We start from the raw sequence: 68,120 nt of genomic DNA, 5'->3' as shown, positions 1-68,120 counted from the left end.
ATCCCCCTATTGTCATTTCGTTTAGGGCATCCCCCTTTATTTTAGTTATTTCACCACCATGGATTTTCATCCTTGGGCTTTCGAGATTATCACCACCATAGATCAGACATCTATGGGCTTTGATCGGTTTTTCACCATCATAGATTTTCATCTGTGAGCATTTATTTTAGTTATTTCACCACCATGGATTTTCATCCTTGGGCTTTCGAGATTATCACCACCATAGATCAGTCATCTATGGGCTTTGATCAGTTTTTCACCATCATAGATTTTCATCTATGAGCATTTATTTCAGTTATTTCACCACCATGGATTTTCATCCTTGGGCTTTCAGATTCACCACCATAGATCAGACATCTATGGGCTTTGATCAGTTTTTCACCATCATAGATTTTCATCTATGAGCATTTATTTCAGTTATTTCACCACCATGGATTTTCATCCTTGGGCTTTCGAGATTATCACCACCATAGATCAGTCATCTATGGGCTTTGATCAGTTTTTCACCATCATAGATTTTCATCTATGAGCATTTATTTTAGTTATTTCACCACCATGGATTTTCATCCTTGGGCTTTCGAGATTTTCACCACCATAGATTTTCATCTATAGGCTTTGATCAGTTTTTCACCATCATAGATTTTCATCTATGAGCATTTATTTCAGTTATTTCACCACCATGGATTTCCATCCTTGGGCTTTCAGATTCACCACCATAGATCAGACATCTATGGGCTTTGATCAGTTTTTCACCATCATAGATTTTCATCTATGAGCATTTATTTAAGTTATTTCACCACCATGGATTTCCATCCTTGGGCTTTCAGATTCACCACCATATATCAGACATCTATGGGCTTTGATCGGTTTTTCACCATCATAGATTTTCATCTATGAGCATTTATTTTAGTTATTTCACCACCATGGATTTTCATCCTTGGGCTTTCGAGATTATCACCACCATAGATCAGTCATTTATGGGCTTTGATCAGTTTTTCACCATCATAGATTTTCATCTATGAGCATTTATTTCAGTTATTTCACCACCATGGATTTCCATTCTTGGGCTTTCAAATTCACCACCATAGATCGGACATCTATGGGCTTTGATCGGTTTTTCACCATCATAGATTTTCATCTGTGAGCATTTATTTTAGTTATTTCACCACCATGGATTTTCATCCTTGGGCTTTCGAGATTTTCACCACCATAGATCTTCATCTATAGGCTTTGATCAGTTTTTCACCATCATAGATTTTCATCTATGAACATTTATTTCAGTTATTTCACCACCATGGATTTCCATCCTTGGGCTTTCGAGATTATCACCACCATAGATTTTCATCTATGGGCTTTGATCAGTTTTTCACTATCATAGATTTTCATCTATGAGCATTTATTTCAGTTATTTCACCACCATGGATTTTCATCCATGAGCATTTCAATTATATCACCATCATAGATTTTCATCTATGAGCATTCATTTCAGTTATTTCACCACCATGGATTTTCATCCTTGGGCTTTCGAGATTATCGCCACCATGGATTGGCATCTATGGGCCTTTTTTATTGTATCACCACCGTAGGTCTTCACCTATGGGCCTCCTAGTTTAGCTTTTAGAGTTAACCTTTTGGTTTGGCTTCCACTATTATTTTCTAGTTTAGCGTTTAGAGTTAGCTTTTTGGTTTGGCTTCCAAAGCCGTTGTTTTTCTCAGTTTAGCGTTAAGAGTCAGTCCCGTCATTCAGCAGCCACATCTCCTGGTATTCATATTCACTGGCATTGCACATCCTGCCTTCAGGGGTTTTGGGCTTTCGAGATTTTCACCACCATAGATTTTCATCTATAGGCTTTGATCAGTTTTTCACCATCATAGATTTTCATCTATGAGCATTTATTTCAGTTATTTCACCACCATGGATTTCCATCCTTGGGCTTTCAGATTCACCACCATAGATCAGACATCTATGGGCTTTGATCAGTTTTTCACCATCATAGATTTTCATCTATGAGCATTTATTTAAGTTATTTCACCACCATGGATTTCCATCCTTGGGCTTTCAGATTCACCACCATATATCAGACATCTATGGGCTTTGATCGGTTTTTCACCATCATAGATTTTCATCTATGAGCATTTATTTTAGTTATTTCACCACCATGGATTTTCATCCTTGGGCTTTCGAGATTATCACCACCATAGATCAGTCATTTATGGGCTTTGATCAGTTTTTCACCATCATAGATTTTCATCTATGAGCATTTATTTCAGTTATTTCACCACCATGGATTTCCATTCTTGGGCTTTCAAATTCACCACCATAGATCGGACATCTATGGGCTTTGATCGGTTTTTCACCATCATAGATTTTCATCTGTGAGCATTTATTTTAGTTATTTCACCACCATGGATTTTCATCCTTGGGCTTTCGAGATTTTCACCACCATAGATCTTCATCTATAGGCTTTGATCAGTTTTTCACCATCATAGATTTTCATCTATGAACATTTATTTCAGTTATTTCACCACCATGGATTTCCATCCTTGGGCTTTCGAGATTATCACCACCATAGATTTTCATCTATGGGCTTTGATCAGTTTTTCACTATCATAGATTTTCATCTATGAGCATTTATTTCAGTTATTTCACCACCATGGATTTTCATCCATGAGCATTTCAATTATATCACCATCATAGATTTTCATCTATGAGCATTCATTTCAGTTATTTCACCACCATGGATTTTCATCCTTGGGCTTTCGAGATTATCGCCACCATGGATTGGCATCTATGGGCCTTTTTTATTGTATCACCACCGTAGGTCTTCACCTATGGGCCTCCTAGTTTAGCTTTTAGAGTTAACCTTTTGGTTTGGCTTCCACTATTATTTTCTAGTTTAGCGTTTAGAGTTAGCTTTTTGGTTTGGCTTCCAAAGCCGTTGTTTTTCTCAGTTTAGCGTTAAGAGTCAGTCCCGTCATTCAGCAGCCACATCTCCTGGTATTCATATTCACTGGCATTGCACATCCTGCCTTCAGGGGTTTGCGTCTGTCCTCATTTTCCTCACCATGTTATCCTGTGCTCATCACTTATTTGTCATTGCTCTTCCAGGTTTCTCCTCATTGCTCAGGACGTAGTCCTTTGAGTTTATGACACACACTTCGGTCATGTCGTTAGGCACCCTACACTTGGCACTTCCATGTATTTCTCTTAAGGCAGTCTTCCCGGGACGCATTCGTTCTTGTACTCCAAAGTGGTTCAACCGTTACTCATCTGTGGTATGGTACTCCGAGTCACTAGGGAGACTTCTTAGAGAGAGTCTGGGTCCTTAGTGTGACTTCAGAGTCATTTTGTGATATCCTTTGCTTTTAGGATTAGATCCTTTATGTTCGTCTGTTGACCTGAGTAGGTCCGTGTTTCATTGGTATCCCTGTGGGGGTCTCCTTTGTTCTTCGATAGAGCTCACTTCATCCCACTCATTACTCACACTTGCTTTTCACTCCAGTGTTCACATTCTTTACACTCGTGAGCTCTACCGAAGAGGGGCATATTTGTAGACCCCTCCTTGCAAGAGAAGAAGATTATTTTTTATTTTGGCTGCCACCACTCGAGAGAGGAGCTTTTTCTTTTTTTTGGTAGGGTGGGGGGACCCCTTTTCTGAAAAGAGGACAGCTTCATAGACGGCAAGAGACGTGGGCGGCCAGGCGGGTAGGTGCTGACTGGTGAACAGGAAGAGCAAGTAGTGACTTGCTGAGGAAGACACAAACAGGGAAAAAAAAAAAAAAACTAGATATCTGGGGGGAAGCTTCAGAGAGACGAGAGAGCTTTTGGTGGGTTTTAGGGGGAGAGAACGGTGAGAAGAGGAAAGATTCCGGGAGCTTTTGGGGGAGTTTTTCGGAAGCATTGTAGCCTTTTTTCTAGGATAGCTGGGAGAGAAGGCGGCTATAGGAGGAGTTTTTCATCAGAGAGCTTAAGGGGGATGTACCTTTGAGAAGGGGCGGGCTTTTTTGGGGGGGTGGCTAGGCTGAGAGAGATAACCAGAGAGAGGGAATTACCGAAGGAGCAAGGGAAGATAGAGTTGCAGGGAGGCAAAGGAAACGCTCCCAGGTATGACTTCGTGGACCTTTTTATTTATTTATTTATTTATTTTTTTTTGTATTTTCTTTATTATTATTTCTGGTTATTGTTTCTTTGGCTTGGATACGAGATTTTTGCTGGAAGTCTTGCACTTGTTAGTGTTGTCCTCAGGTCTATTTTGATGCCACTACTTGGTTTTCAAGCTCAACGTTGTTTGTTTTGGATTGTTCATTTTTTCTATGCATCCTTCTCTGTCCCAGTTCCCTTTCTCTCTCTCTCTTGAAACAGCTTTATGGATGAGGCTCCATGTTTGTCTCATGTGATATCTCTTGTAATGAGTTGCATGGTCATGTACACAATGATGAATACGGAGGGTGTACACGCATCATATGTTGCTTGTGGGTGTTTGGCATACTGCTGCAGTTGTGGAATTAGTGATTGCATCCTCTAGTTCTGCATGAAAGTGAGTGGAGGAGTGGATTGGTATGGGATACTTGGCATAATCCCCTTGGCCGATGAGGGAACTGTGAAGAAACAATGCAGGGAGCTGGCTCTTATGCTTTATCCTAATAAAAACAAGTCCATTGGTGCAGATGGTACATTTAAGTTTGTTTCAGAGGCTTGGAGTTTATTATCTGGCAAGAGCAAGTATTTGCTGAATGTTTCCCACTGATGGCATTGTTTAAACAAATTGGTGGATAAAAGTCAAAGACATAGTTTTTTTATATTATTTTTTATTCTTTATTGGTGGCATGGTTCCAGGTGGTTTATTATTATTTTTTCTCTTTTCTCCCACGTGCCATCTTCTTAATTCCACTTACATGTTAAAATTTTCGTTTTTTTGGAAGTCCTGTTATCAAATAATTCTTTTAAAAATCCCAACGTTTCAATTCTCGAAATAATTTTCTAGAACTCTAACTTTAAATTTAACTTTCCCAAAATTCAAATTTTCAGTTCCAATATTCCAAAAATTCCATTATTCACGTTCATTTCGTTTAAACATGATTTTTGTTAGTATTATTATTATTTCATATTTATTTATTTATTTCTTTTAAAAATTTCGATCATTAAAGTTTAATTGTTAAAAAAAAAATCTGACTTCCGAATTTAATTTTCAATATAAAAAATTTCACTATTCACGTTCATTCGTTTAAACATTATTTTTATTATTATTATTATTATTATCATTCCATATTTATTTATTTATTTCTTGTAAAAATTCAAATCATTAAAATTCAATTCTTGAAAAATCTGACTGTCGAATTTAATTTTCAATCTCAAAATATTCCACTATTCACGTTCATTCATTTAAATATTATTCTCATTATTATTATTATTATTATTATTATTATTATTATTATTATTTCATTCATTTATTTTACAAATTCCAAAAATTAAAGTTCAAATTTTTCAAAATTCTGTTTTTCGAATTTAATTTTCAATTTCAAATCCACTATTCACATTCAGCTGTTTAATGATTATTTTCGTTATTATTATTATCTCGTTCATTTATTTATTCACTTATTCATATATTTAAAAATCTCATCTCCAAATAATTTCTCAAAATCTCAATCTCTAAATTCGATCTCCCATCTCTAAAATTCTATTTTTCGCAATTATTTACCTAATTTTTATTATTTCATCATTATTATTATTTCACTCATTTATTTATTCACTTATTTGTTTATTAAAATTCCGTATTTAAATAATTCTTCAAAATTCCGATTTCCAAATTTAGTTCTCTGAAATTCCAATTCCTTTCAAATTTAATTACTAAAATTCTCATTCTTATATTTAATTTCTAAAAATCTAATTTTCAAATAATCTCTAAAACTCCAATTTTCAAATAAATTTCAAAAATCCAGTTTTCCCTTAAACAGTTTTAATTTCTATTTGGTGACGCATGTGGTACGTTTTGTGTTCTTTATTATACACTGACCCTATTTTTATTATAGCGCATGGTGGTTCGTTGCCCAGGTATGTACCCGTTTTCCCTCTAATCGTTGTCTATGCATGTCCTGATTCTCACATGTGCGTGATTTATCCTGAGTGTTCATTGATTTACTCATCCATTGCCATGATTGCTTCAATTTTATTAGTAGAGACCCGACTTAGGGACTTAGAGGGATGCTACGGTCTTTACCGTACCTTCCTGATAAGTAACCTGACCCCCAAACCCGATCCGGTTTTTCACAGACCACCTTTTTCAAAATAAGGAGTCACGCTTAGGGTTTTCTTTCTTATTTTGTTTCCCTTTTTAAAAATAAAACAAAAATAAGTGGCGACTCCAAGTCAATTCTTTTTAATAAATAAAATCATTTTCAAACCAAAATCGAGTTTCGCCATCGAGTGGGAAACGCATTGAGTCGAAATGCGGGGTCCACAATATGACTCTTACGTAAAATTCAAAAAAATAAAATAATGTTTTTTATAATAAATTTTTTATTTCATATTTTAAAATGAAAAAAATATGTTAGACAAATAAAAGATAATTATTAAGTGTAATATACTTCCTACTTTTTGGTTTTTAAAAATAGGAAAAACAAAATAGTACTAGCTTCTATATAAAATATAAAATTATTAGAGTAGTGTATGTCAAGATATCATCCAATATTTGAATAAAAGAAAATTTTCACACGAATTCATTGATCTAAAAAGAAAAGAGGCAATGAAGATCCTAAATTTTTTATAAAAAAAAAAACAAAAAACAAAAAAAATGTATTATATAGTGGTAATCTTTTTCCTTTTCATTATATACAAAAACTTATTTAGATATTTTAAATCAACCCTAAATTACTTTCCTCCATTCAATATCTATGAGAGGAAAAATAAATAAATAAATAAATCACAAATATATCTTCGTCCATGTAAAAATATTTTAAATACTTTTTCATAAGTCAGATAATTATTTCCTAAAATAACCTTTTACTTAATAATATTAAATAAATTTATCAAAAAATTAATTTATCATTTTAATTTTTATAAAAGTATCTTGCAAATAAATATATTGTAAATTTTTTTACTATATAATATGAGATACAAATTATTTTGGAAAAATTCTCAAGGATTGATAAATAAAATCTTTCTAATTCCCTAATTAGTCGAAATGCGGGGTCCACAATATGACTCTTACGTAAAATTCAAAAAAATAAAATAATGTTTTTTATAATAAATTTTTTATTTCATATTTTAAAATGAAAAAAATATGTTAGACAAATAAAAGATAATTATTAAGTGTAATATACTTCCTACTTTTTGGTTTTTAAAAATAGGAAAAACAAAATAGTACTAGCTTCTATATAAAATATAAAATTATTAGAGTAGTGTATGTCAAGATATCATCCAATATTTGAATAAAAGAAAATTTTCACACGAATTCATTGATCTAAAAAGAAAAGAGGCAATGAAGATCCTAAATTTTTTATAAAAAAAAAAACAAAAAACAAAAAAAATGTATTATATAGTGGTAATCTTTTTCCTTTTCATTATATACAAAAACTTATTTAGATATTTTAAATCAACCCTAAATTACTTTCCTCCATTCAATATCTATGAGAGGAAAAATAAATAAATAAATAAATCACAAATATATCTTCGTCCATGTAAAAATATTTTAAATACTTTTTCATAAGTCAGATAATTATTTCCTAAAATAACCTTTTACTTAATAATATTAAATAAATTTATCAAAAAATTAATTTATCATTTTAATTTTTATAAAAGTATCTTGCAAATAAATATATTGTAAATTTTTTTACTATATAATATGAGATACAAATTATTTTGGAAAAATTCTCAAGGATTGATAAATAAAATCTTTCTAATTCCCTAATTAATAATGATTTTATATCTTGCATTATATAAATTATCCATCTTCTTATATATATATATATATATATTAAATAAAATTGAATAAAAATTTTCTTAGTTGACCTCAACAATAAAATTAGAAATTTTAAAAATTAAAAATACAATTAAAACTAAATATTAAAAATTAAATACAATTAAAACCAACAAACTTAAAAATTAAAAAAAATTAAATATTGACTCCCATTATATTTCTAACTCTTTCTCAAATCTATTTTTTCTACTAGTTTTAACAAAGTGAAAATTAATATTTTATTTTTATATTTTTAACTTTAAAGTTTTATTAAGTTTTAATTTTACTTTTAATTTTTAAATTGATATCTCATTCTCGTGCTAAAAAAATAAAAAATTGTCATTTTATATTATTAACCTGACAAATAAAATGTCATTTTAAGAAATAATTATTTGACTTGTGAAAAAATGCATATATTTTAAATAGATGAAAATAAAATTGATTTATAAAAATTAGATTCATTTTTCTATATTTTTCAAATAAGGGAGTCAAAACCACTTTTCGGGTTTTGGTTTCACTATTCAATACTAGGAAGGATACAAAAGGTAAAATTATTTATTTAAAAAAAATGATAGTAAAATTCTTAAATTCTTAAATTCTTTCCATGGTTAAACATAAATTAAACTTTAAATTTGAAAAGTGATTCACAATGTGTACAATCTAAGCTACACATTAGATAAAATCATTTTGATTCCACAAAGATTCAACTGGTCCAAAAAAAATCAAATATTACATTAGAGAAGCAAAAAGTTTAAGTTGCTTCCTACACCAAAAGGAAATAAATTTCTCCAATTATTTTTGTGCTCATTTTTGTCTTCCCCACAATTTTGAAGTGATTCTTATTATTTTAATTTATTTTGATAAATTTTTCGTCAGTATAAATTATTAACTTATTTTAATTTGCATTTCATATATATATATTTTTGGAAATGGAACTAACAAGCTAAGAAATATTGTTGTTTCTTATCAAATCATAAATATTATGCTTCGTTTGGGTATATTTTGTTATACTTGTTTTTAAAAATTATTTTTAAATTAAAGAATAAAAAACATTTTTTTTTACTATATTATGAAAATAAGAATGTTTAATAAATTGTTTCTAAAAACAATTTTCAAAAAATAAAAAATAAAAAAACAAAAAAACTTATTTGGATATGTTGTTTTTTTTTTTTTTTTGAAAAAATCTATTGAAGTTCAATTTATATAAGATTAATTCAAATCTTCTTAAAAATGAAAATAGTTTTATAATTATAAATAAATTAAAAAATAAATAGTTTTTTTAATAAAATATAAATAGAAATTTTATAATAAAATCATCAATTAAATTTTTTATGAAAAAAATATATCATTTTAGCATATGTTATAAGAATGTGAATACTAACATCTTTGTAGAAGCATAATTGATTTTTTTTTTTTTGTTAAAAATGAAAAATAGTAATAATAATAATTTTTAATAATTTTTTATTTAAAATAAATTTAAAGACAAATAAAATTTAGTTTTTTTAATACGTAAATGAGTCAAGTGTTTCATTACATGCACACATTTAGTACCTATTTATAGGCAAAGTATTTTGAAATGATTTTATTTAATATGCAATTAATTGGATTGGTTTTTCAATTCTAAATTATTTTTAAAAATTATTAAACTTATAAATAAATTCTATATAAGATGTAATATGATTGGAAGTTCATTTCTTTATTGAGAAAATTGATAAAAATATAATTACGTACAAAAAATAATACTAAAGTCATTATGAAACAACTTTTTGTTAAGATATGGACTCACATATTTAACAATAATTCATGACTAAGCTATTCACCTCTTTCTGTTTGTTTTCTGTTCGTTCAAGAGTATGGGTCACCTATGTGTAGAGCTCAAACGCCATCACGAGCCTTATATGATGAGCCTAAGACTCGTGAGGCCCAATAGCCCAATGGGTATGGTCTCTAAGGCAGGAGAGTATAAAAGGTCAAAGGTCTATTCATTTTGTAATATCATATCTTTGAATAGAACAGAACCCTAATCTCTCCCGTTTCCCATTGTCAAAGAGAATCTAGTGACGGTGGTTCCCCTCCTCAGCCTTAGAAGATCCATACATCTTCAACCAAAATTCAGAAATGGATTCGGGTATGTTCCATGTGAATAAATGCATGTTCTAAATGAATTGATAAATATATCCTACATATGTTTTAGTGATAATGGAGATCAAAGATATATAACACTTTTATCTATATAAATTTTTCATATTGATTGGTCCACTATTTGAGTTTCTTTAAGCCGGGATGAATATGGAGTTTTTATATTAATTAATTTTAATTTTTTTATTATAAAAAAATTGAGGATATAGAATGCTCCCTCATGCATGCATACTCATGTGAGCCATCTCATGGTGACTGCCAAGTACTGTCCCTCACTTTGAACGGTATGCATAATGGAATCTGGTTTGCTTCCCAAAGACGAGGCGCAGAAAGCTAATGAGAAGAAACGACTTGGTTTTATCTAAGAAAATTACCAAGAGACAGAGAGTAGCTAAGTCAAACACCCCCCTCTTCGCCTTACCAGCAGTACGAAAAGAGGACACTTGTAATGGGCCTTGCTTCACTAATGTTTGTAACTCGTTACAGAGCATGTTATTATAAGTGTTGGCATCTTCAAGGCCATGACATTGTCCAGCCTAAACTATAATTGAAGGTATTCCATTGCCATTTTCCAGAATGTGAAATGTGGCCTGTTGGTAAATGGCAATCTCCCGAAGTTGCAGGCCCAGACCCATCCATAATGACATTATCTGGTAGGCTGTATTGTGAACTCAGAATGAAAGAGGAGGAGCAGAGCACCAGTTTTCTGGAGTCTCTTTGATGATGATGAAAAGCAAGTGGCCGAAATTCTGCAACAATTCTCAAAGCTTGTTATGGAATACGAGTGCAATAAAGGTCTTCTTCCATTGTAGGGTTCTAAAGCTTTAAGATCCGTACTCGTCAACATCCCTCCTTCTAACAAATCATCTCAACTTCCTCTGCCTTCTCTCCCAATTCTTCCTGGTACTGACAGTAGACCAGTGGGCAATGGTCTACCTCCAATCCCTGAATCACTCCCTTCTTCCTCCAATGCTCACCCTGCTAACACCCGCCTGCGTCCCAAGAAAAAATCTCCTAAAATTACGCTGATGGTAAATCCTGTTTTCTTGGATTCTCCTCTATATCCATGTTTCTCCTTCACTGCCTGTTGGTTTCCCCTGTTTCAGGATTCTTACTTGCAAGCTCTTTTAATTAAATTATGAAACACATGCAAAAAAATTCTTACTAAACCTCAACTTTTTATGAAGTGGGGATCCAAATATGTTAATTTAAAATTCTAAAACCTACAAATTTGATTTTAATCCTTTTAGGCTTTAAAATCCTGTTCTGTTTTTTTTGTGAGAAAAAAAAAATGCTTTAAAACAATCAGGAGTTATATAGGGAAAGAGACTTTGATTCACTACCGTTATTATAATTCTTTTTAAAAAATTATTTTACGGCCAAATAATATTCTAATGGGTTGGGCAGCATCCCATTTGGTTGAAGTATATGTAAATGGTGGAAAAGAAGTAGAAGGTAGATTGTGTAGGGAAAGAGGGTCATTGTTGGAGTATGGAATTGGAATTGGAATTGGAATTGATACCCGTGACAAGATGAAGTCTCTCCATGATCGGAGGTTGATTCCAAAGGAGACTTTTTTAATGGGATGCTTCATTCAACCGATTCAACTTAGATTGTATTTGACAGTGATTTTATGAAGTATTTCTAATATTTCTAATACTTAAAAAATAAAAATTTTCAAGTATTAAACATGATTAAAATATTTTTTAGAATTATTGTGAAATACACTATTAGTAAAAAAGTTATACCCCTCCACCTTGTCCTTTTCTCATTTGCAAATAACAATGGAAATTGTAGTATTATTGTTTTTAGGTCATTCCAAATCATATCTAAAAATATTCCTTTTTTCTTTTCAATTGTATTGGTGGAAGTTTACTCTCCTTATTTTTATTCAAATTTCAAATTTGGGTACAAGAGATTTTTCCCTTCTTTTTTTATCAAATTTAAAATAAATGTCAATACTTGAATTATTTATCAATACGAATATTCATTGCACTCTCTCATTAGAGTTGTTCTTTGTTTCATATGTTAATTAGTTATTTATTAATGAAAAGGTTTATTTGATTCATTGTAGTTTTTATCTATCATGTTTTCTTGACAAATAACTCATTTTTAATATAAAGGTTTTTAGCATTTTAAGTATTTATAAGTTTTAAAAGAAATAGTTATTTTATAAAATAAAAAAATAATGAGAATATTCTTTTATCAAAATGAGACCAAAAAATGAAAGAGGGTTAAATTTACAAACTTAGGTCTTTAACAATCCTTTTAATTAAATATCCCTTTTTTTTTTACTCTACAAATAATATGAAGACCCTTTTTTAACCCTCAATTGTAAAAGCCTAAAATATTTTACTAGTAGATCAACCCAAATATTAACCGTGTAAAAAATATATACTCAAATATTACCTTTACTAAGATTATTAAGGTTATTAAGGTTATTTTCAACTGTCAACCGTCAACTTTCAACTATCAAAACCTAAATATTCTATTATATGGTCAACCCAAATAATAATCATGTAAAAAATATAAATTCAACCACCACCTCTAGCAAGATTATTAATTTGGTCCATCCATATTAAATTTGTGTTATATATTTTGACTCAAAAACATCCGAGTTAAATTTGTATTATATGTGTTGACCTACACACTGCTTATTTACTAAATGAGTTATGTGATGGAAATATGCTCCAAACCCAATTATACTTAACTCAAACATGAAAAATATATTTAATTTAAGTCATATTTTGTCACCCAGTAATAGTCATTATCCCTATTCATCACCTTTTTTTTTTTCCTTTAATGCTTTAAGATTTTGCAATTTTCTACAAATGTACTTATAATTTTTTGGGCATATTCCCAATGTTATTTCTTTTTTAAATAATATTTGAGAATAAGTTGACTTATTATTTTCTAAAATATATTATTTCAATAAATTATGATTAATTAACTATGTGAACTAAAATTTTATCATACTTTTTAAAGAAATTTTTTTCATCCTTTTATTTGATTTAAATTAAATTACTTATTTATTAATCTTATAATTTAACTCAATTCTTATTAAAAATGAAAATAATTTTGTAATTATAAATAAATTAAAAATAAATCATTTTTTAATATGAATAGTAATTTTATAATAAAACCCTAAAATATATTTTTAATATAAAAAATGTATTATTTTACTATATTTTCTAAAAAATATCTTTGTAAAAGCACAATCGAATTCTATTTTTGTTAATAATAATATTTTTTTTATAATTTTAATTGTAACATATAAAATTATATTATTAAATAAATAATTATGACTTTATTAAAATTTATTTATTTTTAAATTTATATATAATTACAAAGTTATTTTATTTTTTAATAAGACTTTTTAAGATTTAATTAATCTTATATAAATTGAATTTTTTTGGGAAAAAAAAATTAAAAACAACTTATTCAAATATGTTTTTTATTTTTTATTTTTTAAAAATAACTTTACTAAAAATAAGACAAATAGTTTACAACCCCTGGGGTGTCCAGAGGGATGAGGTGGACCATTCTTTGTTGTATTAGGGATCTCATTTTTCTATTTTCTTTTTTCATATTCCATCCTCAACAGTCAACACTCATTGCCACTCTTCATTCACCGCTATGCTCAACTGCTATGGCTCCATGTCTTCTATATATAAGCACAGATGAAATAGCAGAGCAACACCAAAATTAATAATTGTTTACAATTGTTGCATTGCGACAGTCACTGTATATTCAAGAATTGATTTGTATCCTGCTTATTACTAAATTTGTTGAACAGATGAAATATAACAACAAAGGTATATCTATTGTATCAGAGATTGGATCCATCATAAAAATTCCAAGAAAATAAAACTTCCATTGAAGAGATGAACCGATTTTGAACCGCTAACCAAGAGAGAGGATAGAGGGACTTGAACCGCCTTTGGGATTCTTCACTTTGTAAATTTGAAGCCTCTTCTTCCTGGCCTGAGCAGCTGCAGCCCTATTCAGTTGTGTGGTATCAGCGTTCAGAGCAATACTGAGGTTGAGATCCAACGACGCAACTAGTTCCGGTCCAAGAGTCTCCTCCGGGGAGACGTTGAGATCAGGTATAACACGTGGGCCCATAGGGTTGGCCACCAAAGGACAGGCTGGGGCAGAGTGGTGAAGGAGGAGTGGCAGTGGCTGTTGATGATGGTCTTGCTCTCTGCTCTCCACTCTGGCTTCGGTTATTGCCGTATCAAGATTCAACTGTAATCACCAAAATAAAATTCAATTTAGTTTAGACCCCACTTCAGAAAAGTTCAACAGGAGGAGAAAAAAAAACCTTAAAAAAGTAGAAAAAAAAAAGAGTTTGGAGAAGGTTTTATTTCAAAGTACCTGTTGTTTTTTTGCCTTTAATTCTGAGTTGAGAGCTTTCAACTGGTTGTAGAACCGCTCGACATTCGCAATTTCCTGATTTAATTTTAAGCAAATATTAGAAACAATTTAAAGATAATGCCCATTTTGGAAAAAAAAAATTCAAGAAAAAAAAAAACCCTCAGATTAACAAACTCACCGTCTTTAGCGACTCTTTCTGATGAGTCAAATCCTCAACCATCTTGAACAAATTTTCCTTCTTCTGGACAACAAGAAAAGTTGTCGCAAAGATGTCAGTTTTTTTTTTTTTCAGAAATTTAAAATAAGAATAATAATAACGGTCAAATACAGGAACAGGACATGGGTAACGTAGTATTTCAAATATCAAGAACTGAAAACAAAAATCGGAAAATAAAAAAAGGAAACTACCCAAAAAAAAACACACAGCAAAACGAATGAGAAATCGGAAATCGGAGATTTGAGAAAGATACCTTTTTAGATGAAACGCTCTTTTTAGAGCGCTTAGACTTGCCATCAGATTCGCTGGGGGAGAAGGAGAGAGGCGTGGCAGGGCTGGAAGGTTCAACCTTCGCTGGAGGATCATCATCGTCACAAGTCGGACCCACACAAGTCCGGGGAAGATGAGGCGACGACGATGAAGGAACAGAAGGCGGATATAAGTCAGGATCAATGGCAGATCTTCTCTTCCTAACGCCCCAAGCGACTAAAAGACGATTGCGATTCTCAGATTGGAAGATTATCCGGGGAATGTCGAACAGGATTTTAGAAACCTCCAATTCATCATCGTCAAACAAGCTCACGAGAGAGTCGCAAGGACTGCAACTCTTTCTCTTCATTGGCAAATTCATGCGATTGAAATCAACGAGAAATGATGGAGTCTGGACTGAAGAAGTAAAAAAGGGGAATGGATGAGAGAGAGAGAGAGAGAGAGAGAGCGGGAGCGCGAGATAGAGAGAGAAAAGAGGAAGCAGGAGGTGAAATGGAATGTAATCTCAGTTTTAAAGATTACGTGTCATTCAAAACACGGCGGAACAGTTGGAAAAAGTGATTATATTTATTTTGTAAAAGATTTGGTTTCTAAATGTGCTTGCAACGGTATTTGAGAAATAGAATTAGAGACAATTTAGGACTGTTAAGAGAATGAAGTATCCTGGACAATTTCCTCTTTACTAAATTTTGCCATTGACATATTTTCTTACTTTTGTTTTTAAAATAAAACAAATAATAATGCATTTTATTATGGAACAAAAACTTATTAAAAAGTTTGTAATTTTTAGGTTATCTTTAGTTCAAAAGAAAAAAAATTAAAAAAAAATTATTTTCTCATGTTTGATTATTATATAAAAAAATTCAAAGAAAATTAAATATAATTAAAATTAGTTCAAATTTTATATATTTTAAAATTATTTAATTTTTATATTGATAAGTTAAAATAATTAAAATAAGTTTGAAGTAACAAATGAAAATAATTTAATGACTTTAATTTCAATTTTATTTTTTTTTTACTTTTTGTTACTTTTTTTTTCTATTTTTTTCCCTTAAATTTTTCTGGAATAAAGGTAACTTTAAATTCTTTCCTAAAAGTATAAAAATTTAAAATTTTCTACTTTATTGGATTTTATAATGTTAATATAAATTTTAAAAACTATAAAATAAGTACTTATTTTTACATAAAAGATTAAAACTACAACCTGAATAAATTGAATCTACGCTGATGAAACCTAAATATGATGATTAAAGTACTTTAAAATACTTTGTTGATAAAAAAATATATTAAATGTGTACATATAATAAAAGACTTAACTCATTTATGTGTTAAAAAAGTTAAATTTTATTTATTTTTAAATGAAATATTTTGTTATTATTTTTTATTCGATAACTATTTTTTAATTATTACCTATTTCAAAGGTGAATATAAATACTTAAAAATGAGTATAAATTATTTATTTCAAAACTTTTAGTGTACTTCTTATAAATTTACCACATTTATTATTATGTTTTTTTTATTTTAATTATATAATTTATTATAAATAATGAGTTATTTATAATAACTAATTATTATAACTCTTTTTAAAAATAAAAGTAAGAAAGTATGTCATGTGAATTTTGATTGCTCTTAGACTTTAAGGAGAGGATGTCACTCTACTTTTAAAACTGAAAAATTAGTAATTAAAAATTTTGGAATATAATTATATATATATATATATATCAATAAATTATGATTAATTAACTATTTGTCACTAAAATTTTGTCATAGTTTTTAAAGAAAAAAATTTCATCCTTTTATTTTATTTAAATGATTTATTTATTAATCTTATAATTTATCATAATTCTTTCAAATCAATGTTTTCAATATCGATTTTTCTTTATTTAAACTTTTTTTTTTAATAATAAAGTTATATTATCTATATGGAATTTATATCTACCTCTTCAATTTCTCTTACCTTCTCAAATTCTCAAATTCCCTTTCCTAATATATTTTGAAATACTCATTTTGTAAATACATGTAAAATGAGTATGAAGTTTTAATATATATGTTGGAAAAATATTTTTTTAAAATAAAAATAAAACCTTTGTGGTTAAAATTAATAAAGTGAAAAATACTATTTCTATTTCTACCAAATCTTTTACAAAATAAATATGATCACTTGTTCCAACGGTTATGTGCAAACGTATTTAGAAACCAAATCTTTTATCTTTTACAAAATAATTGTAATCACTTGTTCCACACCGGTTCCGGCGACACTTAAATCTCAAAAAGTGAGATTACATTCCATTTCAAGACGGTAGCCTCCTGCTTCTTGTTCCCCGTTTTCTGTCTCTCCCGCTCGCGCTCTCTCTTTGTCTCTAATCCATTCCCCTTTTTTACTTCTTCAGTCCAGACACCATCACTTCTCGTTGATTTCAATCACATGAATTTGCCAATCCTTTGAGCCACAATGAAAAGAAAGAGTTGCAGTCCTTGCGACTCTCTCGTGAGCTTGTTTGACGATGATGAATTGGAGGTTTCTGAAATCCTGTTCCAAATTCCCTGCATAATCTTCCAATTTGAGAATCGCAATCGCCTTTTAGTCGCTTGGGGCGTTAGGAAGAGAAGATCTGCCATTGATCCTGACTTATATCCGTCTTCTGTTCCTTCATCGTCGTCGCCTCATCTTCCCGGGACTTGTGTGGTCCGACTTGTGACGGTGATGATCCTCAAGCGAAGGTTGAGCCTTCCAGCCCTGCCACGCCTCTCTACTTCTCCCCCAGCGAATCTGATGGCGAGTCTAAGCGCTCTAAGAAGAGTGTTTCATCTAAAAAGGTATCTTTCACAAATCTCCGATTTCCGATTTCTCATTCGTTTACTGTGTGTTTTTTGGGTAGTTTCCTTTTTTTATTTTCCGATTTTTGCAGTTCTTGATATTTGAAATACTACGTTACCCATGTCCTGTTCCTGTATTTGACCGTTATTATTATTCTTATTTTAAATTTCTGAAAAAGAAAGAAAATATATATCCGACATCTTTGCGACTACTTTTCTTGTTGTCCAGAAGAAGAAAAATTGTTGAAGATGGTTGAGGATTTGACTCATCAGAAAAAGTTGCTAAAGACGGTGAGTTTGTCATCTGAGAGTTTGTTTTTTTCTTGAATTTTTTTTTTTTCAGAAAGGGCATTATCTTTAAATTGTTTCTAATATTTAACTAAATTATCAGGAAATCGAGAATGTCGAGCGGTTCTACAACCCGTTGAAAGCTCTCAACTCAGAATTAAAGGCAAAAAAACAACAGGTACTTTGGAATAAAACCTTCTCCAAACTTTTTTTTTTTCTACTTCTCCTCTTGTTGAACTTTTCTGAAGTGGGGTTTGAACTAATTTGAATTTTATTTTGGTGATTACAGTTGAACCTTGATACGGTAATAGCCGAAGCCAGAGTGGAGAGCAGAGAACAAGCCCATCCTCAACAGCCACTGCCCCTCCTCCTTCACGACTCTGCCCCAACCAGTGCTTTGGTGGCCAACCCTATGGACCCACGTGTTATACCTGGTCTCAACGTCTCCCCGGAGGAGACTCTTGGACCGGAACTAGTTGCGCCGCTGGATCTCAACCTCAGCATTGCTTTGAATGCCGATACCACACAACTGAATAGGGTTGCAGCAACTCAAGCCAGGAAGAAGAGGCTTCAGATTTACAGAGTGAAGAAACCCAAAGCCCCTCCCCATACAAATCAATTTTTGAAGCTGAGTGTTAGTGTTACTAATGTTTGAAACTCGCTATAGAGCATGTTATTATACGTATTAGCATCTTCAAGGCCATGACATTGTCCAGCCTAAACTAGAATTGAAGGTATTCCATTGCCATTTTCCAAAATGTAAAATGGTAATCTCCTGAAGTTGCAGTCCCAGTCCAAGTCCATAATGACATTGGGTGGACTAAGCTTAGGTCAGTATTTAGGGAAGGTGGTCTGTGATGTTTGCCTCCCTTGTGCAGCCCACACTAAAATCTGCTGCAAAAGTAGCCAGTCCCTACAAATACATCTCTACCTTTTAAATACTTGACCTACAATAGATTTTTGTTGCAAATCAAACTACTAAAATACCATTTTATTCTTTTGTAGAGACACCTACTTTATTCTCAATTGAATTGACAAAAAGGGATTCTCTAAGGAAATTTGATAATAGAAACTTTTTTTTTAATAATTAAAAATTATACATTAAACTTATATATGATTTCAAAAAATAGAATTTTCTCAAAATCAAAAGTACAAAAGTACAACTATATGTAGTGTCTATTAATCAAAATCAAGAAAAGATTATTGATGTCACTTACTCATCTAAATGTTACTACTATGAAATTCATTCAACAAAAAACTTTAGATTATAAATCAGTCTTTCTTTGAATAAAACATAAAAAGAGGAGTTTGAAAAAGAAAAGAAAAACAAAAAATCCTTGTGGGCCAGAAGAGGACACATGGTGCAAAGGAGGTTTTCATATTCCAAATAAAAGACTAATGAATTGTGATAAAGTTTAATAGGTTTTTCACTTTTTGTATGAGAAAAAACAAAAGGCTTTAAAACAATCCAAGAAGTTAAATAAGAAAAGAGGCTTTAATTTACTACTATTATTCTATTTTTAAAAAATGTTTTATGGTTGAATAATATTTTAGTGGATGACACAACATTCCATTTGGTTGAAGAGGATGTAAATGATGGAAAAGAAACAAAAGTTAGATCGTATCGGGAAAAACGGTCATTGTTGGAGTATAGTATTAGAATTGATATCAGTAACGAGTTAAGGGCCTCTTCCTAATCGGAGCTTGATTCCAAAGGAGACTCTTCTAATGGGTTGCTTCATTCATTTGATTCTACTTAGTAAAGAAGTTATCTACGTTGACGCCAAAAGGAAAAGAAAACTTGAGATGTAGAGGGTTAAGCATTCCAAGAGCCCTTGCATGAAACTCATCTTCCCTTCTTTTCCTTTTCTCATTTACAAATAACACTACAAATTGTGATGTTTTTGTTTTTACAACATTCCAAATCATATCTAAGAATATTCTTTTTTCTTTGTAGTTGAATTGATTGAACCTTACTCTCCTTATTTTTGTTCAAATTTCAACTTTGGATAGAAGAAAATTTTCCTCATGCTTTTATCTATAAAAATTTAAATAAATTTTAATACTTTATTTATTTATCAAGAAGAATTTCTATTGCACTCTCATTTGTATTGTTCTCTAGTCCACATGTTATTTAGTTATTTATTAATGAAAGTTTTATTTATTTATTTATTTTTTTTACTTATCATATGAAAGATGCCCTGATTTCAACCATAGAGGTTAAAGTCATCTACTCACAATAAAAAAAGTAGAATGTTTTAGAACTTTAACTTTTTTACTTTCAAAATAAATAAATACAAATTAGGGAAAATAATTTCATCCCCATAAGCTTTAATAATAATATAATCATAATTTCAAAACTACCCTCCAACCCACCTCTATTACCATAAATATTTTTCCCACCTTTATTATAACAAATTTTCTATTTTTTATTTTTATTTTTCATTTCTTTCAACTTTGATATGACAAGTGAAGAGAGTTCATGCTTATCAATTTTTTCTTTTTTAAAAAAAATACTTTGACATGTGGCTAACCCATTATGCCACTTCGTTGCCTTCGACTTTTTTTTTTTCTTTTTTAATATGTAAACTTTTTAATTTCATTTTTTTTATTCTTTAATATTTTTATATTTATGCTTTTTTTTTTATAGACACTTTAAATACAAAATAAAAATATGTATAGTAAATAATTAATGAGAAAAAATTAATGTAAAAATAAATATATAATCAATAAATTTAGAGGTTTAGAACATAAGATTATATATATTCATGCTTAAATAAAATATTTACTTATTCCATAAATCTTATTAAATATAGATAAAATAAAAATATCTTTGTCATATTATTTTATTGTTTATACTATTTTAAATTTATAAATTTTCACGTGAAAATGAGAGTCAATGATCATGATTGCTTATGATTCTAACTTGATAATGCTTCTAATTTTTTGCTTGATTAAAATGTTTAATTTTTTATTTATATAAAATAAAAACTTGACCGTGGTTCCAACCTTTTTTTTAGTTAAAATTTTTAATTTTCTATTAATATAAAATAAAAAATAAAACATAATTTTCATATAAAAATTGTATTTAATAATTTATATTGATTTTCTCTTAATTTTATTAAGAATTAAAATTTTTGCATATTGAAGTTGTCCACTTTTCAAGTGCATAAAAAAAAAAAAAAAAAAATAGTGCACCCTTTTAAAAAACTAAGTTAATGCACCTCAATTACGAACTTAAGGACTCTTAGTTGTGCATCTCAAAAGTTACGCATTACTCAAATTACACACCCCTACTCATTCAAATTATACATCTCATGTTCATTTAAATTGTGCACCCTTACTCATTTAAATTTTTTAAATTACATGCACATGCTTAAATTCAATAATATTCACGCATTTCAATTTCTTTATTGTGGTTAATGTTGAGCATGTAACAAAAAGCTTTAATCTTATCACTAACCCAAATAAGGGACGGTCTACATTTTTTCTTTACATGTGGTACATCATATAGATATTAATAATGTTTTTTTTATATAATAAAAGTGGTGTCTCATTTCCAAGAGTTAGATGTATAGTGTTTAAACACAATAATACTCATGTATTTTATCTTATTTCTTTATTACAATCAACATTGAACACGTAACAAGCAACACTAACCCCAAGCCTATCCTAAAGAAGGGTGGTACATGAACATCTTTATTTATGTGTGGTTCATCTTATAAACATTAATGATATTTTCTCTATACATTAGTTGTACTTTTTTTAGATAAAAATGGTACCTTGGGGGGTACCAACCCCAACCCCAACCCAAAGAAACGTAATACATCCTTTTTACATGTAGTACATCCTATAGAAATAAGTTATACCTTATTTCCAAGGTTGATATTGTTTTTTTATATTATTATTATTATGATTGACATTAAGCACGCAACAAGCGATACTAACCCCATCTTTAACACAAAGAAGGGTGATATATCCTTCTTTACATGTGACACATATCCTATAGATATTACTACCACTTTCCTTATACATCAATGACACTTATCTAAAAGTCGTACCTCATTTCCAAAGATTAAACACACAGTGTTTAAACGCAAGATCTAACTAGTAATAAAGACACATGGTGCTTTAACTTGTGGTACCACATATATAAAGAAGGATGACCACAAATTGCTTTAGGTTAGGGTTGGGATTAGTATTGCTCGTTATGTGCTCAACATCAACTACAAATAATAATAATAATAATAATAATAATAATAATAATAATAATAACATGAAATGCATAAGTATTACTATATTTAAATACTGTATGTCTAACCCTAGGAAATGATGTATCATTTTTAGTTAAAAAAAAGTATCATTGATATGTAATGAAAGTAATACTGATGTTTACATGATGTGCCACACATAAAGAAGGATGTACCACCCTACTTTGAGTTAGGGTTATGATTAGTATCGTCTGTTAGATGCTCAACGTCTATGATAATTAAATAATAATAATAATAATAATAATAATAATAATGTGAAATACATGAGTATTATTGCATTTAAACACCATGCATATAACCCTTGGAAATAAGGTGTCACTTTTATTTTAAAATATATATATAAAGAAGGATGCACCACTCTTCTTTGGTTTAGAGTTCGAGTCAATACCACCTATTACGAGTTCAATGTCACTCATAATAAAGAAATAATGTAAAATGTATGAGTATTATTACTTTTAAACACCGCGTATCTAACTACATAATTTGAATGAACAAAGAGAGCGCAATTTTAAGGAGCGGGGTGTGCAATTTGAGTAGTATGTAACTTTTGAAGTACACAACCAAATCCTTCGGTGAGTAATTGAAGTGCTCTAAGTTAGTACTTCAGGAAGGTGAATTATTTTTCCTAGGACACTTGAAAGATGCACAACTTCAGTATGAAAAAAATTTAGTTCTTAATAAAATTAAGAAAACATTAATATAAAATATTAAGGGTTTATTACACTTTATCTCCCCCCTTTCCCACCCTCTCCCCCATTCCCTTCTCCCCAACCTATTCTGTGTTTTACACATTGCCCCCTCAAGTTCGAAATCGAGCAAACCCTCCATGTTTTATAATTGTATGTAATGTTCATTTGTTAGGTCATAGCGTTATATTTTGGATAAAATGACATGTGTTGTCTGTGTGACCAAGGGCAAAATGATAATTTTTTTAGTAAGTGAGGGCAAAAGAGTTATTCCATTTTTAAAACCTCAATATACAACCATATGCTCCCTTATTGATTGTTTCTTCCCCTATTGTTGCTAGTGAAACCCCAAGGAAAAACTCTTTTCCCTCATTTTTCCTTTCCTTCGAAACCTTAAAATCCTAATCCCACAAAGTTGCTGCCAAAAACCTCACATAATTTCTCTTTTTCTATTGTTCCTCCTTGTCCGTGGGGTGGAAATTCGCAAAATCCCAAAATAATTTCTCCAACCCTAGATTCCCACATAGCTTCCTAAAACAGACGTCGAAACTAAAGATTTGTCTCTTGAGGCTAAATATTTGTGAAGGAAAATGACAGCTGGGAAATTAATGGATCCTTCAATCCATTGTTATTTTGATAATGAAGTTCATATGATGACATCATGGACAAATTTAAATCTTGGTAGAAGGCTTCTGGGATGCCAAAATTACAAGATAATATTGTGTTTGTTTATAAAAAAATTTCAAATTTATCCTTGGTGGTTTTGTAGACATATATTCAGATTTGGTACAGAAGTATGGAGGCTATGGATTCTTCATGTGGCATAATGGTTCCATGTGTGACAGGTTAAAGAAAATAATTCTTGGATTGTTGAATGTTGTGAAAAAGAAGGAGAATGAAGTTGTGGTAAATCAAAGAAATGTTAAATGCATATTTTTTATGATGATGATATCATGAGCAATTTTTTGCTTCTTTTGGTCGTCTAGTATAGAGAAATTGTGTTCTTTTGGATCAAGACTTTCCAAAGTTACTTGGAAATTAGAAGGCTCTCTACTTGGTTTGATTTTTGTATTTTGTGTAAACATTTTGAACAGATGAGGAGTTAATAGAAAGAACAATTTGTGTAAACATTTTGCGTAAACAACATGTAGGGGCCTTGATAGAATTTCTATGTAATTTTGTGGTTAATGGAATGAACAAATTGAATTACAAATTTGTAGCTCGATTTTTTACATTTTGATTTTTAAATCATGGTGTTCAAATGATTTATGTTGGCACTATGCATTATGAGCAAATGCAATTGTCTGGAACATGCAGCTCATCTCTAGGTTTAATATGCAACTTTTTGATTCATTTCCTTGAGCTTCAACATATTTTCAACTTGGGACTTCACCAACAACAACAAAGGAAGAAACAGTCAACCGGGTATAGAAGGGCTACAGATTGAAGTTTTAAAAATGGAATGACCCTTTTGCCCTCACTTATTAAAAAAAAAGACCATTTTGTCCAACGTCATGCAAAAAGCATATATCATTTCGTCCAAAAATATAACGTTGTGACCCAAAAAATGAACATTGTATGCAATTATAAAGTATGGAGGTTACATTGCTTGATTTTGAATTTGAGGGAGCAATATGCAAAACACAGTATAAGTTGAAGAGGTAAAGTGTAATAAACCCAAATATTAAATATAATTTCTTATGAAAATACATTTTATTCTTAATATTATATAATAAAAAATTAAAAATTTTAACCAAGCAAAAGGTTAGAACCACAATCTAGTTTTTATTTTATGTAAATAAAAAATTAAACATTTTAATCAAACAAAAAGTTAGGACTATGGTCAATTTAGAATTATAAGCAAAAAGCTAAAAAAATGTAACAATGATTTCCACATGAAAAATTAAAAATTAAAATAAAAATAAAAATAATATAATGATGAAAAAAATAATTTTATTTAATCTATATGTAATAAGATTTATTAAATAAATAAAATATTTATTTAACTTGAATATATAAAATCCTATGTCCTAAACTCTAAATTTGTTCATTATGTTTTTATGTTTATGTTAAATTTATTCTCATTAAATATTTATTATATATTATTATTTTGTATTTAAAGTATCCATAAATAAAAAAATAAATAAGAAAATATATATATTTTATTTTTTAATTTATACGAATAAAAATTAAACATTTTAACAAAGAGAAAAAGTTAAAACCATAAATAAAAAGTTGAAAATATGATTACTTATTATGATTCTCATATGAAAATTTAAAATTTTAAAATAATATAAAAATGAAATAATATGACAAAAATATTTTTATGTAATCTATATTAAATAAATAAATATTTTATTTAGCATGAATATATGACATTTTGTGTCCTAAAAATCTAAATTTGTTTATTAAACATTTATGTTTGTACTAAATTTGTTTTCATTAAATATTTATTATATAATATTATTTTGCACTTAAAGTGTCCATAAATGATTTAAAGTCAATAAATATAAAAAGATGAAAAATAAAATAAAATTAAAAAGTTTTCGTGAAAGAGCATGTAGCTAACATATTAAAACAAATGGGGGAATATGACATGACTCGAAGGCAAAATAGAGGAAGGAAGAAACAAAAGAAAAAGAAAAATCATATGTTATGGTTGGTTCATCTATTTCATTTTTTTTCTTTTTCTTTTTGTTTTGATAAACATGTGAGCTTCTTGACTTATCATGTCAAAATTATAGTTAATCAAGGAGAGGTGGATTAGAGTCTAGTTTTGTAATTATGATACTATTACTATTAGTGTGCATATAGATGAGATTATTTTCAATTTTTTTTTTTTGAAAGTCAAAAATCAAAATTTTTATAAAAAAAAATTAGTTAAAGCATGGTTACATTTTATTTATTATTTATTTATTTATTGTGAAGGGGACTTATTTTCAACTATTAACTTGTAAGGGGTCAAAGTCATTGTCCTTATTCATCATCTTTTTCTTTCTCTTTCTCTAATGCTCAAAGTCTTCGTGTAGTTTTATAAATTTACCCATAATTTTTAAAGCATATTCCCGACGTTATTTCTTTTTAATTAACATTTGAGAATAAATTGAATATTAATTTTTTAAAGCCATATATTTCAATAAATTATGATAAACTATTTGTGTCTAAAATTTTATCATAGCTTTTAAAGAAAAAATTTTCATCCTTTTATTCTATTTCAATCACTTATTTATTAATCTTATAATTTATCTTACATCTTTCACATCCATGTTTCCAATATTAGGTTCATAAGTATTAAATGTCTCTACATCATAAGAAAACTCCCAACGAGATAGGTCCACCCAAGGTCATCATTAGAAACTCCTAGAGACGAAGGATGTGTTGGGCTCAAAGCAGAGGGAGTGGCTCGTAGACATGGAGGAGTAGTAGTGAGCTTGGTGGTCCTAGGAATGGTTGGGTGATCAAAATAGGCCTTTGTCCTAACCTTTACATGCACGACTTGATGAGTGACACGCCTCCTAGTAGACTTGCTAATCACTACACCCCCTTAACTCTTGACGGGAGGTCGTGCACGTTTCTGCCTTAGGGCAAGAAACTTATAATCAAACCCCGAAGACTTAATCACATTGTCACTTTGAGTAACAACCTTCCTTTTATCTCAAGTTATCTTAAATTAATGTAAAAAAAACGAACTAAACTTGAAGAAATAAAAACAATAAAAAATAAAAAATAAAAATTCATAAGGGTGGAAAAGTTAAGGGCCTATTTGGTTGTTGTTTTGTTAAACAGTTTTTAAGAACAATTTTTAGTGTTTTCAGAAAAAAAAAAAAAAAAAATTGTGTTTGGGAACTGAATTTTGGAAAATAGTTTTTGTTCTAAAAAAAAAAAAACATGTTTGGTTAAGTTAATAAAAAGGTTTTTAAGAACAAGTAAAACAAAAAACATGTTTGAAAGTTGTTGTTTTTTTCCAATTAATAAAGTGTTTTCTTCAAGTAACTTGATATTATAAATTTATAAATAATTTTTATATACACAATTCATTTAAATTAAAAAAAAAATCATTTAAAAATTTTTACATCAGCTGACAACTAGTTGTTAAGGTTGTTGTATATTATAATCATCAACTCATATAAAACAATGAGGATGTTCCTACAATAGATAAATTATTAAAAATAAAATAAAATATGACGTATGTATTTCACTAATATCAATATGTTTTCATGTGATAATTAAATATACTTACATGATATAATGGACAACGATAAAACCAACAACCATTGTTCTTCTGTGTTTTCAACATGAAAATACGCATTCGTCCACACCCACAATAACACATGGGTATTTTGTTCATCCTACTTTTACAATTATAAATTAAATTTATGAACAATATTTAATCATTAAAAATTACAACAAACATCACATAACACTAATGAGAACTAGTTAAGTTAACAAATATATATAAATTCTAACAAAACACTAAAGTGTTGACAAATATTTAAAATTAAAAATAAGATAAGTCATGGATTGACATTAATATAATTTGCCCACATCACTTGAGCAATTTGATTTCTACAAGCTGCCATAACTGTTGCATTCTCATCTGATAAATCAATTGAATGGTTTGTGCTACTTGTGATCTCTTGTTCACCTTGGACTGAAAGGTCTTCTACCTCATATTCTCTAAACAATTTATCATTCCGAGTTGATAGACGAATCCAACTATGAAGGGTACAACATGCAACAACAATTGATGGTTGCCTACTTGGCTTATAACAAGGCATCGTCCTTAATATTGGAAATCGGGTCTTCAAAAGACCAAAACATCTTTCAATAATATTCCAAAGAGATGAATGTCTATAATTAAAAAGTTCTTTATACCTAATAGGTTGATTACGTCTACCCCGATATTCTTGTAAATGATATCACTCACCTCGATATGGTGGTAAAAATCCAGATATACAAGGATAATCAGAATCAACTACATAATATTTTCCTTCACTTGGCCAAGGAAAATTGACTTCTGGTCTAGTCAATGTATCCAAAAAGACACGTGCATCGTTTGTTGTTCTTTCCCAACCATCATAAACAAATGTAAATATCGTGTCAAAATCACATGCACACATAACATTTTGTGTTATAACTATTTTTCTACCCCTAAAATTGGTTTGTATATCAGCTAGGACCCATGCACTAATATGAGTGCCATCAATTGCACCAATGCAGTCCTACAACAACAAACATTTATTATTAGTAAGGAAATAAATTAAATAATGGTCATGAAAACTATTTATGTGCATGAAATTCACATTATAAATATTTTTTTATAAACTCTTACCTTAAGCCATGGAAAATATTTAAGATTACTAGCAACATATGAAGACACCGCATTGGTCATATTGTTAAGACGTATGAGAACTTTGCCTAGTCGACGTAATACACGTTTAACTTCTTTAAAGTGTTGAGTGACAGTCTCCGTGGAGTGTTGAAAACAGTCTACTACAACCTTCATTCTCACATTATGTCCTACGATTAGTAAGAACATAGCAACTGCCTCTTCAATTGTGACTAATCGTGTATCTTGTAAGTCTTCATGTCTTTTAAGATGATCACAAAGGTTCATAAATGTTTCTTTATCCATTCGAAATAGTTCATAGCATGCTTAAGGATGACCTTCTATCATATCTCTTATAAATTGTGTACCACTTAACATTGATGTCCTTTGAGGTGTCTTGCATAAAAATATTTCCTCATACTCATTCATTATGTAAGCAATAAAAATTTCATCTAAATCATCGTCCTCTTCAGAAGATGAAGTTGACTCACATAGTGAACCACTGCTTGTGTTATTATCATCCATTGGTTACTACACAAAACAAATTAATCATAGTATAAAATAACATGAAATGAACATTAAAGTAGTTATAATATAAGTTTCATAACCATAAATAACATTCATACAATGACAAACTAAAGAGCATGGCAAAATATTCTAACCAAAAGAGAAATAATACATATTACAATGTCATAATAATAGTTATTCATCCAAACATTCACATTTAAAGCTTATCAAGCCATGTCATTTTCCTCTCATCAGGCATATTCATAAATATCTTTCTCCACTCCGGCATTGTGAATTTCTCAACAGCTTTTAAATATTTGTCATTATCCAACAATTCAATGGTTTGTAAGTTGTCATGTACCTTGTTATGCTAAAATTAGTAGTACCTGCACTAGTAGTTTCACTACTAGTTCCACTCTTATATCTTTCTACTCTAGCCAATAATGTCTCAATTCTAGCTCGAGATGTTTCTGTTCTAGCCTTTGATGCCTCAGCCCAAGCTTTCAAAGCATTTCCCATTTGACTTAGTCTGGATTATTTCTTACCTCTACATTCTAATAGAGAATCAGTTGCACGCTTTCCAGAACAGGTGGTCACTCCTCCTACCATCTCTGGTTGTAGAAGATCATCAAGGATCTCAGTATTTACATCCACATGCACTCCATCATATTCCAAATTGTCATCCATCTCATCCTTATCATTAATGTTTGGTGAATCTTGGGTGGAAGAGTAGTGGAGGCCACCAATTGTTGTTGATGGATTAAAGATCAACCCCAACAAGTTGTAGTTTGGGCATCCCTTTAAGCGGAATATTTTTGCATTTGGGTGTGCCTAATAGAGGGGAAAAAAACTCACTCTTAGTGTATACCAAATATTTAAATTAAAAAGTAATTAGTTTAAAAGTTATTATACCCGAATGTAATTTTGTCATGTTTCTTCTAAAGCATGCACCGTGTTAGTTTCAGCATCCCAACCAAATCTAGTATGCTTTAGAAGATCAGAGAACTCAAGATGCATTACACGTAGTCTATTAAACTTTTGTTTAAGCTGCTTCAAATTGAAATTTATTTTCCCTTGACTTTTGACCTCAAGTAAGATCCATCGGCACGTGTTGGTACTAAATGTATCACTATCCATGTTACCTTTATTAACTTCATTTACCATGATGTCAATAAAGATTTTCTCTATATTACCTCTCCATGTTCTTGCATCCTCAACATCTGTTATCTCAGTTGTCATTTGTACAATCCCATCACAAATAAGAACTCTATGAGGAGACAACTTTTAGAATCACTAATAGAACTTAAGGGTATGTTTGAATGAGAATTAAGATTGTTGACATATAGTGTATAAAAATCTGAAAGAAAAATAAATAAAAATAAAAATAGATTTGATATTAATTAGATCATAAATATATTTTTTTTTTGAGTTTTTATAAAATTTGAAATAAAAATTGGGGAAAAATGAAAAAAAAAAGTAAATAAAAAGGATAATAGTTTGATTAATTTTAAAATAAAAATATTTTTTATATTTTTTTTAAATAAATCAAACATGATAAAATCATTTTTATTAACATTTTTTTTCTTGATTTAATCTTTAATTTTATTAAAAATTATAGTATATTCTATTAAGATGAGATAAAAAGCTTTAAAAAGAATTAATTTAATTTTTACAACTAATTTTCACCCAACAAGCTTATAAATAGAATATATAGGACATGAAAATGAATGCAAATATGTCCATTTGAGATGTAAAAAAAAAAAGAATGCAAAGAAACCATCAAAATAAGTTTTAGTTTTCATATAAACAAAATTTTTATTCTAAATTTTATTTTTAGTAATTAATCTAAATATAATTTTTATTTGGATGATTGAAGTCAAAGCAACCAAGTTGTTATTTTAATAAATTTGCTTTGGCTAATAATTGTTTACAATGACACTTTGTTCATTATTATTTGAATTATAAGTAAGGTGAAGTTTGAAGATGGTCACTCTCCAAGGGATTCCCACGCATGGCTGAAGATGGTGTTATATTTGTAAAGTTTGAAGTTTGAAGATCTTTGACCAATATATTTTACCAACCAATATGCTTTGACCAATATATTTTCTCTTTATGTATGAATTTTATTTTACCAACCATTTTATCTAGACAAATGACCCTCATGTCCCTTAAAAATATCTCTGACCGTTCCAATCTTGAGAAAAGTCTTTACCCAATATTACCTTTTTATTTACATATTACTACCCTCACTCTCTCTCGTCTCTCATCTTCTTCAAAACTGAGAAAAAAAAAATCACATGCAAAACCCTCTCAGTAAATATGAATTTCCCAACAACTCGTTTTCTTTCTCTTCCATGTCCTTAAATAGGTTTTTTGTTTTTCTTGAACAAAACAACTCAAGAAAAATCAGAACTGAGAAACGGGAAAAATTAGGAATTTTTTTTTTTTTTTGTTTTCTTTCTCATTCCCCACTTTTCTCAGTATTCAAACGGGAAAAATAAAAAAACCAAAAACACATGATTAAAAAATAAAATAAAAAACTCATATCTCATTTGAATAACAGAACTGAGAAACAATCCCATTCTAAACAAAAATAGATTTCAAAACAAACAAAATAGCTTCTACAATACCAAAAAAAAAAAATATCTCTTTACCCAAATCTAACATTTTTCTCAACAAATGTTACCAAAATAAGCATATTTTACTAGATCTACCAAAAAAATTTCAACATATGCAGAAATAAAAGGAAAGCACAAATGTGTTGGTGAAGTTACCTTCATTTCGTGCTACTGGAGATGCTGCCACTATGTTGGAGAAGAGGAAATGTGAGAACGGGGAGAAAAAAACACGGAAAACAGTTGTTCTCTTATGTCTTTTTTTTTTTTGTTATGTAAATAGTAAAAAACGGGGAAAACAACTTTTTTTGTTCTCTAAAAAGTGCCATTTTGAGAACAAGGAGAACAAGAAAAACAAAAACAATTTTCTCAATCAAACAATTTTTAGTGTTTTTTGTTTTCAAGAACAAAAAAAAGTTCTTGAAAACAACAACCAAACAGGCCCTAATATCTAAGAAAATAATATAAAATAAAGGTATATAAAATAAAATAAAACAAAGAAAGAAATCCTACGCAAAGAAAAAAAAAAGGATGCTTATGAATTTATGGATTCATGTAAAATGGTGATAGACCATTCCTAATTTGCATGAGAACATTCAAGGCGTCCAACAATGATGAAAACATGTCTTTAAGGCCTTAGATATAATCCAAACAATTCCTAAGCTCAAATATCATGTGACAAGGAAACCAAAACAATTAGTTAGCTTAGGAAAATGTGCAAAACAAATAGAAAAATCCACTAGAGAGTTTAAAATGTTCCAAAGCATATAAAATATAGATTCGGCGACAATTATGCATAACTCATGGAAAAAGAGAACTTTGCTCTCAAAGTATTCTGAGATGTTTAACAAGCCCTAAAGATCATATAGAAAAAATCCTAAGAATTTTCTCCAAGTATAAACTAAAATTTCTAATACCTTAAGTTTCCAAGGAAATTCAAAATTTCCAAGCAAGGCAAACGAACCATGTGAAGCCAAAATCAATTTGAGTTAAGTTAGATGATTTCAAATTTCTATATTGCATAAATCATATCATATATGTGCTATTAGAGCATATATTTTTGCTCCAATCATGCACTCACCATGGGAAACCCATCCTGATAGGTAAGACTAGTCATCCCTCTAATTAGAAGGTGGTGCAGTACAAACTTTAATGGGTTTTTCCTAGATCTATGAACCAACTTTGAACAAGTCATCTATTTGCAAGAAATCCGTGTTTTCAATTTTCCATACAACTCGTAATGTACCCAAATCACATATAATGCAAAAGATGTTAGACAAGAATGCTCATAAAGTACAATACATGGAATAATAATATATAAAAGTGATACTTTAATATCATTAAATAAATAACGAATTCCAAAACTATTACATCATGTCATGCTTTTAAGGGCTTTCTCCAAACAACATAGTAGATGCATTTCAAGTCATTTCTTGTTGTTTTTTGGGAATTGGCTTTTCTATTATTAATGCTAGGAAAACAGTCCCATGCATTAAAATGATAATCCATAAAGCAAGCTATAATATGATAGACAAAGAATCAAAACCTACATAAATCTCAAGTCTTCATTGGGAACCCATTTTAGTGCATTATGTAGGTGCAATTAGTACATATACTGCACAACCAAAAATTCATAAGTGGACATTTGGTTGTATTCCAAGTACAAGTTGTGAAGAGGAGTATTCATGGTAAGTTGTAAGTCAAATATAGATTAAAATTACAACATGCATAATAGCATACCCCTAAGCAAAAGTAGATAATTTGGTTTTCATTAGTAATGGTCAAGCTATTAATTTGAGACGTTTATGATGGATTCTACTAACCCATTTTGGATATGAGTATGAGCAATAGGATGCTCAATATTTATCTCAACTAACATGTAGTAGTAGTCAATGAATGTTTGAGAAGTAAATTCATCAGCATTATCAAGATGTATTGTTTTGATTATATAATCTGGAAATTGTGCTCGTAATCTGATCATTTGTGCAAGGAGCCTAGCAAAGTCAACATTATGTGTAGAAATGAGACAAACATGTGATCACCAAGTAGAGACATCTATTAAGATCATAAAATAACGAAATTGTCCACATGGTGGATGGTTAGGCCCACATATGTCCCCATATATTCTTTTTAAAAAGATTGGTGACTCGAATATAACTTTAGTAAAACATGGTTTAGTTATCAATTTACCTTGTAAGCATGCAGTACATGATTATTCATTAGGAAAAAATATTTTATGGTTCTTTAATGGATGTCCATGTGAGTGTTCTATTATTCGAAGCATCATTGAAGACCCTAAGTGACCTAGCCTATTATGTCAAAGGATGAAAAAGCTTGGTTCATTGAATTTCTGGTTCATAACAACATATGACTCAATAGGCTTTATAGTTGTATGATCCAACCCAAAGGAAAAAATTGAGGGTTTTTCTACTATAAGCTTTTAATTAGAAAAAATAGAAGTAATGTAAAGATATTTTACAATATCTTCATTCATAGTTTCAATATGATATCCATTTCTACAAATACATTTGAAATTAATTAAGCAAATTTCTTATTGATTTGCTAGAATATGAAACATCATTTTTATGGAATCTAGTTTTATTTGATAACATTATGTTTGCTCTTCTAAAGCCTTTAACCAAATTTGTGATTCTAGATATGGTATTTACATTAACTTTTGTTAATTTCCATTCAAGGAAATATCTTTTATCTCAAAGAATTTTATGTGTGGTTGCACAATCTATAAGACATACATCACCCTCATTCATCTTAAAACCTAATAACACATGGATTTTATATATAAATAAGGTTTAGAAAGAAAAAAAAAAGCATAAGGTAAACAACAATATAATAAATATAATAACAAGATGTAAATATAAGACATAATGATATATTAATTGATATAACAAGATATAAAGTAATATCAATTAATGCTAGTATTTTCATCATCATTTATTAAATGGTTAGTTTTTTGGATCTCCAAAGAAATCAATGTCATAGTAGATTCGGTTAAATCCATCACCATCAATGAAGTTCATCTCTATTGCTTTTCCTTTTACTTTTAATGATAATTGGTAAAGGTCGACTAAATGTTTATGCATATGACAAGTACATGCCCAATGCCCTTTCATACGACATTTATAGCAATTAGTCTCATGGTTCTTAGGAGGTTTATCCTATATACACTTCCTATGTTCTTGTTTTACCTCAGTATTACTTAACTTTTGGTGGTGCAATGAGGCTTTCTTTTTTTTAGAAGTTGAGGAATTACTACCATGAGCACCATAGTACCAAGAATTCCTTCCACGACCATGACCACATCCTTGTCCTTGTCCTTGTCCTAATCCATGTCCACGAGTTTGGGATGATATTGCATTCACTTCAGGGAATGGTTCAAATTCATTTGGACAAGACTAGTGATTTCTCATCAAAAACTCATTATTTTGTTCAACAACAAGAATACGTTATATTAATTTTAAGTATTTTGTAAATCTATGTTCTCGATATTGTTGTTGTAAGAACACATTCAATGCATGAAATATAGTAAAAGTTTTTTCTAACATGTCTTCTTCTATTATTTTTTTTCTCCACACAACTTTAATTGAGAGCTAATTTTGAACAATGAGGAGTTGTATTTACTAATAATTTTAAAATCTTACAACCTTAAGTGCATCCAATCATATTGAGCTTTTAGGAGAATCAAAGTTTTCTAGTGATCATATCTTTCCTTCAAATCACTCCATAGAGTAAACAAATTTTTTACTGTAAAATATTCATTTTTAATAACTTCATGGAGATAATGATGAAAGAAAAATCAACGTTTTTACACGATCCTATAGGAATGTTTGATTTCATTTCTTTATTGTAGTTCCAATATTCATTACATTAAGATATATTTCAACATCAAGGGTCCAAGATAGATAGTTTTTTTTCCAATAATATCAAGTGTTACAAATTCGAGTTTTGTGAGATTTGACAATCAAAGAACTTTATATATATGAATATTAATGCATTATTTAATATAAAATAAATTTTACTATAAGTTTTAAATTGATAACATTAGTATTAACTATAATCAAAACCAAATAGTTTGTTTATACCTTCTCACAATATATAACCTAATTTAAACGAACAAAATCAATACTAATATAAACATGCAAAATTTATTCTATATAAGCAATCTTAAGTTTAAAATTAAAGAATTATTTTTAGAGCAATTCATGTTGATAACGTTTTATAAAATGAGAAACAAACAAAATGTGAGTTATAAAAGAGAATTGAGAGAATGAAAGAGTGAGAGAAAGAACTTAAAAAGGCTTTCTTGCTATAAATGTTTTTTATACAAAGAATAGGAAGTCTTTTATAGGCTTTATAATGTCTTCTATTTAGTACTCATTTTTAAGATTATAAATGGAAGTTAGCATTGATGCGATTCATCACTTTATTTATGACAAATTTAAATTTTATTTTGAAATATATCCATTTTCATACTTTAAAAAAAAAAGTTTTTAATAGGGAGAAAAACTAAAAGTAATTAAATTTGGGAGGAGAGGAAAGCGGCCCATCCGGTTGGGTTAAAGACTGATATACCCCTGAGAGTCAACATCACAAAATTGCTATTTTATTTTATATGACATTTTCTTGTTTCAGAATTGAAAATGGCGTTGTAAGTTTGGAGGCAATCTCACAGAAAGAATCCACCACCTTTCGCTCTCTCTTCCTCTCTGAGCAATCTGACAAACTCCTCCGACCCGGCCGTTGCCTTCGCCTCCCTCCCGGGGGACGTCGACGACGGCCCACCGGCCACTATGATTCTCTCTAGAGATCCCGCCGCCATCTTCAGCGGCGGCGGTATCAGGTTTCCTGTCTTCACTCCTTTTACTTCTCGTGCATCGCTCTTAATTTTTCTTGGCGTCTCTTTTTTCTTTTTCAGATCAAATTGTTTTTTGGGTGAAAATCCACTTTTCCGTTGGGCGGTTTTATTGAATTTTTGGGTTTGGGATATGTTGGAAGGACCCTTTATCGGTCGCATGAAGTTCTTGGTAAGTAGAATGGTGTGGGAAATTGAATGGCTCGGTTTTTTCAAGCTTAGGGTTGTGTTTGGATGGTTAGAATATATTTCCTAGTAGATTTTTTTGGGTATCAAAATTGGAGGATTGCTATAATTTATCCGAATGTTATGTCATCTTTGCGCAGCTTGGTTGGTACCTCCAAAATTTTCCCCATTGGAATTCCTTGTAGAAAATTGCAGATGAAAAAAGAAAAATTGCTTTCTACCCGGCTACTTGGGTTATTTTAAACCATCAATGTAACACTCTCTAGGCCTTGAAAGGTGGTAAAGTTGTGGAATGGATATTTTTTTAGGTTTAGGGCTTGAGTCACCTCTTATTCTTTGATGAATACCTAATCTATGTGTGGGGTATATGTGAATACCTATTAGATATGTGTACAAACATATTAGAAATACATTGCTCTTTTCCCCTGTTCTTACATGTATTGAGCATGCTTGGAAGAGTGGGCATGCTGATTACGTACCATGTTCATATTTCTGCCGTGTTATACTCATGGCAGAAATTGTTAGTTGTGCACATTTTTAAGGTCCTGTATTGCAAGTCTTGGTTTATGTAGTGATTTTACGGCATGGAATACAATTAATTTGGCCTTATGCACTATAATTTAATAGGGTAGATAGATGACAGATTCCTATCACTACCAAACCAATGGAAGGTCACGTTGGGTTTTGGCATGTTAATTGTAGGCTGGTTCAAAATAACCATGCTCAAACCAAACCCACCATATTGTGTATGGTGAAAAATAATATTTAAGGGCATTAAAAAATTATGAAAGGGCATTTAAAGTAATTGATATTAAAAAACTAGTTTAACAATTAAAAAAGTCAGGTTGGATGCAGGAGCCAAACTTAAAACTATTTGGCTGGAAAGTTTGGGATCATACTTGCCAACTCTACTTGAGTATATTGTTATTGATGGGAGATTGAGATTTAGATTAAAGTTCACTTTGATGCCATAATTTTTTGAATGTGGGAGAAGGTACATGGGTGACTGAAATGTTATGTTATGTTTTGTTAGCTTTCTCACTGGTGATCGAAATGCAAGATTCAGCTATGGGTATTCCAGTTTCAAGGGTAAAAGGCCTTCCATGGAGGATTTCTACGAGACTAGAATATCAGAGGTTGATGGTCATATGGTAGCCTTCTTTGGTGTTTTTGATGGTACATCTCAACTTCTTTAACCACCAAACTTTGGTCTAGGTGTTGTATTTAAGGTGTTCTTTAATCAGGGGCAGAGATCACTACTGAATACTGATGGTATTTTGGTCTTTCTGTTATACTCATTACTCCAGTGTCTTACTATTTTTCCATGGCCTGATGTATTTAGTAGGTAGAAACTAATTTTTGCATTGGGATGGGGAAAGTTTGAGTTTGGCTTACCCCGCTTTACTATAATCATTGTTTTTTTTTGGATGTTGTTTGCTCCAATTTAGGTCATGGAGGTTCAAGAACCGCGGAATACCTCAAAAACAATCTTTTCAAGAATTTAAGTAGCCACCCAGATTTCATCAAAGATACAAAGTCAGCCATTGGTATGATGTTGGTGGATCTTATGAGAACAATTTCTTGCTATCTTTTTTCCTGGTGGGTTATTTCATAACAGAAGATTCTATTGCAGCTGAAGTATTTAGAAAGACTGATGCTGATTATCTCAATGAAGAGAAAGGTCAGGCAAGAGATGCTGGCTCAACTGCCTCAACTGCTGTGCTCGTTGGTGACCGGCTGCTTGTTGCAAATGTGGGAGATTCTAGAGTGGTTGCTTGTAGAGCTGGTTCAGGTTTCTGCCTTCTCTATTAAGGGTGGGACTTGTTAGGGCTATATGAGCTGGAAGTTGTGATTGTGCTCTAGGATCAAAAAAGGACAAAAAATGAAGAATGAGAGAATAAAGATGAGAATTAATAACTCCTAGTATTGATCTCTGACTAAGCATGACCTTATCTATGCTTATTATTGAGAAAAAGAAGATAGAGAAAAATATGACATCTCATTCTCATGGATAATGATGAATATTACTAAACAAACACATTTGAGTTCTACTACAATTCAAATTCTATCTCCCACTCTAATTTGAATTAGTAGTAGACTTCTACTCTAATTCAAACTGTATCTCTTACTCTAATTCAAAGTAATAGTAGGTTTCTACTCTAATTTATTCTATTATAATTCAAACTAATAATAAATAGATAAATCTTAAAATTTAAATTAAGGATAAACATTTAAATAACAATATTCTTAGATTCTCAACACTCCCCCTCAAGTTGGTGCATAAATATCTATCATGCTCAATTTGCTTGTTAGGTGTTCAAAAACTGGTCTATAAAGTCCCTTGGTTAGGATGCTATCTAGTTGTTGGGTAATTGAAATAAGTGGCGTGCATATAATACCAACTTCAAGTTTTTCCTTTGTGAAATGCCTATCAATCTCCACATGTTTAGTCCTATCACGCTGAATTGGATTATGTGCAATACTAATTGCATCTTTATTATGACAACAAAGCTTCAAAGGGTAGATTGTTGGTTATCTCAGCTATTTTAGGACTTGCTTAAGCCACAACATTTCACAAACCCCATGTGCTATCGCTCTAAATTTTGCCTCCACACCACTCTTGGCTACCACACTTTGTTTTTTAATCCTCCAAGTAACCAAATTTCCTTAGATAAACGTCCAATACTTTGACGTTGATCTCCTCACAGTTACTGAACTAGCCCAATTTGCATCCGTGTATACTTCAACTCCCCGTTGCTCATTCTTCTTAAAAAATAGTCCTTTTCCAAGTGTATTCTTCAAGTACCTTAAAATTCTATAAACTGCTTCGAGATGTACTTCAAAAGGTGAATGCATATATTGACTTACCACACTAACTGCAAAGGTAATATCCAGTTGAGTGCGAGATAGGTAAATTAACTTACCAACCAATTTTAATTACCTTGTAGTATCCACGGGAACCCCAATTTCTACCTTTCTAAGCTTTACATTGGGATCTATAGAGGTATCTGAAGGTCTACAATCACTCATTCCTATTTCCTTTAGAAGATCAAGAATATATTTTTGTTGTGAAACAACAATTTCCTTCCTTGACTATGCTACCTCCATTCCTAGAAAATATTTTAAGGCTCCAAGATTTTTAATTTCAAATTCAGCGGCTAGACACTTCTTCAAATGATTTCATCTCAACCATATTATCTCCGATTAGAATAATGTCATCCACACACTTAACAAAAATAATAATAATAATAATAATAATAATAATAATGTCATCAACATAAACTATTAATAATAATAATAATAATGCCATCCACATAAACTATTAAAACTCTAACTTTACCTCTTGGAGAGTATTTCAAAAATAGGGCGTGATTTGTTTGTCCTTGACAAAAGCCTATTTTCAAGAGGGTGAGTCTCTCAAACCAAGCCCGAGGAAATTACTAAGGCCATATAAAGACTTTTGTAGTTTACAAACCTTCAAGCCAACCCTTTTATCAAAGTCGAGAGGTAGATCTATATACTCTTCCTCCTTTAGGTCTCCATTGAGGAAAACATTTTTAACATCTAGTTGTTGTTGTGGCCAATCCAGATTTGCACCAATTGATAAAAGAACTCTGATTATATTTAATTTTGCAATGGGGGAAAAGGTTTCTAAGTAGTCAATCCCATATGTTTGTGTAAATCCCTTAGCAACAAAGCATGGCTTATACCTTTGTAGAAAGCCATCATAATTATATTTGATATTAAACACCCACTTGGAGCCAACAATAGTCTTCCCTTTAGATAGAGTTACTACCTCCCAAGTCTTATTTTTCTCAAGGGCCCTCATTTCCTCAAGGACAATCTTCTTCCACTTTGGAATTTTTAGAGCATCTTGTACATTCTTCAGGATTTCTACACTAGAAAGTTGAGATGTAAAGACTCTATGGCAAGACCAGGAAGTGGTTAATATTTATTACCTTGTTAAGGTTGGTGTGGAAAACGCGGAGGCTTTGGCTTCAGAACTTAGGTGTAAGGTTGGGAGTCTCCCATCCTCCTACTTGGGATTGCCTTTAGGTGCTCCTTATAGATCCGTGGTTGTTTGGAATGGAGTGGAGGAGAGATTACGGAAGAAATTGGCTAGGTGGAAGAGCTAATACATCTTCAAAGGAAGGAGGATCACCTTGATTCGAAGCACTTTGACAAGTATGCCCATTTATTTCATGTCGGTGTTTTCTTTGCCCAAAATGGTCAAATTGAGGATGGAGCAGATTTAGAAGAATTTTTTATGGGGAGGTGGGGCTCTTGAGTGGAAACCTCATCTTGTACGGTGTGGTTTGGTTTGCCTAGACAAAAGCAAAGGTGGGTTGGGAGTAAAGTACCTTTGTACCCTCAATAAGGCGTTTTTGTGTAAATAGAGTTGGAGGTTTGCTAATGAGAGAAGGGTTTTTTGGTATCAAGTGATAAGGGGAAAGTTTAGGGAGGAGCAAGGGGGTTGGTGTTCCAAGGAAGTGAGGGGTGGGTATGGTGTGGGGTTGTGGAAAGCAATTAGGAGGGAGTGGCATGTTGTAAGTAGTAGGCTCTCTTTTGTGGTGGGGAATGGACAAATGGTGAAATTTTGGAAAGATAGATGGTGTGGGGATTCACCTCTTTGTGTTTCTTTTCCCACTTTATTTGCTTTAGCTGTCTCCAAGGATGCTTGGGTCAAAGATGTGTGGAGTTCCACTGAGGGAGGGAGGGAGGGGGGGGTGGTGGAGCCCGTACTTTTCCAGACCTTTTAATGATTGGGAGGTGGATGAGGTGCACAGGTTTTTTCTAGTTCTTAATGGGAAGAGAGTTCAGCAAGAAGTGGAAGATAGGGTGCTTTGGAGAGAGACTAAATGTGGGAAGTTTTCTGTTAAGTCTCTCTACAAAGCATTAGTTTCAGGCCCTCTAGTCTCTTTCCCATCGACGGTCATTTGGAAAGCTTGTGTGCAGCCTAAAGTGAGTTTTTTGGGTGGGAAGCAATGTGGGGAAAAGCTCTTACTTTGGACCAACTTCAGAAGAGAGGACGACCTTTAGCAAATAGATGCTACCTATGCCAAATACACTAAGAATCAATAGATCACATTCTTCTCCATTATGCCAAGGCAAGGACTCTTTGGGCGTTGTTTTTCTCTCTTTTTGGGGTGTAGTGGGTGCTGCCAACCACAGTTAAGGCAACGCTTTTGGGCTGGGATGGGTTTTTTGTGGGAAAAAAGAGAAAGGAAGTTTGGAGAGCAAACCCATTGTGTCTTTTTTGGATAGTTTGGGAGGCAAGAAACAAAATTGTGTTTGAGGAAGAAGTGTTGTCAATCCAAAGACTTAAAAGTTCTTTTGTTTATTTCCTTTGGTCAGAGATGAAATTGTTCATAAAATATGGTCCTTCGACTTTAGTTGATTTTATTGATTGGGTGGGAACCCGTTGAGGGTGGGGTTCGTGTTGCTCCTCTGTTTGTGGCAGCTGTTGTGTTTCTTCTTTGTATACTTTAAGCCACTGTTTTGGCAGCTTTTTCAATACAATTCTTCTCTTTTACTCATCAAAAAAAAAAAAAAAAAAAAATCTAATTGGACCATCTTCTGTTGTTTTTGACCATTCAATACTATTTGAATTCGTGCTGTATGTGGTTCATAAGCCTTTTGATTCTTCTTCATTCCTCTAATAGGAGTTATATCGCAGGGTACTTCCTTTTTGCCTCAGGCACCAAAATTCAAGGGTTTTAGCCATGAATGAAAAGTCTCTCCTTTTTCTCCTCTCTCTCTCTTTTATTATTTTTTATTTTTAGAAGTTTTAATATTTGTTACTTTTTATTTTTACAAAGTTGTTGGATGAAGTTAACATGCTTTTATGCTGATTTCATTAGTTGACAGAGTCTTTATATCTTTGATTTAACTGGAATATTATAATATATAAATAACTGCAAGGTTAACAGGTTCTTCTTTGTTGAGTGATCATTATTGTTTTCAACTGCAGCTATCCCACTGTCCACTGATCACAAACCTGATAGATCTGATGAACGCCAAAGGATTGAAGATGCTGGAGGTTTCGTTATTTGGGCAGGTAAGTTTCAATCTTTGCAGTCTTATTTATATGCACAGACCATGCCTATGCCTAACTGTGGTGTATGTTCATGCATTGGGAAGGTTCTCAGGTGGTTGTCCTTCAAGTCAACTAACTTCATTATGCCATTTAAGAGTCCCAAACTCTGGCTTGAATACGTAGTTGTGAACTTTCATACACTAACCTACAATTCTTTGGATCAGTACTGCCGCTGGAGAGATGCAAAGTTTAACTGACAATAAGGTTTTGATTACAGAATTTTCTGAAATTTTCAATCCCTTTCATAAATGAACTCCAACTCTATGGTGAAAGACCAATAGAAGGAATAGTTAAATAAACCACTGCCACGCAAGTTCATGATTGCTTAGTTAAGACCTCATTTGATCTTGCTCATGAATAACAAGCAACATCAATCTCATTTTGTAGTCCATTACTACATGACCTGGGCTGGAGGAACATGGAGCTTGACTTGGTAGTCTTATCATGACCACTGGGATCATAGTGACATTGATGGCACATCTGAAATACTACGATATCTTTGTGGGACATTGCACATGCATGTAAAAAGAAAACTCAAATAATTTACTTATGATTATCCCCTTATAATGAACACTGTAGGGTTTAAAGGCTACCCTACCATAAATAAGTTTCTATCAATTGAAAATGGATATGATAGTGCCTTTGAGGCTTGTCTTAAGTGGTAAGGGGTTGGAGGTGGGAAGTAGGAGGTTCCAGGTTCAAGTCTCTATAGGGAGGAAAAAAGATTGCCTATCAGGGTGAAAAAAGGACATGATAGTTCCAGAATCCAGATAAACAAAACCATCTTTCAGAGCTGCTTTATGAACTATAACTATGTGTGATCATGGAACCTGAGCAATCCAATACCTGGAGCTCAGCCTGCTTACTACCTATGTAATGGATTTCAATCCGAAGAGAACTTTGAACTTCTATTCTAGAGCTTTTGGTTGATCATGAAAGATGCATGGAAGGAGAATAAAATATGTGAACAGTTTGATATATGACTATATACTCCACATTGATTTTGTCAAGCAGAGAATGTTTCCTATATGCGAAGCAGAGAAAAGTAGGAAATATAGCCCTATTATGCTTATGTTGGCATTTAGGGAAAAGTTGTAATAGACAAATATTCAATGGTTTGGAGCAGTTGGAGTTGTGACTGAAAAATGTTTTTATGTACTCTTTGTTTGTGTGGTCTGGGAGATCAGGAAATGAGGAAGCATCTTTTGTGCATATCATCAATGTGTTGCATTGTCCATATTGTGCAAGCAATTCTTTTCTTTTGTTTTATTTTTTGTTTCTTTTGATGACTTGTCATAGCTCTTGTGTATTAGGTTGCTCCCTCTTTAGGTGTCTTCTAATATAAATTCTTGTTTACCTATCCAAAAAAAAAAAAAAAGACATTGATTCTTAGATGATTTCTTTAATGCATAATATATATTCTTACATAGTGATCACATGCATGTTCACATCAATAAAATTTAAAGTAAATATGGAAGTTAAACAAAAATGATTTGTCTTGAAAACCAGCAGCTCCATGACTTCCATAACTAGTTTGTTTACAAACGACATTTTGTTTCCAAGTATATTGTGCTTTTATTGTATGCTTCAGTTCTTATCTATAATTGTTTTCATTTTGATTTGACTTGTATATATTTGTAGATTTTGTGGTAGTGAACTCTAAATTGTGTACATGTGATCATATATGTGGCAGCATGAATTAAAGCTTTTTAGTTTTTTTTTTTTTGTGGCAATCTTTTACCTTCTTTTTTGAAATAATTTGTTAAGTATGATGATAATTTTTCCAATAAAAAAGGTATGAAGGTTTTTTTTTTTTTTTTTGTTAATTTTAATTTTAATTTTCTGTGAAGGTGTAAATTTTATATTTGGTCTGCTAATGTGGTTTTGGTTGTTATGATTATCCCCAAGCTCCAATGATACAAGTCTAACATGGATTTCAGATAGTAAACTGTACCTGAAATTTCTCTAAAATGTTTCTGAACTTCACTAGGAACCTGGCGGGTTGGTGGTGTTCTTGCTGTTTCTCGTGCATTTGGGGATAAACTTCTTAAGGCATATGTTGTTGCTGATCCAGAAATTCAGGTAATCTTATATTGGGTGCTGTTCAAGTGCAAAAATATGATTGCTCCTCTCGTTTGTCTCACAAGAATCTTTTATTTTGTAAACCCTGGAGGTGCTCTCTTATATGATGCTAATACATCTACATATAATGGATTATAATCTATGTGCTAACTTTAAAGTAATTTTATATATTATTGTTGTGAGTGGTCCATTGTATCCAGACTACCTAAAGGAGATACAAAGAGCATGGGAAATGCATGTTGTTGGGAATTTGGTCTGCCCTCTTTTAGTAGTTTGGGTATTTAAAATTTTAATTGCCAGACATGAGCTTCTGATTCTTTTCAGTTTGGTGGAATTTTCCACTTGATGCTATATTTAATTTTAAAATTGGGGTGCACCTCTTTTTTTTTTTTTTTGTGCAATATTTTTTTCATGTGGGTGTGGACTGTTCCTTCCATGTCTTGTCTTTTCATCATAGGGCAAATTAACCCATCTCCATTATGAAAAACTTTCCTATCTCATCATTGTAAGGCACATTAACCATCTCCATTATGAAAAAAATTTCCCTGCCACTTGAGCATTTTCAATATGGTTGTGAGGCACTTTCCTTGTTTTACTATGCATTGGACATTTTTGGATGTGGTTATTATTTGGATCAATTTCACCAGTGTGAAGTAATGCCAAGAAAGAAAATGAAATGATGCTTAGTTGGTAAGGATGCTGATCCTGTGCTTATTGCTGCACGTGAGCCCTCATTCGTTTACTCTTTTGAGGGGTTCTGAGCAAGTTGACCGCTATACTGTATGGACCACACATTGAGTGGCAAAGAGATTATGGCCATGTAATAAGCCAGTGGAATCTCTGGATAGTGGGAATGAAGATTTTCAATACATTACTAAAGAGTCAGATTAAAAATAAAAAATCCAAATGCATGTGTCTGTTAAAATTAAAAATAATAATTATAATTACAAGTTAGTGTATCTAATGGTAACAATACCCAATGTTTGATGGTAGAGTTGATATAGATTGTTCATTTAGATCAATAACTACTAACATCACCAAGTTGGAGTTCCTTGATGCATGTTCTGGAATGAAAAATGGAGAGAAGCAGGAAAGCTGGAAGAAACATGGAAAGAGTTTAGAAAAACAGATATTTGCAAACATGCTTTATGTGGAAGATCTCTCCTTGGATAATCTGAATTGAAGGACTTTAATTTCAGTAGGGGATTGGGCATTGCTAATCATGATAATTTTAAAGCAAAATTCACATCTAAAATAAGTGAAATTTATTGCACTTTAATTCATGCAGTTACTTATGAATGAAATTCTTTAATCTTTATTGCCATTTTATTTTTTTGACAAAGGATTTGGATTTTTTGTATTAAAGTTTAACTTTATTGTCTTGTCTTTATACTATATTTCCACTCCACTTGTTGCTCATGAAGTTATCCCTTTCAAATGCTTAGGAAGAAGAAATTGATGGTGTAGATTTTATAATTATTGCAAGTGATGGACTTTGGAATGTCTTATCAAATAAGGTAAGTATTTTCTTACGTATAAATCATTCTGCAGGGGAATAATGGAATCATGTAGAAGTCTTTATGTTTTTTTGCCTTTTGGTGAGATTTTAGATAGATGTTTTTCTTGGGTGCATTTGAATTTGTTCAGAAGTGGGAAGTAGAACACATTGTAAACTACAACCTTAATGTTTATTTTAGGGTATTTTGGCCATCATATTAATCTTTAGGCAGGTATTTTCTTTTCCCATCTTATAGTATGTGTTAGATTCTAACTAGTAACTATATCAACCTAAGGTAGTCACTCAAAAGGGAGGGGTGCATAAGGTGATGATCACTTTTTACAAATTATAGTAAGTATGAACTATGATGAATGTAAGAGATAGTATAACCAATAATATAATAAAAACAATAAAGATCAATAAATAAAGAGATTGCACATTCCGATTTATAGTGGTTCGACCCAATCCAGTCCTACATTCACTCTCCTTTAGCTTCAATCCCAAGCTTGAGGTTCCACTATATCAAAGCTTTCAAACCAAGCCATCAAGCTTTACACCTGGATTAATCGGCTCCAATGGGCACTTACTTTTTTTCTCAAGAGATACTTCACTCTTGAATTCCTCAAGTGATGCCCCACATTTGACAAACCTTAAATGATACCTTATTCATAGATTTTTCCCTCAAGTGATACCCTGCACTTAAGCTCACCTCAGAAGATTTACAAGAAATGAATTTTTCGCTACAAATTTCTAGTTTACAAATTTTTGCTCAAGGATATAAAGAAAACTAGGATTGATTAGGTGCACTAAGAATGGAATGCAAGTTTAAGCTCAATGCTTTCAAAATATTTTCTTAAAGCTCAAAAGATGATTGAATAATTATTTGGAATTCTTCTTTTTTTTTTTTTTTAAATAAAGCATAGAGCTTTGATATAGAAGTTAAAAGATTAAACTAGCCATTAGAAATAAAATAAATCTCCTAGAATCAGATATCTGCATATTAGCCATTAGAGCATTTAATGGGGTGCAAAGAGCCATTGGAGGCCGAAAGACAAACATGGATGTTCAGGTGGTCATCCACATTGCCGAGTGGTCATCTAGATGGACGTTCACATGGCTTCTAGTAGCTAAAAATCAATGCTCAAGGTAAGTGGTCATCTAGGTGGACATCCACTTTGTTTCTAGTATCCATTTTGTCCCAAAATAGAGCAAGTAGATGACTGCTTGGAGGTCCACATGACAATTGGATGATTGCCTGGACATCCACATGGCTATCGGATGGCTATCTAGTCATCCACATATGCTCTAGCCCAATATTTTTGAAAGTTCATGCATGTTTTGGGGCTAAGACCTTTTTTAACTAACTCGTATGAAAGTAAACCACCTTCTAACAAAGTTTTAACCGATATTTTGAGAATTTTTTCAAGTGTAAGAGACCTTAGTTAAGTCGATAATGTTTTTAAGAAACTTTAAAAGATTTTGATGAAAAGCTTGAGGTTCAAGGTAGTCACTTAGGTTAGGTAGGTCTTTCCATCCCCAAAATAATTTTCATCCAAATTATAAAAGTATAAAATCAATTAAAAACTTATGGATGAATGTTTTAGTGCTTAACAAAAATATGCAGTCCTAAATTAGTGCACTCATCATCTTACATATAAAGTATTCTAATGATAAACTTGATAAATCTTTTCTTCATTCTTTTTAAATTTCTTTTTTTGCTCCGTGTATCTTCTTCTTGATGGTTCCAAGGAGCTCCTCTTGACTACCACATTTAAGTATAACCATTAGATCCAAACTTTGTTTTGTTATCATCATAAAACGAGATTAGCCAAACCTTGGTCTAACAGTGTGTGTCATAGTGGCATGCATCATTCTAAAGTGTTTCAACCAGTCAATACTTCAGACTAATGATGAAACGTCATTCGTTTGGTTCACTTGTAATGATACAAAAATTATAGTTCTTAGCTTATATTCTGAATGTCTAGGAACTTCATGTGATAGTTCTTGCATTATTCACCTATATAACAAGGGAAGAAAAGGAAGGATGTAATACTATATTACAGTTACAGTCTTAGATGATGTGATTCTATGGGAATCTGGATTACATCTGGAACTTGATATTATCATGAAATGATGCCAAGAAAAACTAGCTAGTAAGACAACATTTGATTGATTTGTGGGTGAAAAAATAATATGGGAGATGAGTTATTTTATAAATAGTATTTAACAAAGGCAGGTTTCTAAGATCGTTGTGTTGATTATGTAGATGAGCCAAAACTTTCCTTTATTGAGTGAATACGGAAATACACATGTATATGCTAGATACGCTTAACACACAAGTCCATGTTGGTTCATTTTGTGTATACTGAAGGCTTCTCTGTTTCGCAACTTCCAAATGCTGTGGTGTCTAATTTAGCAGGAAGTAGCCTATGAACATTTGCCCTCAAAGAATGTTATCAATATCTATTTGAGGATCTCTGAGCATTTACAAAAGCAAAACATGGGGATAGGTGTAAAAATTCACTATTTAATGCTTTTTTTCATGTTGATCGATTACATGATATTTCCCATGAAGATAAATCTTATGGAATCCAAGCCCCTCAAAAACGTTCTTTCTTCTGCAATCAGGAGGCCGTGGCTATAGTGCAGGACATTATGGATGCAGAAGCAGCATCAAGAAAACTTATACATGAGGCTTATGCACGAGGGAGCTCTGACAACATTACTTGCGTTGTAGTCCGATTCAAGAACTCATGAGAACATGTCGAGGTTTGGATGAGTCTGTCATGGTCATGCTTCTACCAAGTTGAAGATTGAATAGTGTTGTAATTGGTGTTGGCCTTTTGATTTTGGCAGGTAAGGGGCTGGAGAATGGGGAAAGTTCTCATTTCTGCAATATTTGCTTGAAGTTAGTATAACAGTTGAGTTGTCCAAGTTATGGGTCCTACTAAGGGCCTTAGTCTGTGTCGTGATTATTGGCTTTGTTGCATCCATATAATTCTAATCTGCTCTGAAAATGCAAGCTTGGTTTACTGGTTTGTTATCAACACATCCTCATAACTGTATAAACCAACTGTTGTGCATTTGGGTATTTGACATCCCCAAATCTCCTTTCAGGACTGAATGCCGCCCTTGTGATATGCAGTAGCTTAGGGTTTAGCTTGATCCTTGGTTTATTATAAGGAAGACATAAACCCAAAGAAAAGAAAAGCCCTTTGTCATCATAATAAACCAGTGATCAAGTTCATGTTATTAAGAATACTGGAAATAAATTGAGATGTTAAAGAGCATGTTTGGGAATTGTTTTTGAGAATCCATTATGAAAACATGGTGTTTTTTGAAGATAATTTTCAATTGTTTTCTCTTGTTTCATTAAGAATGAATGAAAATAAAACATTAAAACTATTTTTTTACAATAATTTTTTTTTTACAATATTTTTCATTATTTTCTCTTGTTTTATGAAGAATAGTTAAAAATAAAACACTAAAATTAAAAAAAAAAAAATTGAAAATATGTAAAAATAAGTTAAAAATATTTTAAGTTTTTTAAATAGATTTTTGTTCTAAAAAATATCGCGATCTTAAAACCATCCTTTGAAGATATTATTGTATGAAAAATTAGTATAAATAAGTGCAATTTTAAATTTAGAATGTACCATCATACTCACTCGGAGTAGGTCTAGGGTTGGGTCAGGACAGTCTCTTAATGCTTTTTTCTTTTTGTTGCAGTTATTTTATAAGTCATGATAAGGAAGAATTCTTTTTTAAACAAATATTTAAAATGATATTATTCTTTGCATGTATTTTACCTTAAACTTTTTTCAAAAATTTATTAAAAGCTAATTTTGGTATAAATTTAGAATTCACGTCTCAAATTTGAAATTTTAATACATATTTGAAAGATGTATTTTGAAATTACTGTTTCTAATTTTAATAGAAGTCATATTTTTTAAATTAATAATTTTAAACAATAACTTTATAACTCACATTTTTTTTGATAAAGGATGATTTTGACCTAAAATTTTAAGCTCTAGACGAGTACTTTTCTTTTAATTAAACTATAGGTGCTAAAGGGCCATAAGCTAAAACGTAATACCTGGGCTAAAAATTACTACTATAAAAATTGATAAAGATAAAAATAAAAAATAAAAAAAAATAAAAAAAATGGTATGACACAAACTTAAGATCCAAATTTGTATGCTAAAAGTTAGGACTTGTGGGCTTGGAATTGAGATGATAAAATATTCAAATTAATTAATCCCAGCAACCTATAATTGGCAACTAATTCTTTACTTAAAATGGCAATTCAATTTTTAGACGTGTGAAACTTCTATTGGTCCGTGAAAGTTAGTTAACAGCAAGGTAACTTTAATAATTCCCTTGTTTTCATTAACCCTAAAACACAAGGGAAGGAGGCTTCTCGCTTGGTCGTCTTCCTCTGAAAAACTCCCAGGGTTCTCTCATGGCGGTGTTGAATCTTCACGTGAGCTCCAAAGCGGAGTTGAAGCGAAGGGAGAAGCAGAAGAAGAAAGCTAGGTCAGGGGGATTCGAGTCTCTAGGGCTGAGTCCCAATGTCTACAGGGCCATCAAGCGCAAGGGCTACCGAGTCCCCACTCCCATTCAGCGCAAGACCATGCCCCTCATTCTCTCTGGCTGCGACGTTGTTGCCATGGCCCGTACTGGTTCCGGAAAAACCGCCGCCTTCCTCATTCCGATGCTTGAGCGCTTGAAGCAACACGTCCCTCAGACCGGCGTTAGGGCTCTCATTCTCTCTCCTACTAGGGACCTGGCGCTTCAGACTTTGAAGTTCACCAAGGAACTCGCTCGATACACCGGTCAGTTTTTATTTATTTGGTTATTGTCTTTGTTTGGTTACTGAGAGAACTGGCGAAAAGAAAGAACATTCTTTCCATGTTCATGCCAGTTAGGCTAAATAACATATTTAGGTTAAGTTTAATGGACGCTTTCTTAAAATGTTATCAAAATTGTGGTGATTTGTTGAATCAGTGATACTAACCATTTTGGAAAGTATTATTATTGTTGTTATTGTTGTTTTTGTTATTAGCAGTGGTAGGGACTGTTTCTGAGCAGTGTTAAGACAATTGTCGATACCCTGCATTTGAAAATATGATTTTGGCAGAATGCGTACTTGTTTATTCTTGTCAGAAAACGGAACATAGAGAAAACTGTAGCTAATATTATAGATGATGTAGCTTATAATGACATTGTGAGTCCACTGATAGCTACAATTGAAGAATGTGCAACTATTGAGACATGTAATTTGAGAATGTAAATAAAACAGATTGTCATTTCCATCTCCAAATTTCATTCCCACCACCTTTAAGAACCACAGAATTGTTATTAGCAAAGTGCATATACTCTCGAGGTGAAAGAATTAACTATTAACTTATGGACTTTTAGCATGATTTCAAGGTTCTGCCATTCCCAATTGCCTTGTGGCCTTAGCTAATGTATCACCATCTGTTATAATTTCCTAAGATGGTGAGTTCTTCACAAATATTTATCCTCTCAAATTCTTAAATCAATCGATAAGATCAAATTTGTGTTTAGTCAGTTTTAAAAACCTTCTTTGTTTGATGCAGATGTTCGCATTAGTTTACTTGTTGGTGGTGATAGTATGGAAAGCCAGTTTGAAGAATTGGCACAGAATCCCGATATTATAATTGCAACTCCTGGTAGGCTCATGCACCATTTGTCTGAGGTTGATGACATGTCATTGCGCACAGTGGAATACGTGGTGTTTGATGAAGCTGATTGTCTATTTGGCATGGGTTTTGCTGAGCAGTTGCATAAAATCCTTGCCCAGCTGAGTGATAATCGTCAGACCTTGCTTTTTAGTGCTACCTTACCAAGTGCTCTTGCAGAATTTGCCAAGGCTGGTCTACAGGACCCTCAACTTGTGCGTCTTGATTTGGATACTAAGATTAGCCCTGACTTGAAGGTTAACTTTTTCACCTTACGACACGAAGAAAAACTTGCTGCCTTGCTGTATTTGATAAGGGAACAAATCAGTTCTGATCAGCAGACATTAATATTTGTTTCCACAAAGCATCATGTGGAGTTCCTTAATGTCCTTTTTAGAGAAGAGGGCATTGAGGCTTCTGTATGTTATGGTGATATGGACCAAGATGCTCGCAAGATTCATATATCAAGGTTTAGATCAAGAAAGACCATGTTGCTAATTGTGACAGATGTTGCAGCTAGGGGCATTGACATCCCATTGCTCGATAATGTTGTTAATTGGGACTTTCCACCAAAACCTAAAATTTTTGTCCATCGAGTAGGGCGAGCTGCAAGGGCTGGTCGGACTGGTACTGCATTTTCTTTTGTGACATCTGAGGATATGCCTTACCTTTTAGATCTTCATCTCTTCCTCTCAAAACCTATTAGAGCTGCTCCCACTGAGGAGGAGGTTTTGCAAGATCCAGATGAAGTAATGTCCAAAATTGATCAAATAGTTGCAAATGGAGGAACTGTTTATGGGCGGCTCCCCCAGACAGTTATAGATCTTGTTTCAGACAGGGTTCGGGAACTTGTTGATTCATCTGCTGAACTGGCTTCTTTGCAGAAAACCTGTACAAATGCATTTCGCTTGTATTCAAAGACAAAACCTTCACCTTCTAGGGAGTCCATTAGAAGAGCAAAAGATCTACCCCGTGAAGGGTTGCATCCAATTTTCAAAAATGTACTAGGAGGTGGTGAATTAATGGCACTGGCTTTTTCTGAGCGCTTGAAAGCTTTCAGGTGGGTGCTAAAATAAATTAATTGTATTAATTTTAAATATGTTCCTAGAAATGGTTAGTTTAATCTGTATTATTCATGAAATTTAGAGTTGCAAATTATTAACTGTTCAGTTGCTGATTTATACTATAGACCAAAGCAAACCATTTTGGAAGCTGAAGGTGAAGCTGCTAAATCAAAGAATTTCCAAGTAAATTTCTGCTCTTGTTAATTTGTGCCAGCATTTATATTTAATTGATAAGCCCCTCAACATACTGTGGAAAAAAATTCATTTTCCTTGGTTTCATTTTTCTTCAATATTCTTGTACATGGCTTATCATTTTCTTTGGTTTCTTGCTATTGCTGATCAGATTTCTTCATCTTTAATCCTTGCTATGTTTGTATATTTTAAACTTGCTAGCTATCATAAAAGCTGGAGTTTATTCAGTTCCATTAAAATATGTCTCCTTAGTCAACCCCTTGCTTTGCCTTCATTTTTATTTATCAAACAACTTTTATACTGTAAATCAAGCTTGATACAGACACGGTCATGTTAATGTACATAAATTTGTTTATTATGATTTTTCAATTATTAGTTGCAATTTCCTTTCCAAATCCTTCCTTGGAATATTTTCATATGGGTATTGTGCAGTCAATATGAATGAAGATTCTCTCTCTCCTACTGAAGTTATACTGCATTTGTGATTTAAGTAATTTAAGTTAGCAAATAGCAATAGTTTGTTAGACAATCATACCAAGGAGCTGAATGATGTGACCATAAAATTTTAGCAACAGTATGCGGTAGAAGTTTGATTAGTATGGTTCATAGGCATTCCTAGAAAGCATTCATCTTCACTTTGAGACTTTTTTTTTGGCATGCAAGTTGATCATTGTGTGAGAAAACAGAATGTTTTTTTCTTTCCCCTTTCGCAAGGAAAATAACTAGCTGCAGAGAAGTCTTGGTGAAGGAAATGTTATGAGATAAACATAGGTGCCAAGCTTTTCTTTAGGTAAAATTTAAAACTAATTTGTGGATGTTCTTTAAATATTTTAATATTTGAAGTAGAACTATTTCTAACAATTGGAAAATTATAGTTTACTAACTTAACATGAAATTTCTGCATTTTTTTTTATCTGTCTTTCCTTTGGGCCCCAACTGGAATTTCATGGCTACTTTCATGCTTCAACTAACTAGCTTGCATTTCTACTATGGCATTCATGTTCAGATTGAATTGTTTTCTTTGATGGCCTATCCTGGAAACAACCAATATCACATCCTTAATCCTCTAGAAACCACATGGAACCCTTTTTAGTTATAACGTGTCTCAGTCCTGAATTTTATTGGAGTAATTGCATTCCCTATGTTGAGGTGCCGTCTTTTTTATTTAGTTAATTTATTGCCTAGACAAGTGAATCCTGATTTCAGTACCTTCCAAAGTTTTCTGTTCATCCTTCCTCTCCCACTGGTTAGAAGAATGGTAACTATATTAAAAGAATATAATGGGAACCAAGTGCTTGCCATTTGTTGTTGTATTCATCAACCAATTCATGTTTTTTTTTATTGATTGTTCTTGTTCTTCTTTTTATGTAATGCTGTTTCCAAATATATGCTATTATGTTTGTGTGTGTGTGTGTGTACATCCACTTGGCATACCAAGTAATTCAGAGGAATGCCAATATACAGTAATTTTGAGGTTTATTTTTCCTTTAAATTTCATTCACATTGAGTTTGTGGCTTAATTGCAGGGTCCTGCTGTTGATGTGATGAAAAAGAAGAGGGCTATTCATGAAAAGGTCATTAATTTGGTACAACAGCAACGCTCTAGTGATCATGTGGCAAAGGTAGATATCTCAGTGGAGTATGTCATGCATATAAAAAATTTGCATCTAAGAAAGCATGAGACATACGCCCATCCATGTGTATATCTCTCTATCCATCTAAGTATATATAGATTGAGACTGGGAAAAAGGCTATTTTCCTCTTAAAATGGGAAAGTTAGCTTTTCTCTTTAAGTGAAGGCCACTATAGTCTAATCATAAAAAATGAAAATAAAAAACCTAACATTAGGCAAGCATAATCAGGCCAAATTCGTTGGGGTGGGCATGAAGTACCCGTGTCCAGACTTGTCCCAGAAACTATACAGGACTGAAAATTCATGGGTAGGTAATAGCTTGATATGTCTGGTTGCTTTCACATTCTTTCAAGTTTGTAGGTGCCCAATCAATTACATTTACTGATGATGCAAGCAACCAAATATTTTTGGCAATATCATTGACTAGATAATTGCCAAGCTTTACTAACCTATATGGTTGGCCAAACCGTTTTCAGTCATTGAGATAGGGCAATCAACAAATCACTTTTTTGTAAGACTTGGGTTATGTGGATTTATCTGATTTGGATAGGTAAGAATCATGGACCATGCATGTCTACATAAAACTTGTCTCCAAAACTTAGGATAAAAATGAGACACTGTTTGCTTTCAGTTATATTTGGTGGCTTGTCAGCTGTTTCTTATGAATCTTTTGGTTCTAGATGCAGGAAGTCGAACCTGAAATGGCTTATCCAAAGGATAAGGAGAAAAAAGGTTATTTTCTTGGCCACTGTTTATTTTTCTTCTGTTACTCTAGTTTGATCTCTCTCTCTCTCTCTCTCTCTCTCCATTCTTTCTATAATTTCTTTCAATGCTCCATTAAATACTCTTGAAATAGGGCATTTTCTCTGTGTAACTTTTATTCTAATATACAGTAAAACTTTCTTTAGTAGGTCTTGATCCAGAGAATAATGATGAGAGTTTTCTGACTATATTTTTGTACTAGGTTTGGTGGGGACATTTTCTTTATCAGTTGTAGTAGCAGGAATGTATGGGTTTGACTTTTTGTGCAGCCACTTCATGCAAAAAAGGTAGAGGTTAGGCACATTATAAATCCCCATCCTCCCCCTTGAATTCTCAGATGGGCTTGGCATTTGGTAATGGCATTTGACTTGGACAGATGTTATTTGATTACAGTTGATTTGTGTCAGTTGGATAGTGGCATTTTGACGGTTTCATGTGGTAGCATCTTGTTCAACTTTTCTTTACCTTGCAATAGGTTTAATACAAGTAAAGGGGAGATTTTTGGCTTCCTAGTGGCCCTTTTGATGGGCTGCTAGTGGGGATGGAGTGACATGTTGATAGAAGGGATTGTTCATTGTTATTAACTGGATTAACGAAATCCTTCGTGGTCCACGATAGTTGCTTACTAGATGTATAAACTTCTGGACATGTTACACATTCTTGTTTCATCTTTATCTTGGATTCATTGATCGAATGACATAGGAAGCTGATATTTTGTCGTAGAGGACCACTGATCATAGTTCAGAAGAGTTAGATGCCCCTTATTTTCTGAACTTTGGAGTTATGTAATACAAATCAACTTCTTTCATACAGTAGCTACTGCTGTCCACCAAAACTTTTGATATTGTAGATATCCATAATCCAGGGCTAAGAAACAAGATTTGACATTTGATACTGTTGACTACTTTAATGCATGCGCTTGTAGGAATGATCTCAAATAGTGAATTCCAAGATTATCCAATGGAACTCAGAAAAAATCAACTAAAGGGGGATTATGGGGTTGGCTGTTAAAACCTTCAAAGAATGTTGTTGGCTTAGCTTCTGTTCTACTACTTGGTTAATATGTTCCCCCATTGGCAACCAAACCCCAACCCCATACCCCCCAACACACACATATGATAGACATACCTGGAATTAGGGATAGATGCCCAGTGAGGATGAGATATGATAAACATACCTGGAAGAATGTTGTTCGCTTAGCTTCTTTCTTCTCAAATTTTCAATTTTTCTGCATCAAGGTAACTCATCCAGAGAGGGTGACTCAACTGGGCAATTCCTAATGTTTTTTTTTTTTGATAAATAAGCAAGCAATAGATTTAAAGCGGAAAAAAGCCACAAAGCATACAAGGAGTATACACAGTAGCCTAAACAAAAAAAAACAACCCCACCAGCCCTTAAGTGGATGCTAGCCACTCCAAAAAGCCTAAGAGAAACAAGGACTCCTCACCAATGTACACCCGAGCCCAACTCCACAGATTATAAACAAAAGAGTTTTTGAGCTTCTGAATAGCTAAAGACCCCCCCCCCCCCCTTAAAAGCTAACCTATTCCTCTCCTTCCAGACTGTCCAAAAAATACACAACGGGGTGGAATTCCAAATCTTTTTCCTTTTTTTCCCCACAAAAGAGTCATTCCAACTGAACAACACCTCTTTAACTGTCTCTGGGAACACCCACAAAACCTCAAACAAGGCGAGAATGATCTCCTAGAGAACCCTGACCACTCTACAGTGTAAAAGAATATGATTTGCAGTTTCTTCTTCACAACCACACAAAAAACAACGATTGGGGAGCTGCCATCCCCATTTTTGGAGCCTATCCAAGGTGAGAATCTTCCCCCAAGTGGCCTCCCAAGCAAAAAAAACAGCTTTGGTTGGAGCCTTATCCACCCAAATGTTCTTCTTCGGGAAAGCTAAGTCATTGGGAGCGACCAGCAGAATGTAAGCGTCCTTAACCCCAAAAATACCTCTTCCCCCACCTTTCCAAAAAACTGAATCCTCCTCTGAAGATACCCTACAATCCCTCAACACAATCAGCAACTCCCCTATCAAATCCAACTCCCAATCATTAAAATCTCTAGAAAAACTGAGGTTCCAACCTCCTTGACCAAAGCTAGAGTCCCACACTTCATTAACCGTTGTTTGTAGTGTTGTTTATAGTTTTTGTGTGTGATGCGGCCGGATATCTTACTATCTAGTCCAATAGATATCAAGGGTTTGAATCTTGGATTCTTAGGTTGTCAGCTATTACTTTGTGCACCATTCTTTATGTTAGTTCACTTATGATGATTGGCTATTTACTTCTTCCTATTTGAGTTGTGCTATATTTCTGTCAGTGAAGTAAGTTCCATTGAAGAAATAGATGGTTGATTACTTCCTGAAAAAATTTGTGAAGTTGCTTCTCCTCCTGGAAATTAGTATTTCCAAAGACTTTTTGCTTATCCTAGTTCTATCTTCTTATTTTTTATTTTTGTGTCCAATAAGAAATGAATTTCATCACTAAGAGCCAAGAAAGACAAAAAAGGACACAACAGAAGTCTTTTGAAATGAAGAGGCAGAAGAAAAAGGAAAAGTAGATGTAGGATGACCTAGGATGGTTGCCTACATTCAAATAGGTGGGTTAGGGATTTTATTTTTTTTAGAGTGTAAGGAGAGGAATAAGGAATAAAGTTTATGGTAGAGAAAAAAAAAATAAAGAGAAAGAATATACGACAAATAAAAGATGAAAACCTTAGAGTCTCACCATTGAGGATTGCAACACTTGCAATAAAAAAAAAAAAAAAATATTATTAATATCAATCAATTCATTACTTTGATTTACATCGATTAGCCTTATTTATAGGTTTTTCTAAGGAATCCAAAGTCTACTAAGATTCTAATAACTTATTGTGACTCTAATTCTAATTATCTTATAACCTATCTAGTTAATCCTAATTTGACTCCAACAAATTCTAATCCTAATTTAATTTCAATTAATACTAATTCTAATTTAATTCCAACTAATATCAATCCTACTTAAAGTTTATTTATGTCTTCCCTTTCCTTCTTGAATAGACTTTAAAAGACTTTCCCCCATCAGTAACATATTGGTAAGAAAAGAAAATGAAGTCATTGATATATATATATATTGGTCCTTTTACATTTGAAAACTTGATTTTTGAGTAAGCACTACTGTCCTTTTTTGGATAACTAACATTGATGTTTTTCCTTGGATGTTAGGAGGCTCAAGTTCTAAAAGAAAGGCAAAGACCTTCAAGGATGAGGAGTACTTTATAAGTTCAGTGCCAACGAATCGCGTAGGTTCCCTGTCTTTAATGCCATCTGATGTTAATTATCCTGCCAAATTGATCATGTATGTTCCTTATTGTGGTTGCATGCTGCAAAGTTTCATTTTGCAAGCACTTTTCTGTGCTTCTGTGGTGCAGTTACTGTTTGAGATTCGCTTTTAACATTATTAAAACTTGGCTATGACTTTTAACTTATATTGGGTATTAATCTCAGCATGCAGAGGCAGGACTCTCAGTAAGAGCTAATGAAGGTTTTGGGTCGAGCAGGTAAAGATATGTATTTGTGCATTTGAACTCTTTTTGCATTTCAATGATTGTGGTTTTGATTCTTTTGATGGATTTACATAAATTAAGATAACGTACCCTATGGCTGCAAAATTAAACATTGAATAAGGTGAGATTAGAGAGTTATTTTATTCAAGTAGAAGCACGTTAAAAATGATAAAAGAAATTGTAAACATTTGTCTTTCAGAACTCAGTCACCATTTGCTCATCCAACTTGTCTATACCTTTTTCTTTCTGTTGATGTTCTTATGATAAATTTGACAGCTGACAGGGATGGGCAGGTATCTCTCTCCTCTTTTCTCCAAATTTTTGGGTAATAAAAACAGAATATTAAAAAAGAAAAGTGGATGAGAAGTACATGAGAACTCTAACTTAACTGCTATACAACTTTATGATGAAACAGTAGTCCTGAACTCTTTCCCCTTTAGACAGAGTAGGTTCTGAATGAGGTGTATGTATGGGATTATTTTTTGTTTGTCATAGAAATACAGTATGTATGAGATTATTTTATGAAAAAGTCAAGACTCAACTGAAAGAGGCTTGTTGGGAAAATTTGTTGAGCAGAGGTCACTCAATGGTTGAATGTGTAAAAACTTGTATTGGCTATTTATCTTCCACATGTGAAGGGTTATCACTTTGTCTTCATCCAATTGCATCACACTTGCCTATAGATTGTTTTGGTGAGAGAATTTTGCTATATTAGAACAAATCCACCGAGCCCAACCCACCACACATACACAAAGGAAAAGAAAGCAGAAAATTTTCATGCTTTTACTTCATTGTTTGAAGTCCTTATTGAGTGATGTAGCTGATTGTGTGCAAGATTATAGGATGCACTCCTGTTTTTGTTACTGTTAGGTATCTACTGATACCTGTCTATATCTATAGATTGGAAGCTGCTGTTCTGGATCTAGTTGCAGATGATAGTTCGGGTTTGCAGAAGCAGAAGTCTGTATATCATTGGGATAAGGTACTTGAAACAGTCAAATATTGATGTCTTGCTGCTATATTTTTAAATCATTTTCTTTTTAACTTTGTGCAACTGTTTTGGTGCAGAGAGGTAAAAAATACATCAAGTTAAACAATGGTGAACGTGTGACAGCCAGTGGAAAGGTATTTTCTAAAATTCTTTGCACTATTGGAATCTATAAGGAGTTTTAACATTTGCTTTCATTTTACATTTAGTACATCCTGGAGGAAACAGCATATTGAATAGCAGTTAGCATTGTGAAAATCAACTTTCCATTTTAGGAACAGATGTTTTGTTTTGTTTCAGTTCATTGTACTGACCTTGTTTAAGGTGTAGATGCAAGGCATCACTTACATTTTTCTTTTCTTAATGGAAGTTGGTGATTAAGGTCATATCTTTTATTTGTCAGAAGTTGTATTGTATCCCATCTTTCTTCCCACATCAGCTTTGGTTTCAAGCTTGGGGCTCCTAGTTCCTTCTGCAGTTTGTTGTTGTTGTTTTTATTTATTTATTTATTTATCTATTTTTTAAAATTTTAAATCTTAAATTTTTTATCTTTTGACCATGGGACCTATCAGCTATCTAGAATGGAAAAAAGCACTCAATGGATCTTCATTTGGAATATCACAACCGCTTTCTGATAAAAAAAGTTAGTCCAATGACTTGGACATGGGATTTAGTATGCTTTTTAATTCTTCTATATGCTGGATTCAAATAAAAAATATTGGGGCTGAATGTATGATGGGTCTGATACATCGGGTCTCTCCTTGTTTATCTTCAAATTTGAAATTATCCAATGATCTGGACCATCTGATACTCCCATGTGTGTGTCTGTGTATTTGTCTTGCTATAATTTTAATGATGTACTGGATGTGAGTTTATCAATGGTTTCATCCCAGTCACGAGTCATGACTAAAGTTGGTTTTTCTTACTGTGTACCTGAGGTTCAGGACTATTTACTCGTTATTTTTTACTGGTGCATAGATAAAGACCGAAAGTGGCTCAAAAGTAAAAGCCACCAAAACAGGGATATACAAGAAGTGGAAAGAACGATCACACAATAAGATATCTCTAAAAGGAACAAGTAATGAAGGAAATGCTGAAGCCACAAGTTCAGCAGGTAATGCACTGAGATTGGAAGCTCCTAGTTGCTGCTATTTCTTAATCTTTGTCTTGATTTTGGATGAATCACCCATCTTTTCGTTTTTTCATTAACTTCATTAGATAATTATTAATTGCTGTTAAAATGTCGTTCCTTGTCATATTGGGACTCCTTTAACATGCAGCTATAATATTTTTTATCATATACATTTTATGAGTGTTTCGAGCACATGTGATAGTTAATTTCCTACCTAGTACAAATTTAATGTGCACTCTTCTTATATTGCTTTTCATTTTATTTTTTACTTTTTGCTTTGATTGGTAGTCTCAGTCACCCAATTGTATGGAGTCTGTTGAATATAATGTATGTATAGTATACTATCTTTCCTTGGTAATATAGGTCACATGTATGGTAGTTAGGACTCCTAGCCTTGTATATATATATCTCTCAATTGTAAGTAGAGATTACAATGAATGTGAATAAGGTTTTTCTCCTTTCTCTCTCTCTCTCTCTCAACATGGTATCAGAGCCAAGGAAGAAAACCTAATTCTTTCCTGTTTTCCGTGTCATCAACTCCGGGAAACCTTCCGGTGACCGTGTTTCTTTCCGGTCACCTTCCCCATCTCCCAATACTTTCCGGTCAGTCGGATCATCGTTAGAAACCACTCACCGCTGGCAAAATTTCCGGCGAAATTTTCCGGCGAACTTTCCGGCGACCTATTTTTCCGACACCGATCATACCAGAAGGAGCGCCTGGAGGAGATCTCCAACTTTTGTGAAGGCACCAGCACCAAAAGAGCAGCCACGCGCCGGCCACGTGCAATTTTCCGGCCGGCGGTTGAATCTCACGCGCCGGCGCGTGGGGGCGCGTGAGAGCTTTTCCGGCGACGCGCCTCCTCCTCCAGCTTCGCCTGACGCCGATCAGCCTTCCCACCTCCCTGGTTCTCCCATCCGAGCCCTGCACGTACCTCTTTTGGGGATTTTTGTCTCCGTCGGCCCTCCAAACAGTCTTTCCGGCGAAGCTCCGACCACTTTTTCTCCACTCCAATCCCTGCACGTGCCTTGGGAAGTGTTCTTCTCCCTTTCTGGTGGTACCACACCGCGATCTGAGGCCGTCTCCCTTTTTCGGTGGTGCCACGCTGCAATCTGAAGCCGTATTAGGGCTCTCTTCGATCCAAACATACTTCATTCTCCAGATAAGTGGATATGGCTACTAAAGCTTCCATTTTTTCCTCTGTCATATCTGGATCTCCTATGATTACTTCGGAGAAATTAGTTGGGAGTGAAAATTATCTTTCCTGGTCTGCCTCTGTTGAACTTTGGTTTATGGGTCAAGGATATGAGGATCACTTGATTACACAGGAGGCAGATATCCCTGAGGTCGACCGCGTACAGTGGAGGAAGATAGATGCACAGTTGTGTAGTGTATTATGGCAATCGGTTGATCCCCGAATTCTTCTTCATCTTCAGGCCTATAAAACTTGTTTTAAATTTTGGACTCAGGCCAAATGATTATACACGAATGATATCCAGCGTCTTTATAAGGTGGCTTCTGCTATTGTCCATCTCAGCCAACAGGACTTGGATCTATCTACTTATATTGGCCAGATTGCCTCTCTTAAGGAGCAGTTCTTGACTGTGATGCCTCTTACTCCTGATGTTGGGGCTCAACAAATACAGCTTGACAAGTTCTTCATGGTCCTTACTCTTATCGGCCTCCGTCCGGATCTTGAGCCTATTCGTGATCAGATTCTTGGTAGTTCATCAGTTCCGTCCTTGGATGATGTGTTTGCTCGCCTCCTCCGTATCTCGTCCACTCAGACTTTGCCATCTGATAGCGCTTCAGATTCTTCTGTGTTAGTTTCTCAAACTACCTCTCGAGGAGGACGCAGTGGTACCCGAGGTAGAGGCCAACGTCCTCATTGCACCTATTGCAATAAACTTGGCCACACTCGCGATCGTTGCTATCAGTTACATGGAAGACCTCCTCGCACTGCCCATATGGCCCAGTCCTCTGATTCTCCGCTGCCTCAGCCTCCGAGCTCCTCCGCATCTCAGACATCTCAGGCTTCTATTGCCTCTGTTGCCCAGCCTGGTAATGCCTCTGCTTGCCTTACCCACACATCTTCTCTTGGACCCTGGATTCTAGATTCTGGAGCATCTGATCACCTATCTGGTAATAAGGATCTTTTCTCCTCTATTACTACTACCTCTGATTTACCTACTGTTACCTTAGCTAATGGTTCTCAAACTGTGGCTAAAGGTATTGGTTTGGCCCTTCCTTTGCCTTCTCTACCTCTCACTTCTGTCCTTTATACTCCTGAATGTCCTTTTAATCTTATTTCCATCAGCAAAATCACTCGTACTCTTAATTGCTCTATTACCTTTTCTGATAAATTTGTGACCTTGCAGGACCGGAGTACGGGGAAGACGATTGGCATAGGACGTGAGTCTCAAGGCCTCTATCACCTCACCTCAGATTCATCTCCTGCAGTTTGCATTTCCACTGATGCTCCTCTCCTCATTCACAATCGTCTGGGCCACCCTAGTCTCTCCAAGTTCCAGAAGATGGTTCCTCGTTTTTCCACTTTGTCGTCGCTTCTGTGTGAGTCATGTCAGCTTGGGAAACATACTCGTGTCTCGTTCCCAAAGCGTTTGAATAATCGGGCAAAGTCTCCTTTTGAGCTTGTCCACACTGATGTTTGGGGTCCTTGTCGGACTGCGTCTACTTTAGGATTTCAGTATTTTGTCACTTTCATTGATGACTATTCTCGATGTACTTGGTTATTCTTAATGAAAAATCGAGCTGAGTTATTCTCTATTTTCCAGAAATTTTATACTGAAATCCAAACCCAGTTCAATATTTCTATTCGTGTGTTACGCAGTGACAATGCCAGGGAATATTTTTCAGCCCAATTTACTTCGTTTATGTCTCATCATGGGATTCTTCATCAGTCTTCTTGTGCTCATACTCCTCAACAAAATGGGGTAGCTGAACGCAAGAATCGACATCTTGTTGAGACAGCTCGTACTCTCCTCCTCCATAATCATGTTCCTTTTCGTTTTTGGGGGGACGCTGTTCTTACCGCTTGTTATTTGATTAATCGTATGCCCTCCTCTGTCTTACACGATCAGATTCCTCACTCCCTTCTTTTCCCTGACCAACCACTTTATTTCCTTCCTCCTCGTGTCTTTGGTTGTACTTGCTTTGTTCATATTCTCACTCCTGGACAGGACAAGCTTTCCGCCAAAGCCATGAAGTGCCTCTTCTTGGGATATTCCAGACTTCAGAAGGGTTATCGTTGTTATTCCCTTGAGACTCATCGGTACTTTATCTCCGCTGATGTCACCTTCTTTGAGGACTCACCATTCTTTTCCACCACTTCTGAGTCTCTTCCTGTTTCTGAAGTCTTGCCCATTCCCATTGTCTCCCCACCTGATGCTATGCCCCCTCGACCACTTCAGGTTTATCATCGTCGCCCTCGTGTCGTTGCTCCTCTCCCTTTTCCTGAGGCACCTGCTGACTCACTTCCTATCCCTTCGGCTTCACCTGCCCCGGCTCTGCCTTCTCCTAATGACTTACCCATTGCTGTTCGGAAAGGTACTCGCTCTACTCGTAATCCTCATCCTATTTACAATTTTTTGAGTTATCATCGATTATCTTCACCCTATTCTGCTTTTGTTTCTGCTATATCCTCTGTTTCTCTTCCAAAGAGCACCCATGAAGCTCTTTCCCATCCAGGCTGGCGACAGGCAATGGTGGATGAAATGGCTGCTCTGCACTCTAATGGCACTTGGGATCTTGTTGTTTTACCCTCTGGTAAATCTACAGTTGGTTGTCGTTGGGTCTATGCAGTTAAGGTTGGTCCTGATGGTCAGGTTGATCGCCTTAAGGCCCGCTTAGTTGCTAAAAGGCTATACTCAAGTTTATGGTTCTGATTATGGTGACACATTCTCTCCTGTTGCCAAGATTGCTTCTGTCCGCTTGCTTCTGTCCATGGCTGCTATGTGTTCTTGGCCTCTTTATCAGTTGGATATTAAAAATGCCTTCCTTCATGGTGATCTTGCTGAGGAAGTTTATATGGAGCAACCTCCTGGTTTTGTTGCTCAGGGGGAGTCTGGTTTAGTGTGCAGGTTACGCCGCTCTCTATATGGCTTGAAACAATCTCCTCGAGCATGGTTTAGCCGTTTTAGTTCTGTTGTTCAAGAGTTTGGCATGCTTCGCAGTACAGCAGACCATTCAGTTTTTTATCATCATAACTCCTTGGGGCAGTGTATTTATCTGGTTGTTTATGTGGACGACATCGTCATTACAGGCAGTGATCAGGATGGTATTCAGAAACTAAAGCAACATCTTTTTACCCACTTTCAGACCAAAGACTTGGGGAAACTCAAGTATTTCTTGGGAATTGAGATAGCTCAATCCAGTTCTGGTGTGGTCCTTTCCCAAAGGAAGTATGCTTTAGACATCCTGGAAGAAACCGGTATGTTAGATTGTAAACCGGTAGACACACCTATGGATCCGAATGTCAAACTTGTACCAGGACAGGGGGAGCCTTTAGGAGACCCCGGGAGATATCGACGGCTCGTAGGTAAATTGAACTATCTCACCATTACTCGTCCAGACATTTCTTTTCCTGTGAGTGTTGTTAGTCAATTCCTACAGTCACCATGTGATAGCCATTGGGATGCCGTAATCCGTATTCTTCGATATATCAAAAGTACACCAGGCCAAGGTGTATTGTACGAGAACAGAGGTCATACTCAAGTTGTTGGTTACACAGATGCAGATTGGGCTGGCTCACCCACAGATAGACGTTCCACTTCAGGGTACTGTGTTTTTATTGGAGGTAATCTAATATCTTGGAAGAGTAAGAAACAAGATGTAGTGGCCAGATCTAGCGCTGAAGCCGAGTATCGAGCTATGGCTTTGGCAACATGTGAACTCATATGGTTGAGACATCTTCTTCAGGAGTTGAGATTTGGAAAGGATGAACAGATGAAACTCATCTGTGATAACCAGGCCGCATTACATATTGCATCCAATCCAGTCTTTCATGAAAGGACCAAGCATATTGAAGTTGACTGTCATTTCATTAGAGAGAAGATCGCATCAGGATGTGTTGCTACAAGTTTTGTCAATTCAAATGATCAACTAGCAGACATCTTCACTAAATCTCTCAGAGGTCCTAGGATTAAATATATTTGTAACAAGCTTGGTGCATATGACGTATATGCTCCAGCTTGAGGGGGAGTGTTGAATATAATGTATGTATAGTATACTATCTTTCCTTGTTAATATAGGTCACATGTATGGTAGTTAGGACTCCTAGCCTTGTATATATATATCTCTCAATTGTAAGTAGAGATTACAATGAATGTGAATAAGGTTTTTCTCCTTTCTCTCTCTCTCTCTCTCAACAGAGTCTACTAACTTATTCAAATTATTATGATTGGACTTTTTGTGCTTAACTTTATATTGTAGAAAATTCATCCTAAATATGGATTATGTTAATAAGCCTTACTTTAAAATGGAATATAATTCGTTTTATAGTCTTAATGTCAAAAACATGAGAGCTTGCATCCATAATTTATTCTTGAGCTTGCTCCTGCCTGCAGGAAATCACCAATTGCATGGAGGTAACTGGAAGTTGAGAGGAAGAAAGAACCACCGGTCCATGCCCAATGCTCATGTGCGCTCAGAAATCAAGGACTCTGAGCAGGTTCGGAAGGACAGGCAGAAAAAGGCAAATAGAATTTCCCACATGAAGAGCAAACCAATGAAGGGTAATAAAAAGTTTGGTAAAAATGGAAAAAGAGGAAAATCAAAGTAAGGAAGGCTTGTGAACTTCATCAGCTGCTTCGGTTACTGGGGGAAAATCCTGAGGGTGGTCCCCAAACCAGATCATCAGGGACTCCTGAAAATTTTGATCTCCCCATTCTTTTGGTGAGTATGTTTATTAACCTCCTTTTTGGAAACCACACATGTTGATTTGGCCGCAGTAGTTCTATTTGTATGAGCCAGAGGATGCTGATGCTGATGTTATCTTGTGCTACTTTACACATGTATCATAGCATGGATGAGAGAATGTTATACCCAACTTCACGGCCGTGTAATTTCTGCACATTTTTGAGAGTTCTCCTCCCTCTTAGCCAATTTAACCTCCGTACAATTTGATTTGTGGTTCTAATGGACTTTCAAAAGCTTCAAAGAGTTCTCTCTCTTAGCCAATTCACTCTCCCTCAAAGTACAGTAATGAATTCTCTCAAGATTATAACCACTAGCTTAAAATGAAGAACAATACAAGGAATAGCTGGTGTTAAGATGCCCTAAATGGGTTATGCCAGCTGGGTAAAGTACTTTGAAGAAATGAATGAATGCTCTTTTTCAAGGATGTAAATTATTCTCAATAATTGACAACCTCACAAATGTATTCCAAGAGTTATAAATGGAAGTTCCAGTAATCACTACACAATTATTCTCTTGATGTGTCTCCTCCTGCTCCATGTGGACCATCTCACCCTCCTCTTGAAGGGCCACCTCGTGCATCTCAACTGTTCCTGCTGGTCCTGGAGCTTTCTTTTTCTTTCCTGTCTTCGTATTCTTGCCCTTGGGTACTCACAAGCCAGTGTCTACCTCCTTGAACTGCATCCTACTAAGCGTGTCCCTTTATTGTATGTATCATGAATGCCTAGCTGCTTTACTTTGGGCTGGTTTCTGAAGCTCACCACGAAAGTCCTTGAACATCCTTTACGGTAAACAGAGGACTTGCTCATAGCACTGTTTAATGTGCTAGAAAATAATGTATCAAATATTGACTAGTCTTCTTACCTAAATGCCCTCAGCCAAAAAGGCCTCGGGAAAGGATACATCATTATGATGTCGTCATTCTGGTACAAAGATGTTTTTCGATCATAT

General features: G+C 33.2%; 3 protein-coding genes and 1 long non-coding RNA gene across 5 annotated transcripts; 3 read left to right on the top strand and 1 right to left on the bottom strand.

The window, feature by feature from the left end:
• Positions 1-3,613: 3,613 nt before the first annotated feature.
• LOC109121671 (uncharacterized) lies at positions 3,614-4,805 on the top strand. The gene is made up of 2 exons (XR_002028888.2): positions 3,614-4,105; positions 4,336-4,805. It is a non-coding gene; the product is annotated as an uncharacterized LOC109121671 (long non-coding RNA).
• An 8,976-nt stretch (positions 4,806-13,781) lies between these two features.
• LOC104882581 (uncharacterized) lies at positions 13,782-15,427 on the bottom strand. Its single transcript, XM_010666563.3, has 4 exons — positions 14,942-15,427; positions 14,650-14,712; positions 14,472-14,546; positions 13,782-14,342 (listed from the first exon to the last, which is right to left on the bottom strand). Exons 1-4 carry the CDS (start codon positions 15,317-15,319, stop codon positions 13,998-14,000), a joined length of 861 nt encoding a protein of 286 aa, XP_010664865.1. The 5' UTR covers positions 15,320-15,427; the 3' UTR covers positions 13,782-13,997.
• Positions 15,428-36,106: 20,679 nt separating this feature from the next.
• LOC100260831 (probable protein phosphatase 2C 11) lies at positions 36,107-49,328 on the top strand. Of its 2 annotated transcripts, XM_002267877.4 has the most exons (9): positions 36,107-36,329; positions 37,561-37,703; positions 37,976-38,074; positions 38,161-38,319; positions 42,499-42,585; positions 44,615-44,706; positions 46,152-46,223; positions 48,833-48,973; positions 49,061-49,328. In XM_002267877.4, exons 1-8 carry the CDS (start codon positions 36,280-36,282, stop codon positions 48,959-48,961), a joined length of 831 nt encoding a protein of 276 aa, XP_002267913.1. In that variant the 5' UTR covers positions 36,107-36,279; the 3' UTR covers positions 48,962-48,973; positions 49,061-49,328. The 2 variants fall into 2 exon arrangements, with proteins under 2 accessions (XP_002267913.1, XP_010664864.1); XM_010666562.3 differs by lacking the exon at positions 46,152-46,223 and having other exon boundaries at positions 36,113-36,329.
• A 1,263-nt stretch (positions 49,329-50,591) lies between these two features.
• Positions 50,592-67,415, top strand: LOC100257398 (putative DEAD-box ATP-dependent RNA helicase 29). The gene is made up of 11 exons (XM_010666561.3): positions 50,592-51,039; positions 51,808-52,969; positions 53,099-53,156; positions 54,692-54,787; positions 55,479-55,530; positions 58,777-58,853; positions 59,059-59,111; positions 60,018-60,099; positions 60,186-60,242; positions 61,084-61,219; positions 66,821-67,415. Exons 1-11 carry the CDS (start codon positions 50,667-50,669, stop codon positions 67,033-67,035), a joined length of 2,361 nt encoding a protein of 786 aa, XP_010664863.1. The 5' UTR covers positions 50,592-50,666; the 3' UTR covers positions 67,036-67,415.
• The last annotated feature ends 705 nt before the right edge of the window (positions 67,416-68,120 follow it).

This window comes from Vitis vinifera, chromosome 18 (genome assembly GCF_030704535.1).
Source record: "Vitis vinifera cultivar Pinot Noir 40024 chromosome 18, ASM3070453v1".
NCBI lineage: Eukaryota > Viridiplantae > Streptophyta > Magnoliopsida > Vitales > Vitaceae > Vitis > Vitis vinifera.
Note: the sequence above shows the minus strand (reverse complement) of the source record. Positions and strands in the feature narration are given on the sequence as shown.

Excerpts from the sequence above, each read along its gene's own strand:
- LOC104882581 (XM_010666563.3), bottom strand. The coding sequence starts at position 15,319 with ATGAATTTGCCAATGAAGAGAAAGAGTTGCAGTCCTTGCGACTCTCTC. Across the intron at positions 14,547-14,649 it reads AGAAAGAGTCGCTAAAGACG|GAAATTGCGAATGTCGAGCG; the intron begins GTGAGTTTGTTA and ends AAATTAAATCAG. Across the intron at positions 14,343-14,471 it reads TAAAGGCAAAAAAACAACAG|TTGAATCTTGATACGGCAAT; the intron begins GTACTTTGAAAT and ends TGGTGATTACAG.
- LOC100257398 (XM_010666561.3), top strand. The coding sequence starts at position 50,667 with ATGGCGGTGTTGAATCTTCACGTGAGCTCCAAAGCGGAGTTGAAGCGA. Across the intron at positions 53,157-54,691 it reads CTAAATCAAAGAATTTCCAA|GGTCCTGCTGTTGATGTGAT; the intron begins GTAAATTTCTGC and ends GCTTAATTGCAG. Across the intron at positions 61,220-66,820 it reads TGAAGCCACAAGTTCAGCAG|GAAATCACCAATTGCATGGA; the intron begins GTAATGCACTGA and ends TCCTGCCTGCAG.
- LOC100260831 (XM_002267877.4), top strand. The coding sequence starts at position 36,280 with ATGATTCTCTCTAGAGATCCCGCCGCCATCTTCAGCGGCGGCGGTATC. Across the intron at positions 36,330-37,560 it reads TTCAGCGGCGGCGGTATCAG|CTTTCTCACTGGTGATCGAA; the intron begins GTTTCCTGTCTT and ends ATGTTTTGTTAG. Across the intron at positions 38,320-42,498 it reads TGCTTGTAGAGCTGGTTCAG|CTATCCCACTGTCCACTGAT; the intron begins GTTTCTGCCTTC and ends TTTCAACTGCAG.